The sequence below is a fragment of the Polypterus senegalus genome, chromosome 3 (assembly GCF_016835505.1).
Source record: "Polypterus senegalus isolate Bchr_013 chromosome 3, ASM1683550v1, whole genome shotgun sequence".
Taxonomy (NCBI): domain Eukaryota; kingdom Metazoa; phylum Chordata; class Cladistia; order Polypteriformes; family Polypteridae; genus Polypterus; species Polypterus senegalus.
Window position 1 is genome coordinate 74,233,835 of NC_053156.1, and position 72,089 is coordinate 74,305,923.

The following is a 72,089-nucleotide window of genomic DNA, read 5'->3' on the forward strand; positions in this document are numbered from 1 at the left end:
GAATTCATTATTACACTGATGCAAAAAATGGTCTTTCTGTGTCTGCATGGGTTTTCGTACACTGATTTTTCTCCCACTTTCCAAAAACATTTGTATTTTCAGCATGGCCCTGTATAGCTGTGTGTCATTGGCACCTGAAACAGACTTTCACCACATCCAGAATTAGTCCCTGACTTGTACTAGACTGACATTGAATTATATGAACAGGTTCGACAATGGTTTGTTATATACTGTAAGTACAGAGTATGGAATGTACTCTGTTGCTTATAACAACTTCTACTTCCCAGAACAGACTGCTGTATTGTTGTGAAGAGGATATAAAAGTCAAACTGAAGTCATACCCAAAAGTTGAAATGATATGACATCAGAAGTTAAAACGCTAACCAAAAATCTAAGATCTAAATAATACAAGGAAAATGTTTTATTGGAATCACAAATCTAAATAATATAAGCATGTTTATTAACCAGGAAAATGTTTTACTGCAAGAATGATACACCAACACAGATTTGCATCCAATCACAGATACCAGAAGGTTTATGGAGCTGACCTTTATACCCATAACCCTGGACATCACCCATAGCAATGCCATAGCAACTGGCACAGCAAAAGTGCACAAAATGGTGGCATTCAATGTCAAACAAAATGTCACTGAAGCAAAACAACAACTATTTATTAATTTCCCAGATACTCGTAAAAATGAAAAACAGATGTTATTTCTGGATTCAATGGCATAGAAACCCCTAAACAGATGTAAATATTGTGGAAACAGAGTCCAAAATGGCACAAACCCTAAAGAAAATAGCATATCATACCATTCAGGACTGGCTTGCATTGATTATTTAAGGTATGAATTTTAGCGTGTTGTTTCTGATGGCATCCAGCAAGTTATTTTTGGCTGTGGCTCCCATTGCTCTTCATGTGATTCAGGTGTATTATGGCAGGTATCTCATCACAACGTCTTATTTAGGAAAAATGTACACTTTTTGGGACATCAAAGCTTTGATTTATTTTTAAGACGGACAAATTAACTTAAGGATCTCATCCTTAAGTTCATTTTTGACTTGGCAATTCTGTTTTTTGTTTTGGCTTTGGCAATTGCAATGCTCTGACTCTTTTTACTGACTCCTAGTTGCTGACTACTCTTATAATTATCCCATTAACTTTTATTACACCTTAGTTCTATTAACCGATCCTAACACCTGTGATTTGTTTGTCTGAAACTGACCCTATCTTAACACCTCTAGATCATTTAATTTGTGACAATTTTATGAACCACTGCAAATCAAAATGACCATAACAAATGCAACAGGTAACATGATTACTTTTTTTTTTTAACTAAAATAACACCCCCTGGAGCCATCACCCTATCCTAGCTATATAGGAAAAAGGGTCTCCACATATCAATCAATGGCCATCCAGCCTACAAATGTCTGTAAATGTAAATGTTTTTCAAAGTAGAGAACTTTACTTGTTGATCTTTAACAAGTCCAAGAAGAACCAGAGACAGTGTACAAACGTTATTGGGCTCATTAGTGATTATAGACTACGAAGGAAAAATGACATATTTTGGATAGACTGACTCCAGGATATTGGGGGAGAGGATGAGGGGCCACCTTTACATAGTCACAGTACAGACAAAGAACTGTCGGATGCTTTATGTGGAGTAGATGCAAGTTTTGAATGTGAAGAACAAAAGAAATTTAAAAAAGGGTGAAGACAAATCAAAAAGGTGACCCTAAATTTATAGCAGGAGGTGGCATAGCACTACCTAACTTTCTGTTCTACAGTATTACTGAGCTAATATTTGTATTCATAAAATTGCAAGCCCTTTGTGAAATCTGCACTTGCTTGGTTTGTAATAGAAAAGAATTGGGCTGTAAATATTTTCACTATGCTTTTCTGGATGCTCCAGTCAGTCAGTCATTTTTTAACCCACTTAGTCCTGAACAGGGTTACAAGGGGTGCTGGAGCCTATCCCAGCTACCATAGGGCACAGGGCAGAAAGAAGCCCTGGACAGGGCGCCAATCCATCGCAGGGAAAACACACACACCCACACTAGTGCCAATTTAGTATCACCAATCCACTTAACCTGTATATCTTTGGACTGTGAAAGGAAAGTGAAGCACAAGGAAGAAACCTATGCAGACACAGAGGGAACATGCAAACTCTACTCAGAGAGGACCTGGGACACAAACCCTGGTCTCCTTACTTCAAGTCAGCAGTGCTATCACTGTGCCAACATGCCACCCAGATGGATGCCAGTTAACATTAGTTATTAATTTACCAGCAATCCTGTAGTTCAAATGCAGGACACATTTTAAGGAAGAGAAGCACTTATCTCTTGCCCCTATACATGATAATCATAGCCTAATCATGTATAGATATTTAATCTATGGAAGAGGGTCAACATTGTGACACTTAATAATATATTTGCAACCTTTGAGCAATTAAGCCACGAATATAAACTTCCAGATACTTTGTTAAAGGTATCCTAGACAAGCTCCCCCACCTTTCACAGATTTCTCTGAACAAAGATTCTGTGAAGGTCTCTAATATATAATAAAAATGTCAACGTATTTATCTTTTGCTTATCTTTGGTCATTCTACTAAAATGTCTAGTTCAATATGCGCCAAGCTTGGCATAATTAAACAAAAAAAAATTCACCAGTGACATATCTCAGTTTAAAACTGTCCAAAATGCACTCAAGGCAAAATTAAATCTATGAGCAATGCCGTCAGGCACCTTTTTCTTATTACCACACTTCTTTTAACTTCACTTGTTTGTTGTATTTTACAAATCTTGTAATCGATATTTAACCCACTTCCTACTATCCAAATGACTTGAAATTTTGCACACTTACTCACTTCCGAAGATAATGCATATGAATCAATAATCAGCTTCACTAATTGATCAATTAATCCATGTTAATTAAGAAATTAAATTTTCATATGAAGAAAAGTTAAAGATTTCACCAATAGATGCCGCTAGTAATGGATAGAAATATTAAAGGAAGTGTTAAAATACTGATTACAAAATGATACTAAAACAAACCCAAGAATAAAAAGTTTAAAATAATATATATATATATAAAAAATACTTTATAAAAGTGTACTAAAAAGTAAAAAATAAGTCTCTCATTGATCACTCGTAAAATAAAAGCGTGGGCACTTTTCATCAATCAATAAAATCTTAGCAAAAGTTTGATTGTAGAGCATCTGTTACTTCTCTATCTGCATTTTTTAATTCCCTTTTGCTATTCCTGATGAACTTCACCTCCTTCTTGACTATTCTTTTACTACTAAAATACTAAAAGAATCTCTTTGGGTTTCCTTTCGCTTTATCTACTATATTCCTCTGTAATTGCCTTTTAGTCTCCCTGATATCTTTCTTAATGGCTGCCCTCATGTTCTCATATGCCCTATGATTCACATTGCAGTTATTAGTCCTACACTCCTTTTTCAGCTATTTTTTCCCTTGCACTTTCTTTTTCAACTCTTTATTAATCCACTGAAGTTTTTTTTTTAATTTCCTACTAATTCCAAATTTAGTTTTGCCCCTGACCTGTATTATATGTAACCTATTTTAAAACATGTTCTACTGCTCCTCAGCTGTCAAACCACTTAAAAGCTTATCCCAGGCTATCTTCCTTTGATTTTGACACATCTGCCCAAATTTTGCCCTACCAAAGTTTAACTTAACAGTTTTAGTCTTAGTTGCTACACTCTTCCTAGTGGTTTAATCATTTCAACACCCTAAATTCTATCCTGATTATTACAAAATACTAAATCTAAACAGGCTTCACCCTGTGTTGATGATTTAACATACTGTATTAAAAAACAGTCACTGGTTACTTCTAAAAACGTATTTTGTAAAGTTATCACAGTTAATATTTGGGTACTTAAAGTCCCCCATGACTATAATATCCCCCTGTAAACTGTATGTTGAAATTACTGGCTGCATTAGCAGTCTATAAATACTCTTAAAATAAGGTCTCTTTCCCTAATGACTTCTAGGGCAGCCACATGTCCTTACAAAGATGGGGCTCATTGTCCCACTGAAGATGACATGCGTTTAAATTCTTTTTGACATAAACAGCAACCCCACCTCGTTTTATTTTCTGTCTATCCTTCCTAAAAAATGTGTCTATGTTATTCTCATCCTCATTTTTGTTATTTAGCCAGATTTCCATTATTGCTCTATTTTAGTTATGCTCTTCTACATGCAACTCCAACTTGCTTGTTTTATTTTTGATATTTCTAGGTGTGGCAACCTGCAAATGCTCTCAATCTTCTCCTCCCTCCTAGCATTAAGGCAAGATATTTTTAATGTGTTACTCATTTTAATGTGTATTTAAACATTGCGTTAGAATTTACATTACTATGCATTTTTAGTTTTTCACAATTGTTTGTTCCTTCATGTACAATTCTAAAACTGTCCTGTCCTCAGCTCCCTGTCCCCCCATACCTTGGTTTAAGCAATCCTCAACTAACCTACTCATACACCCCCGCCCTACCACACACCCACATTGGTGCCACCCCATTTCAGATGTAACCCTTTGTGGTGGAACATATGCTCCAAAATGAGTCCCAGTGCCCCATAAACCTATACCCTTCTAGCCTACACCAAGATTTGTGCCATGTGTTAAGCCTGCTAATGTCCTCAGTCATACCTGGACTTATTTTGCTGTGGGAAACGCTTCCCAAATTGTTTCCCACCAGCAAGCACAGTACAAAGCACCAATAAAAAGCATAAAGCACTTTGTTTTCTTTTCTTTTCCTCTTCTTTCTCTCTCTCACTCTCCACCTCGTCCTTTCTCCAGCAAGCTTTGTCTTCTCCTTGCCAACCCTGGCACCCAGAGCAGTGGCAGCTGGCTCCTTTTATGTAATATTCGGCAGTACTTCCAGTGTCCCCAAGGCTTGGTCTGGAAGCACATCTAGGTAAGGTGGAAGCCCAACAAAGCAGGGCAATGCAGTCCCTGAAGCACCCCCTGACAGCAACCCTAGAAATTAATAGGACTGAGCCACCAAACTCCAAGTTCAACATGCCCTGTGGTAATCCGGGGTGCTGTAGCAACCCAAGGGGGATGCCATCTAATAATCTGGGGGAGATAATGCTCTGAGCATGCTTTCTACCCTGGTCCTTCCATCACAAAGGCGACAAACCTGGGTAAGTGCACTGGCTGTCCACCACACCAGACTCTTTGGGTAATTAAAGTCTGTGATGAGAATAATATGCCCTGCCTTTTTATTGTATTATGAAATTGACACATATTGGAACTACTTTCTGTTACTTTTCTGAGTAGGGTTTGTTTTCTGTTGGCTTCTTTTCTATGAAGTTGATGAAGCACACTGGCTTCCTTGCAGCTTTTTAAAAGTTCCCAGCATAAGAAAGGAAAATTGCTATCAGTGGTGGATGAAGGTAAAAATATTTTCATTAGCAACATTCAGATCAGCATATTGTTTTGTGTTCAAAACTTTCCTGAAATATGACCATATTACTATGATAAAATATAATGGAGAAAATAGTACTATACTTTTTGTAGCTCATTGTTGGATTGCTCTGCAGACTTGACTGGGAAGAGCTCAAACAGGAAGAGTGAGCACACAGATTAAAAAATGTCAACACACTGAACATTTAGGTTAAACATAAGCACACACATGCAATGGTATGTCTGGACCACTGCAGGGTGACAATGGCTATCCCCATTAACTGAAGACAGGCTGGAAACACCAGGCACAGAAACAAATTTATATGCTGCATTTAGCACAATTTAAAAAAATATTTAATAAAACAAAGCTGAATTTGATATTATCAGTTGTCATAGACAAAAGACTCAGGAGTGTTTTATCTACCTTTGATCAGGTAAGAATGACCGGGAAGAATAAAAATGTGACACAGTTGGTAACTGCCTTTACTTCTTTTCCTTAGAATGAAGGAAGATGGTGACATCTCATTTGTCATGCTGCTGGAAGCCCTGTCCCTTCTGGTCCTTCCACTATTTAAGAAGGACAACCAGAAGTTGTATTTCATTTTTTACTTTCATTTCTAGAATAAACTGCCTCACATTATGTCAGGTTACCAGGCTGGCAACCCAAAACTTTGAGTGTTTCATCTTCATTAAATTATACCTTTTAATAGAAAGTTAAATTATTCAGAGGGTCTTATTACTTACTTTGAGACCAGGCACTGACAGTAAGAAAGAGAGGAGAAAGTTTTTTATATATATATATATATATATATATATATATATATATATATATATATATATATATATATATATACAACAACAAAAAACCTCAGCAGCTGTTCCCATGGACATCTCACCTTGCTCCCAGAGGAGCTGAATGACTTCTTTGCTTGTTTTGGGACTTGTAGCCCAAACCTGGTCAGTGTTACCAGCACTTAGCAGCAAGTAGAGCAGTTCTGTAGGTGATAGAGGTCCATTAAGTGTAACACTTCAACACTAGAATTACCAGAGCCTACGAGAAAACTCGTAAAACCAGCCCACCTGAAATCCTTTCTCACCTCTCCGTCAGCGTCTTTTGTCCTGTAAATGTGTCGATAAGCAGCAAGCAGGCTGCTATTTCATTTCCCCGCCCCCTGCCGCAGTTCAGTTCGCAAAGGAGTTTCTCAGTGCTCAGTGTTTATCTTCGAGTGAAGTGCTGGAGCTTTATAAGGTAAAAAAGTACATTGTCATTTGGAATACATACATTTCATGTCATTTCATTGTCATCAACAATCTCTGTAACACAGAAATGTTTTTCATGTTTTAGTAACAATTGACAAAATGTAGACATGGAATGTATAATGTGTAGTGCCTGAAATACAAATATGAAATAAACACTTTAACAAAAGGTATAAGTATAACAAAACAAGTGCACTTTTATTCAAGAATTTAACCGCAGAAAAAAGAAAGCAGTTTATGGTAGGCGGTTCACACGATAGCTTACGTGGTGCAATGCTAAGAACTGCTGCCTTCCAATCAAGAGGTCGCAGTTTCGATATCAGCTGCTTCCCAAATTTACCATTTTGAGTAGTGATCTACTCTTATTGTTTATATCATACAATAAAAACATACATTTGATTTGCATCTGTAAATTTATAGTACTTGTCAAAGTTTTTTTTTCAGTTTTATTCTCTCACTCACGTTCAACCTTACACACCCGATATCAGATGCCTTTTTTAGATAAAGATGTGGTACAAACATGTTTTGTTATACCCCCCTCTTTATTTGAAAACTGTGTCAGATGTTGTGCGTGAACGAGACTGGGAAAAGTGTGGATATGGATGTGAGTGTTGTGTGTTACTGAGAATGACTGTGGATATGAATTTTTTTTATTCACTTTTATTCTTGAGTGTTCCTGCTCACGCTGAATTAGTATGCACCTTCTGATTCATGATGTCAAAGTTGCACTGACAAAAAAAGACAGACTTAGGTATATATGACATTTGGAATAATTCATTCTAAGACCTGTATTGTACATTTCGGAAAACGGTGTTGCACTAATGCAACATTATATTTATTTGCATACCTTCATGCAGTTGTAGTCATGACGTGAACGCGTTTATTTTTTTTTTTTTCCAATCTTGGCCAGTGTTCTCATGTTGCTGCATGTTTGTATTTCTTTTGAACTCCAGGAGATGCAGAGGACAGAATAGTACAGAGAGGTCAGTTCCGCGCTATATACAATCATCAGATTCAAAAGTTAACAGTTCCCACACACACCCAAGGAACGTCCTTCCTACATTTACAACATGTGTATAAGGTGTGAAGCCTGAAGTCCAAATCTATCTACTTTTACAAAAGGTACAAGTATAACAAAACAAGTGCACTTTTATTCAAGAATATAACCAAAGAAAAAAGAAAGCAGGTTACAGTAGGCGGTTAATACGACAGCTTGAGTGATGCAATGCTAAGAACTGCAATTTCCAATCAAGAGCTTCTGGGATGGATGCTGGCAGCTTCTCAAGTTTACTGTTTTAAGTAGAGAGCTGCTCTTATTGTTAATATTATACAATAAAAAAATACATTTTATTTGCGTCTGTACCAGCCGCTGTAAATTTATAGTACTTGTCAAAGTTAGCTACTTTTTATTTTGTTTTATTCTCTCACTCGTGTTCACGCTCCCACAACACCTCCCTGCCCCCCCAAACCCCTGATCTGACGCTGTTTTCAGATACAGATGTGGTATAACAAACAAACTCCAGAAGATAAAGAGGACAGAATAGTACAGAGAGGTCAGTTCCGTGCCACATAAAATCATCACGTTCAAATGTTAACAGTTCCCACACACCCAAGGACTGTCCTTCCTACATTTACGATATGTGTACTTGTTGCAGTGTACACACCTCTCTGTGCTGTGGTTCCTACAACTGCATGAAGGTATGCAAATGAACATAATGTTGCATTAGTGCAACAACATTTTCCGAAATGTACAATACAGGTCATAGAATGAATTATTCCAAATGTTATGTATACCTAAGTCTCTGGTTTTTTTTTTTGTCAGTGCGGCTTTTGACATCATGGATCAGAAGGCGCATACTAATTCAGCATGAGCAGGAACACTTAAGAATAAAACTGAATAAAAAAAATTCACATCCACAGTCATTCTCAGTCACGCACAACACTCACATCCACGTTCACAGTTTTCCTAGTCTCGTTCGTGCACAAGATCTGACACGGTTTTCAAATAAAGAGCGGGGTATAACAAAACAAGTTTGTACCACATCTTTTTCTGAAAATGCCATCACATCGGTGGAGGCGTGTGAAAGCTTGAATGTGAGTGAGAGAATAAAACTGAAAAAAAACCTTTGACAAGTACTATAAATTTACAGATGCAAATCAAATGTATGTTTTTATTGTATGATATAAACAATAAAAGCAGCTCACTACTCAAAATGGTAAATTTGGGAAGCAGCTGTTATTGAAACCGTGACCTCTTGATTGGAACGCAGCAGCTCTTAGCTAGCTCTTGCACCACACAAGCTGTCGTATCAACTGCCCATGGTAACCTGCTTTCTTTTTTCTTCGGTTAAATTCATGATTAAAATTGCACTTGTTTTGTTATACTTGTACCCCTTGTGAAAGTGTTTATTTCATATTTGTATTTCAGGCTTCACACATTATACATTTCATGTCTACATTTTGTCAATTATTACTAAAACCTGAAAAACCTTTCTGTGTTAACAACATTTTTACAGAGATTGTTGATGACACTGAATAAACAAGAAATGTATGTATTCCAAATGACGATGTACTTTTTTACCCTATAAAGCTCCAGCACTTCACTCGAAAATAAACACTGAGCACTGAGAAACTTCTTTGCGAATTGAACTGCAGCAGTGGGTGTAGGGATGGGGTAGCAGGCTGCTTGCTGCTTATCAACACATTTACAGAACAAAAGACGCTGATGGAGAGGTGAGAAAGGATTTCAGGTGGGCCGGATTTACAAGTTTTCTCATAGGCTCTGGTAATTCTAGTGTTAAAATTGGTTAAACCCAGCAAAGCTGCCAGCCCAGATAGCATTCCTTCCTGAGTCTTCATGACATGCTTAAACCACGGTGTCATAGGTGGACACATGACATGTTCAACTTGTCCATGTCTTTATGTACTGTGCCACAGTGTTTTAAATAAACCACAGTTTTGACTGTGCCAAATAAATCTGCTATTTCCTGCCTGAATGAATATTGGCCCATTGCGTTAACCCTCTGTGGTGATGAAGTGTAAGGAGAAATTGGTCATGATCCACAAAGAACAAAACATCTCTGATGCCCTGGATCCTCTACAGTTTACATACCAGTGTAACAGATTTGTAGATGATGCCACACATCAAGGTATGGTTTTGGTAACCTTACTTGCCAGGATCACCAACTCCTCCAAAGAACTGTCTGTACAGCTTCTAAAATAATTGGGGCTGACCTTCCACAGCTTCATACCATCTACTCAATCACATGTCTCAGGAGAACTGAATCCGTCATTTTTGTTAAAGTCACCCAGCCCACCCCCTGTTTTCACTGGAGCTACTGGAGTCTCACCACTCACTCTTTTATGGATAGCTTCTTCATCCTTGCCGTAAGATCACTGAGCTCCCAGTAACTTGATGCTACAATACAATACAATACAATTTATTTTTGTATAGCCCAAAATCACACAAGAAGTGGAGCAATGGGCTTTAACAGGCCCTGCCTCTTGATAGAGCCTTGACTCTCTAAGAAGACAAGGAAAAAATCTCCAAAAAAAAACCCTTGAAGGGAAAAAAAGGAAGAAACCTTGGGAAAAGCAGTTCAAAAAGAGACCCCTTTCCAGATAGGTTGGGCATGCAGTGGGTGTCAAAAAGAAGGGTGTCAATACAATACAATACACAGAACTGAACAGAAGTAATCCTCAATACAGTATAAAAATAAAAATATTACAAGTACGGAGCAAAATTTAATAGTAGATGATATCACATAATATGATTTGGATTTGTTTAGAATCCTTAAGACCTCCGCCATCAAGCTGCCTCCCCCATTTGTCCATTCTTCAGCTGAGACAGCGCTGGGCCAGCCAATCCAATGAAAGGACCCATCTACCCGACGATTCCTGCAATCCTCCATTAGAAATTACTTTACATTAAGCAGGCAAAACAACTTGGCAGGCAGGTGGGCCGTGGCACCAATTGCCACATTTGAGAACTGAAAAGAGAAACAGAATAGGTGAGGGTTTGTAACAAAAATAGGTAAGATTTAGTAACAAATTATAACTATCATGTTACTTATGTTTTAGTGCTAATGTCTAACAACAGAGATGCAGTCTGCACAGTTAATAAGCAGCTCTAGTCAGAATATATTAAACTGTAGTGAGTCTTCAGCCGGGATTTAAAAGCTGAGACTGAAGGAGCATCTCTTATTGTAGCAGGCAGACAATTCCACAGTTTAGGGGCCTTGTAACTAAAAGCTCAACCTCCCACTGTTATTTTATTAATTCTTGGAATCATAAGCAGACCGGCATCTTTACTGTACTCCTCTGCTGTTTTTATGTCAAATTGTACTGTATGTTACATTTTTAACTCATATTTACTGTATTTATTTATTGATTAATTTATGCTCTTTGTTTCTTTATCTTCTGCTACATTTATTTATTAACTATATTTTTTTACACACCATCACAAACGTGTCACAAGAATTTCACTATGATCATGCAGTATACATAGCAAAAAAGATCTCTAAACTAAAATAAACTCTTAAGTTATATCATTGATTGAACAATGTACATAAGATTTGGTTACAGTACTCTGCTAGTGCAATCTAATGTGCCTTCATGAGGTGACATCAAAGTGCTGTCTTGCTGCTGTAAGTGATTGAGCCATCCAGCCTTTAGACCTTTTGTCTGAATCAAGTTACCAGAACAGAGCAGAACAGCCAAGAAATCAAAAACCTTGCCCATGTTCAATTAGGATAATATTCAACATCATTTACAATAACTGTAACCCTTTGGGGAATGTTGTATGTAGATATTAAAAGAATGTCTCAATAGTCTCACTCTGTGGACTGCAGTTTGGGAGTAACTTGTTATACTGGCTTGGGGAAAAGAGATCCCTTTTGTTTATGAGGATGTCTCTTTACATCCTCTTAAACAAGCATCTGTTACATCTAAAAAAAGGCAAAGAAGGTAAGACGTAAACTGGTATTTGAGAATAATTTCAGATGTTGTTTAGTGTAGTAAAGCTTAGCAGTAGCATATGAAAGGTGAGTTGTTACTTATGATCACACTTCTGTACATTAGCACAGGTTTTGACATTATTATACATTTACATTTAGTCAAATATATTACCTTAAATGACATTGAATTTTCAGTAAATTCAAAATCGACTAAACAGTTGCACAGATGTGCAATTTAGATTTAGAATTTATATTTCTACGATAGCAGATTTAAATCAGTGGCACAAAAATTAACAATGTTTTTGTTAATGTAAATAGAGAGAAAATAATCAACTAACACTACCAAACATAATTAATCGTATTACCTGATGATAATAATGGTACTTTGTTTAAATGATCATTCTTGCAATTCCGACTTAATATTTATTAGGCACATTTAACATGCATACTTTTCTAGTGATTTTATTTCATCTTCTGTTAAAAACAGCTTCAAATTAGAAGTTCTTAATATTGTTTAAAACTCAAAGTAGTAGCAATTCAACTACTTAATGTGACAAACTATCTGAATATGCCTATCAAGTAAAATTAAATTTTTCTGATTACGAAGAATTGAAGGTTTGTGAGTGCAGCTAGAGATGCAGTATAGCCTAGAGGGTAAGGTACTGGACTTCACCCAAAATTACAGAGTCAGATATCAATTCTGTTTACTAGGTCACCTATATGTGGAACATCACTTTCAGTGTGTTGTCATGTTATTTTGTGTTTCATCTTATTTATACTATATAAATTAACTTAAACTGAAAATAAATGAACATGTTGTAAAAATGTAGAAGGATTGTGTATGAATTGCACTTCCTATGCAGTTCCTCAAGGGTCCCTGATGGTGCAGGTTTTCATTCCGGCCACTTTCTCAATTAGCTTCATTTTAATTGACTTCTTTTTAAAGAATTCAAAACCCAAATTGTTTTATTTGTTCATTAAGCAGCTTCAAAGCAATAAATAATATAAGTAGTAGGCTACTCCTGATCTAAAAACATTTGGACAATAGGGTCACAAAGACAGCTCCTGTAGGGCTGCAAAGGATTCTGTTACTGCAACCTATTTTACAATTAGAAGCAAATTCTGGCTTGTATTTATGCACATTTCTTTATTTACTTATATGGTTTGGCATTGATGCCACTCTTGCAAGTCCAAAATTTCTAATATTGTTCTCCTTTTGTTGAGAACATCATCCAAATAGTTTTCCACATAAGGTGACTTACTATTTATTGTCTACCAGCCTCTGGTAACTTGTAATTTAGTTTTTGGAATCCTTAAAAAGTGGTTCAATTCAAATCTAGGGCACAAACGGATGTTTCATTATCATCAGTGAATGACTATCAATAAAAAAGAAAGTAGTTTGAACAAAAATCTGTGACCAGTGCAGTCATCCAAGGAACTGAATTTGAGGCCTCTGCTTAGAGAAATATGCTCATATTATCCCTTTAGTTCTTAGTACACCATGCATGTGCTATTGCAAGCATTTATAGATTGCATTGTAGATTTATAGATTGCACAGAATATTCTATACCTAAGGTAGCACTTATTTCTATGAGTAATTTCTTGAGAATTGAATAATTTTGCTCTATGTGATGCTGACAATTGGACAAATATTTTGTTTTAGAAGCTTGGAACAACAGTTTAAGAAGAAAAGACCTTTTCTTACACCCAGATATGAATTTCTCGAAAACGAAGAATTCTCAAGAAACTCAGTATTGTTTTGAACATATCAATGGGTCTTGTTTCAGATCATTAAGACCAGCCTTAATAAATGGAGCAATGTATACTTTCATGACTGCAACAATACTAATCACACTTTGTGGAAATCTAATAGTAATAATTGTGATCTCACTTTTCCGGCAACTTCATTCACCCACAAATTTTCTGATCTTATCTTTAGCTTGTGTGGATTTTCTTTTAGGTGCAGTGGTCATGCCTTATAGTATGGTACGTTCTGTTGAAGCCTGCTGGTACTTTGGAGAACTGTTTTGTAAAATTCATTCCAGCACTGATATAATGATGCCAATAGCTTCAGTTTTTCATCTTTGTTTTATTTCAGTTGACCGCTATTATGCAGTATGTGACCCCCTGCGCTACAAAACAAAAATTACCACATCAGTGGTTTCACTGTTTATTGCTTGCAGTTGGCTTTATGCAATGTGTTTCGCTTTTGGAGTAGTGTTTTTAAATGTGCGTGAAGTAGGCATCGAAGACTACATCTTATCGAATGCCTGTGTTGGAAACTGTGGATTAATTCTTAACAAGCAGTCTGGAGTGCTTGTGGCAGTTTTTGCAAATGTCATTCCAGGAGCAATTATGATGTTATTGTATGGCAAAATCTTCACAGTTGTAAAAAAGCAAATCAGACTATTAAATAAAATGCCATATAGCAGCAAAAAACAAAAATCCGAAGAAAGTGAGAATAAAGCAGTAAAAACACTGGCAATTGTAATGGGAGTATTCCTGATTTGTTGGTCCCCTTTAATAATTGTCATAGTCATTGACCCATTTGTTGGTTTCAGTACACCCCCTGTACTTTTTGATGCCCTTGGGTGGTTGCTATACTTTAATTCTACTTTTAATCCTGTTATTTATGGGTTATTTTTTCCTTGGTTTCGAAAAGCCTTAAAAACTCTTTTAAGAGGAATTTTTTATTAAACAATCATGTGTTAATTTACAGTATCTTCTGTTAGCTTAATTTACTTATTGTTTAACTGACAGGGGGCACAATAAAATCAAAAAGATATATAGTTTCTCATCTATTTGTGAATTTCCCCTTGGGATTAATAAAGTATCTATCTATCTATCTATCTATCTATCTATCTATCTATCTATCTATCTATCTATCTATCTATCTATCTATCTATCACTCTGTATTTACCTAGTTGTTTAAAGGTATATAATTTACACATGATTTATGTTATTGTTGTGTATTCATCAGTTTGTAGATCTCCTCTAAGTCAATCATCTGTGAAGAATGTGATGTAATACATGTCGGTGTATTAAATGAGATGTTTGGAATTGGATTTACACAATATAAAAAATATTTGTTGTAAACTTTAAAAAAAATGTAAAAGCATGTTGTGATTTCACTAACATACTTTGAATCCTTGGTTCTCTGTAAACTGTATATATACATATATATTTATTTATAGACATGAACAAAACAATTTTCAGAAATTATATTGTTTTCATACTGTACAGCAATATTAAACATTTGGCTGGCTGTTTGTTTGTCTAAGCTACCATTGTTATTCCAGGAACTACTGTGAAATTCTATATATAAAAAAAATCTTCACAGTTGTAATAAATCATAATTAAATGGTAAGAGAAAAGTTTTCTTCTGGGGGGAATAAAGAAACCTGAAACAGAAAATAAAGCAGCCACTGGCAATGTTAATGGAAGTATTCCTGTCTTTTTGGTCCCACTTTATGACAGCTTCTGGTGTTTACCATTCTGTTGCTTTAAGTGTGAGAAACAAGAAATACTTGAAGATTATTAAACCTTACATCTTAAGGGTTACTGAAATTTGCTCACATTGTCACACCACTTGGTCCATAAAAAAGTTCAATGAAAAAGCATGCTGTGACCTGCAGAAATTAAGTATTGAATGTACATTTTAATTATATTTTTTTTAAGTTTTGGTAAGGATATTTACATTTAAAAAAAAAAAAAGGGACAAAAAATGAACCATGTATATGTTATGCTTTCAGAAAACTCCAATATTCCACAACAATGAAAATTATACATACCACATAACTATAACACTGGGAAAACTGGGGAGCAGAGAATGGCAATTCAGGGCCGGCTCTAGCCATTTTGCTGCCATTGATGAAGATGAAAATGTCCTGAAGGCAATTGCTTTACATCTGTTGAGCTGCCCCCTTGGAGTTTTGAGCCTGATATTATACGGATTCAAAGTTTTTTTATAGCAATGTCTAGAATGGTTCACAAAATACTGCAGCCCCCCCTCCCCTCCCCAAAACTAAAACTGCCTAGCCCTGGCACCAGTGTTGTTGTTTCACCATCTTGCCTCTATTGATATGCTTCATATTTGTCCTAGAAAGCAAAGACGTTGCCAGCAACCTTGGCAAGATCTATGCATTTTATTAGCACTATATTTTACCTGTCAAAATGCAGAATGTAAAATAAAACATTGAACAAAATTTTTATTATGGCAATCTAAAATGATTTTTAATGTCACTATGTGATTTTAAATTTTCCTTGATCTTTTATGTACCATAATCAGATATGTAGGTATAAAGCTCTATATTTTTTTTGTACATTTGTCATTAAATCTCGACAAAGACTCTCTTCCAAATCCTGTAAATAATTCCATTAATTGTTTTCTGCTATCCATAAATGATTTATCTCTGTTATATTATCTGATAGTTGGCCTCTATTGTTGATCAGTGAAATTCACCAAAGCAGTTTGAATATGTTGTATTCCCTGGTAACATTGTTCGCCAAATATTTTCCTGGAAATCTGCCTTAAGACCAGCTTAGACAAACATTTTTTCCCAGCACCACATGATGCTTTGCAAAGTTAGCATGATATCACAGAGCTGCAGCCACCATGAGGAGAACTTTCATGCATGTATATTGCAAGATAGTTCCTGATCCACTTCAGGGAAATGTGATGTCATAACCTGGCCAATACTCTAGACATGCATCCTGCATGCATTAAAAGTGAAACTGTCTCAAATAACATCTCATATTGATTCATTCAGTAAACCTAATCAATTGAAAAGTTTGTTGAAAAATAAATATTAACAGAATATAAACAAGGATGTCAAGACAGAAAAGAACTTATACAGGTAAAACAAGCGACAAGGTAAGGGTTTTAACAGATGCCATTTTGATGGCTGTGAAAATAAATTTTACTGTGTTAGTGGAGCAAGTTATTTGTGATCGTGTTGCCAAATACCTGAAAATACCAGATATTTGGCAAAATAATAATTACACCTTTGACTTCATCAGGTGCATTAATTCAAAACCAATGTGTTAAATGAAAACCGAAAATTAGTCATCCACTTTTGACAGTCAATGAATTAACTGACATAACATTTTAAAAAATGTTAATTTTACACATCACAGTAACAAATGAAAGTGCGTCCACTCAGAAAACTATGTTTGCTGGCAAAAAGCAATCAACAGCATGTGGCAATGTATCTATTCTTGGGGCTATTCAACAGTTGTACATAGAAAACAAGTTCAATATAAAGCAGATGGTAATGCTTACCTCGGACAGCGCATCAGCCATGCCGCTGTTTTGCACCAGTCAATTCCACACTTATCAGAGCAACATTGTGTGGCACTTTGTGAGGACATGTGTATAGATGATGCTTGAACTGACATTCACTGATGAGTGATGTTGAGATTTTGCTAAGCACTATTTACTTAATTGTGTAATGTGATTGTGTTTAAACTACTAAATAAGGTCAAGTTTGATTAGGAATTGTGATGTATTAGTGGAATACTGCCAAACATTGTTGAAAAAAACAATGATCCTATTAACAAATTATGCTTGGATAAATTACAAAATGCAGAACACCATGTTGCTAAATGGATTTTTGAAAGAAGTGTCAAGAGTTCAAGATACCAATTAGGGAAAAATTAGAAACTGGAGCTTTAAAGACTTTCTCAGATATAATTACAGTTAGTAAACAACAGAATTATAGTTAGTAAATGACAGAATCACTTCAAGGAGTTATTTTCAACTTTGGTCATTTATGGCACACTCCAGATCTCATGTGCTGACAGTGAAAATGAGGATTTAATTTAGTGAACTATATAAAAAGAAAATCAAGAAATCACTTACTGTAGATGCTGAGCATTTGGAACACTTCATGAGAATTAAAGTCTTAATTTATGGACAGACTGATAATGTTCACATAGTTTATAACTTAAAGAATACAGAAATGTTTAGAAGAGAAACTTTTTGAAAATTTTGAGTAGAAGTAATCTTTTCATAAAAAACATATAAAAGCTGATATTACTATTAATAATGTGTTACATCAATTGAGTTATTTTTGTAATACTTGCCATTAGGTATACAATACAGTAAATTATCATGTGTGATGTTTTATGTGCTATATACACAATTATTGTTAATACTGTCACGCAAAAGTACTTGCTTTTTAGAACTTGTTGCCCACAGAAAATTTTTTTACATATTTTAAAAAATGATAATTTCCATTTATTAAAATGACTGGTTGACCAACCCAGAGCCACATCACTTGTAACATTCTCTAATTCTGAAAAGGTTCCTCTCACAATAACCCTTTCTTCCCAATTTTGTACCACCTCACACTCAAGTGTTACTTCACCCAAATCTTTTCAAAAAACAAGGTAAATAATATTATTTGCACCACTAGATATTTAAAATATGCATTGAGAGTTTATGTACTATGCATTATGTATTCAGTTACTTTCTGAATCACTGATGGATACATGTTATCTCGTCCCAGTGATTTCTTAGATTTCAGTCTATTTCATCTGAGTGGCTCTTGTCCGTCTATACTGTACACTCACTGACCACATTATTAGATATACCTCTTTAACTGATTGTTAGTGCAAATATCCAATCAGCCAATCACATTGCAGCAATTCAATGCATTTAGGCATGTAGACATTGTCAAGATGACCTGCTGAAGTACAAACCAAGCATCAGAATAGGGAAGAAAGGTGATTTAAGTGACTTTCAACATGGCATATTTGTTGGTGCCAGATGGACAGGGTGGAGTATTTCAGAAACTGCTGATCTACTGTGAATTTCACACACAACGATCTCTAGGGTTTACACAGAATGGTCCAAAAAGGGAAAATATCCAGTGAGTGGCAGTTCTCTGACCTAAAATGCCTTGTTGATTCCAGAGGTCAAACTGGATAGAAAGGCAACAGTAACTTAAATAACCATTTGTTGCAACAAAGTTATGCAAAAAAGCATCTCTGAATGCACAACATATCAAACTTGTAGCAGACGGGCTACACCAGCAAGAGACCACACCGGGTACCATTTCAGTCAGCTTAGAATAGGCAGCAGAGATGACAATTCACATGGGCTCACCAAAATTGGACAATAGAAGATTGGAAAATTGATGCCTGGTCTTTCTGCTGTGACATTCAGATGGTAGGGACCGAATTTGGCGTCAACAATATGAAAGCAAGGATTCATTTTGACTCACATCAACATTTCAGGCTGCTGGTGGTGGTGTAATGCTGTGGGGGATATTTTCTTGGCACACCTTTGGCACTTTAGTACCAAATGAGCATTGTTTAACCAATGGACCCATTTTCTGATAGTTACTTCCAGCAGGATAATGTGCCATGTCACATTTCAAATACTCTCAATATGGTTTCTTGAATATGACAATGAGTTCTCTGTACTCAAATGGCTTTCACAGTCAGCAGCTCTCAATCCAATAGAGCACCAATGGGAAGTGATTGATCTGGAGATTTGCATCATGGATGAGCAGCCGACAAAGCTGGAGCAACTGCGTGATCTTATCATTTCAATATGGACCAAAATCCCTGTGGAATGTTTCCAGCACCTTGATGAATCTATGTAACAAAGAACTATGGCAGTCCCCAAGGCAAAGGGGGTCCAACCCAGCACTAGCAAGGTGTACCTAATAAAATGGCTGATGAGTGTAATTTCCAAATTAATATGTACCACCTAACAAGTAGTCCTTGTTAGTACTGGGAACTTATTGACTATTGCAAGTTCAGTGCAGTCACTGTTTCTGTCTGTATATTTTAGTTCACCTTTACTTTTCTTTGTACACTTCACATAATTCTATTATTAAATGCTGAAAATATCTCTTAGGATCATATTTTGCCTTGTCTGCAATGTTTCTCTGTAACTGCTTTTTAACTTTTCCAATATCCTTTTAAACCAATGCTGCCATGCCCTCATACTCCCCGTGATTAGCACTGGAGTTATTAGCCTCATATGGCTTACTGTACATACTTGTTTTTTCCTTTGCATATTTGTTTTAAAATCTTATTTATTTGCTGCAGTCTTTTCTAATTGTTTTCTAAAGCTGTCCTGCATTATATATACACTTTTAAAATCAGAGTCACGTCTCCTAAGCCATATCCAACCTTAAATGCCTATCCCAATTTGTATTATTTAGGCTTTAGTGCATCTGTCTAAAATTTACCCAAATGAAGGTCAACTTTAAGGCAAAGTTTTAGTTTTTGAATGTGCCCTCTGCTATAACTGTCAAATATTTCCTAATATTTCAATTACATTAATCCTCTGAATTCTATCCCGATTATTATAAAATAATAAATCAAGACAAGGCTCATCTTGGTGCTTTAACATTCTGTGTTAAGAAACAGCCCCTGAATATGTCCAGAAACATATGCTCTGTTTTGAAAGGCTGGCCAAATTACTACAGTATTTCGGTAATTAATGCCAATGATCAGTATAATATCCTCACCAAAACTTGTCTTTTTATTCTATTATAAAAAATTATGTATATTGAGCCTACTCTCTACTTCTTTTCTGGATAGGGTTGTTCTCTGTTGACTTCATTTCTGTGTACAGTATGACTTCTTGGTGGCATTTTTAAATTTACCACCATAAGCCAAAGAACGCTGCCTTCCTCGATTTTTGTGGTGGGTGAAGTGACTCTAAATTCACATAAGGTACTGACAAAGGAAGGAGTGGAGATAGAGGGATATATTAACTTGTATTCATGTTTGGGCATTGTATATAATATTTGAGAAAAGAGGAGTGGCTAAAATACACTGCTGGTGTTATCTAATGTCTCTTCTTGAGATGACATCTCAGTGCTGTCTTACTGCTGTAAGTCATCAAGCATTCCAGCCTTTGGACCTTTTGTCTGAACCAAGTCACCTGGATAGAGCTGAATATCCAAGAATTCAAATGGCAGACAAAAACGCTGTCCATGTTCAATCAGGATATCATTCAACTTAACCTATAATAATAATATTCACCCCATGGGGCAATGTTGTCAATGGCTATTAAAAGAATGTCTCGCTAGTCTCACTCTGTGTAATACTGTTTGGGAGTAACCTGTCATACTTGCTTGGGAAAAAGAGATCCTTTTTGTTTAGGAGGAATACAAATGGAAAAAGACTATGAAGCTAACAACTAAGCTGGTCCTTAAGAATCATCTAAGATTTTGTTTAATATAGTAAAATTTAAAAGTAGCATCTGAAAGGTGAGTATTTACTGTACTTATGATAACATTTCTGTACAATAGCAAAGGTTTTGAAATTTTTATACTGTATTTGCTTTCGTAAAATGCATTACCTTAAAAGATATTTGAATTATCAATAAATTCAACATCAAGCAAACAGGTGATTGGATATGCAATAAAGTAACTGTTCCTTAGATTTCTGCAACAGTACATTTAGCTAATGGCTTAAAGTAAGTAGATATCAGCACTTTCATTAATTTAAATTGAGGCAAATTCTCAACAAACGTTATCAAACAATTAATTTTGTTAAATAACCACACTCAGGGTACTATGTTTAAATGACCATTCTTGCAATTTTCCAAATGATTATTTTATAGTCTGTTTCACATTTAACACTTATTTTTTACGAGATACATTTTATTTGCTCTTCCATTTAAAACAGGCTTGGAACTTCTATTATTATTTTTCTTAATATTGTTAAAAATCAAAACAGTGCAAATCAGTAGCATATTTTACTATTTGGTGTGATAAGCTGTCCTAATATACCTTTTAATTAACTATTGTTTTAATAAGTAAGAAAATTAACCTTTTCAGATTAGGACGAAAATAGAAAAGGTTTGTGAGTGCAGGCAGGGAGGCAGTATAGCCTAAAGGGAAACATACTGGACTTCACACAACGTTACAGAGTCAGTTCTCAATTCTGTTTACTAAGTTACCTTGCGAAACTCGCACACTGTAAACGTAATGTCCCGTTCTGTGTGTTGTCATGTTATTTTCCATTTTATCTTAATTACACTGATGTCCATTATAAAAAATAATTGAAATTGAAATTTAATTGACCTTTTATAAGAAAGTAGAATGTAGAAGGACTGTGTAAGAATTGCACTTTGAAAGACATTCCTTTCAAGCTCGGTCCTTGGAGGGCCTCCAATGGCACATGTTTTCACTCTGGTTATTTTCTTAATAATTAGTGAAGTAATGCTGTTAGTAGAGCATTCTTTGTTGGTTTGATTTTAATTGGCCTATTTTTTTATAATTACTAAACCAAAATTGCTATTTTTTTATTCAACCAGATTCCAAGAAATCATTAAGTAGTAGCCTGCTCCTCAACTTAAAACATTGGAATCAGGGATTTCAAGATCAGCTTCTGTAGAGCTGCAACCTATTTTACAATTGGGTGCCTATTATTTATGGTATTGATTCACATTTCTTTATTTAATTATATGGCTTGGCAGTAAACTCACTCTTACAATTCAGACATTTATAAAAATGGTTTATATTCCTTTTGATGAGAACATCATCCAAATAGTTTTGGACATGGATGGCTTAATACTTATTGTCAACCAGCAACTTGTTAAGGAAGATATTTGGAATTTAGCCTAGAGGGTAAGGTACTGGACTTCAAACAATGTTACAGAGTCAGTTATCAATTCTTTTCACTAGGTCACCTTGCAAAACTCACAAACTGTAAATAAGGAATGCCAATTAGCAAAAAAAAAAAATCCCAAAAAGAGGAACAATTAAAATTACGAGCACAAATGTATGTTGTATTAGCAAAACTAGCTGACTATTAATTTAAAAAATCTGTGACCAGTGCAGTCCTCCACAAACTGAATATGAAGTCCCTGCTTATGGAAAACTGTTCAGATCATCCCTTTAGTTCTTAGTACGCCATGTCTGTGCTATTGCAAGAATTTATAGATTATAATGTGATATACAGCATATTCTGTACCTAAGGTACCACTTACCTTTACAAACAGTTTTTGACAACTGACTAATGTCTCTATGTGATGTTGACAAATGGACAACTATTTTGTTTTAGGATCTTCAAACAGTGTACGAGGAAAGGACCTTTTCTTACAACCAGATATCCATCCATATTCTAACCAGCTGAATCCGAATACAGGGTCACGGGGGTCTGCTGGAGCCAATCCCAGCCAACACAGGGCACAAGGCAGGAACCAATCCTGGGCAGGGTGCCAACTCACAACTAGATATGAATTTTTCAAAAACAAAGAATTCTCAAGAAACTCAGTATTGTTTTGAACATATCAATGGGTCTTGTTTCAGATCATTGAGACCAGCCTTAATAAATGGAGCAATGTATATTTTCATGTCTGCAATAATACTAATCACACTTTGTGGAAATCTAATAGTAATAATTGTGATCTCACTTTTCAGGCAACTTCATTCCCCCACCAACTTTCTGATCTTGTCTTTAGCTTGTGTGGATTTTCTTTATGGTGCTGTGGTCATGCCTTATAGTATGGTACGTTCTGTTGAAGCCTGCTGGTACTTTGGAGAACTGTTTTGTAAAATTCATTCCAGCACTGACATAATGATGTCAATAGCTTCAGTTTTTCATCTTTGTTTTATTTCCATTGACCGCTATTATGCAGTGTGTGATCCTCTGCGCTACAAAACAAAAATTACTACATCAGTGGTGGCTCTGTTTATTGCTTGCAGTTGGCTTTATGCAATGTGTTTCGCTTTTGGAGTAGTGTTTTTAAATGTGCGTGAAGTAGGCATCGAAGACTACATCTTATCGAATGCCTGTGTTGGAAACTGTGGATTAATTCTTAACAAGCAGTCTGGAGTGCTTGTGGCAGTTTTTGGAAATGTCATTCCAGGAGCAATTATGATGTTATTGTATGTTAAAATTTTCAGTGTTGCAAAAAGACAAATCAGATTATTAAATAAAATACCATTTGGCAGCAAAAAACAAAAATCCCAAGAAAGTGAGAATAAAGCAGCAAAAACATTGGCAATTGTAATGGGAGTATTCCTGATTTGTTGGTCTCCTTTTATGACTGTCATAGTCACTGACCCTTTTGTTGGTTTCACTACACCCCCTGTACTTTTTGATGCCCTCGGCTGGTTGGTATACTTTAATTCAACTTTTAATCCTGTTTTATATGGGTTTTTCTTTCCCTGGTTTCGAAAAGCCTTAAAAACTATTTTAAGAGGAAAATGTTTTACTTAAATGTCTTGTCTTAATTTACAGTATATTCTGTTACCTTAGTTTAGTTATTTTTTAACTGACATTGAGCACATTAAAATCAAAAAGGTATAAAGTAGTTCACATCTGTTACTCTATCACTCTACAGTTACTTAGGTGTTTAAAAAGCTAAAAGACTGAAATAAAAATTCTTAATTCAATGTTTATTACATATGGTACTCATTTCTAATATAGTTTGAAATGTTTTTATTTGTGTTTAATAAATGCCAATGTGTTAAATAAGATGTTTGGAATTGAATTTAAATAATATAAAATGTATTAGCTATTAATTTCAAAATGTATAACTTTTGAAAGCATGCTGTGATTTCATTAACATACATTGATTCTATGTTTCTGTGAGTGCTATATTTATATAATCTAAATATACACAAATGATATAACAATTTTCAGAAATTATATTGTTTTAAACTGTTAGTATAATAATATTAAACACCTCAACTGTCTGTTTGACATCTATCTATCTATCTATCTGCACAAAATGTGTACATATTAATGTGGTTACACTAATGCACCAATGCTGATTATTTCACCATCATGCAAATTGTTGATATGCTCCACAACAATCCTAAAAAGCAAAGAAGTTACCAGCAACATTGACCAGTTCCATGCATTTTACAAAATTTATTATTAATATATTTTAGCTGTCTAGTTTACTTCTTGTGGAATGAAATGTATTGATTTATGTAGTGCTATGTACATGTCCAAATTATTGTATATCTATATATACTCCGATCAGCCACAATAATGAATAACATTGACTATCTCGTTACTAAAGCAACTGCCAAGTTGTGGGATATATTAGGCATAAAGTGAGCAATTAGTTGTTGAAGGTGATGTTTTGAAAGCAGCAAAAATCGGCAGGCATATGGATCTTAGCAATTTTGACAAGGGCCAAATTGTGATAGCTAAATGATTGGGTCTTGTGGGTTGTTCCCAGTATGCAGTGGGTTGTATTTACCAAAAGTGGTCCAAGGAAGGACAACCAGTGAAGAGGGTCATGGACGTCCAAGGCTCATTGGAGTGATGTCTCCCTTAAATTTGCTAGTACAGTACTACAAATGTTGGGCGGAATTTTACATGAACGCTGGGACCTTTTATTTATCACATTGCCAACTATTATAAACATGATTTAAAAGTTGTTTATATTATTACACTGTAATGAACAACTTTTCTTCTGAGTGGATATATCTAAATGCTTTTTTATGGCATAAGTAATAGTGATTTATTAACTAATCTACAGTGCTTTCAAGAATAAGAACAGTGTTCCTCACATTACCAATAGGAATAATGTTAAATTTGAGTTTATCTTATTATGATTTTCATTTGTTTCACTCCATTTACATGTATTTTTTTCATAATGAAACAGCAGGAAGTGATGTAACAAGCAGGTGACATTTTGGAATTGAAGTGAAATCATCTGGAGGTGGAACTTTGTGGGGTGGAACCAGAAGTGACACATACACCAGAAGTGATTATTATTGGGGTGATTCTTCAGTTGCTCAGCAGGGAAAAGAGGAGAAAGTGTTAGAGTGCAGCTCCAATTCCCAGTGTGGTGAGCAAATACAGTTATTTGAGCCCATAAACTGTTTCCCATTCGCACGTGTGTGACACAGAAGCCCATGAACCTCAGCAAAAGCATCGGCATTGGCTTGGAGAGGACCTTGGCAGTAAATGACTGAAAAACTGTAAGGCTGTAGGTCCAAAAACCACCATGTGACGACGCATGGTTTCATTTCTCTATGCAATGCCATCCACTGCAAAGCAGCATGGTCGGTAACCAGAGTGTAATCACAGCCCAGAAGGTAGTACCTCAGATGTGTAATCAGTCACTTAATTGCCAAGGCCTCTTGTTCAACTGCTGCATACCTCAGGAAGAAGATGGGGTGTTCAACACCTTCAATGGTTTGGCTCAGCATGGTACCAAGACCTGTGTCCGAAGTGTTCATTTGGGGAATGAAAGGTAAATAGAAATTAATACAGGTGCCAAATTAAGGGCCTGCTTTAAGTCACAAAACGCCAAGTCTGCCTTTTCATTTCATACCACCATGGCTGGAGCCCTCTTCTTTGTCAATTTAGTCAAGGGCGCTAACGTTTTTGAAAAACAAGGCACACACCAGTGGTAGTACTCCTGTAAAGCCAGAAAGGCGTGGACCTGATGCTTGGTTTTCTGACAGGTCCAGTTCAGGGTGGCTTCAATTTTGGAGCACTGTGGTCACACTGTACCTTCACCCACTTAGTAGCCCAAATATTTGGCCTCCAAAAATCCAAAGAGACACTTCCTGGGATTAATCTGTTGCCAGCTTCACCTAGTGCTTGAAGCACAGCTTATACCTGCTGTAGGTATTACTTCCATGTGCTGGAATACATTACGATGTCATTCAGGTAGGCAGCGCTATAGGAGTTATGGGGCCGTAGGGTTTTATCCACCAGACACTGGAATGCACAGTTTACACAGGCGCCAACCAAATGGAAGAACACAATACTGTCAGCATCTGCTAGGGGTGCTAAACGTGGTTTTGGCCTTAGTGGATTCCGTTACCACTACCCCTTTGTCATGTCAAGCGTGGTCAAGTATTTTGCGCCTCCCAGTCTCTCAAGGTGGTTGTCCACATGAGGCATGGGTTAGGCGTCTAATTGGGAAACCTGATTAAGCCGATAGAAGTCATTGCAAATCCTCCAATTCCATCAGGTTTAAAGACGAAGACGATGGGGCTGGACCAGGGACTATGGCTCTCCTCAATCACACCTAGTTCCAACATTTTCTTGATCTCAAGCTCCACTTTGACTTTTTTCACTTCCAGGAGGAAATAGGGGCATTCCTGGACTATCACCCCGGGTTCAGTGATGATGTCAGGCTCGATCAGTGAGGTTTTTCACAGACTATCTCAGGTATGAGCAGAATCACTGAGACCAGCTCCTGTCTTTGAGTGGGTGCCAAATTTGGACCGAAGTTGGAAGAAAATTTATGAGCGAACAAAGAGTGAGGCTGAGTCGGGAGTGGACCCAGGTTCCTTTCCCTCCATAATTTCAGCAAATTAATGTGTTAAATCGGCTTAGTGGGTTGATAATTCAGTTGTTTAACTAAATAATCGACCAACCCTTTTCACTCCTTAACTTCGTATGTGCCCTGCCAATTGGCCAGTAATTTAGAATGTGAGGTAGGGACTAAAATCATGACACGGTCACTGGGTCAGAATTCCCATAGGGACATCCTCCAGTTATAACACCGGGCTTGTACTGTTTGAGCTTTTTCTATATTTTCTTTTAGAATAAGTCAGATTTTAGCCAGTCTATCACATAATTGAGTGATATACTCTAAAATGTTAGTAGATGGAAGGGCCTATTCCTCCCAACCTTCTTTTAGGACGTCTAATAGTCACTAGGGTTGACGACCGTATCATAATTCAAAAGAGGAAAACTCTGTCAAGGCTTGAGGGACCTCCTGATAAACAAAATGAACTCCACAGTGGATTAATAAAGATTTAAAAAAGAAGCTGCAAAGGAAAAAACTGCTTTATAAAGTACATAAGACTAATGACTGCAAAGTGAATCGTAGAGTGTATGAGAACATGAGGGCAACCATTAAGAAGGATATCAGGTATGCTAAAAGACAGTTGGAGAGGAATATAGCAGATAAGGTGAAAGAAGACTCCTAAGAAATTCTTTCAGTATGTTAGTAGTAAAAGAACAGTCAAGGAGGAGGTGAAGTACATCAGAAATAGTAAAGGGGAATTAAAAGATACAGACAGTGAAATAGTGGATGCCATAAACTTGCATTTTTCACCAGCACCTCATAATATTTACCCTAGAGTTCTTAAGGAGGTTAGTGAGTACATATATATACCCTTGACACATATTTTTAGGAAGTCACTGTGCACTGGAGAGATTCCAAAGGACTGGAAAATGGCAAATATCATCCCATTATATAAAAAGGGTGACAGGGCAGATCCAAGCAACTATAGGCCAGTAAGCTTAACATACATCACAGGAAAAATAATGGAAGAAATCATTAAGGAGAAGATTGAGCAACACCTGGAAAGGACAAAAGTTATTCTGAACAGTCAGAATGGGTTCAGAAGAGGGAGGTTGTATTTTACTAACATGCTAGAATCCTATGAGGAGGCAACAAAAGGATATGATCAAAGTGAAGAATAACTTTCAGAAAGCATTTGTTAAGGTGCCACATGAGAGGTTGGGCATCAAACTAAAAGAAGTGGGAGTTCAGGGTGATGTTTTTAGATGGGTGCAGAATTGGCTCAGACACAGGAAGACAGAAGGTGATCTCATTAGAATTGGCCAATGTTAAGAGTGGTGTTCTACAGGGGTCAGTGCTAGGACAGCTGCTATTTTTAATATACAGTATATAGATGATTAAGATAGAAATATAAGTAACAAGCTGGTTAAGTTTGCAGATTATACCAAGAAGAGTGAATTAGCAGATAATTTTGAGTCCGTTATATCATTACAGAAGGACTTGGATAGCATACAGGCTTGGGCAGATTTGTGGCAGATGAAATTTAATATCAGTAAATGTTAAGTATTACACATAGGAAGTAAAAATGTTAGGTTTGAATACGCAATGGGTGGTCAGAAAATCGAGAGTTCACTTTATGAGAAGGATTTAGGAGACAGTTTTCAGAAGCCATTAAGAAGGCAAACAGAATATTAGGTTATCGAGCACGATGTGTGCAGTACAAGTCCAAGGAGGTTATGCTCAAACTTTATAATGCACTGGTGAGGCCTCATCTGGAGTATTGTGTGCAGTTTTGGTCTCTAAGCTCCATGTTAAGTGGACAGTTAGTGAGTAGTTGTCCGGGATCTCCACATCTGCACCAACATGAGGTTGGAGTTCTTTTTTATTTTGGTTTGACAGCGGGGTCCATGTAGCGATGGACACACTCTGGCTGGTCTACACACCCCGTTTGGGGTTGGCCAGTGGACCATATTGAACGCTCAGATTGTTAGGCCACGCTCAATAATTTCAGCCAGCACATTCAGATTGTTAAATGGCAGGTAGGGAACCGGATGGGAAAGAATTTCAGGTAGGGCATTATTCATCACATCACAATGGATCCATTCCACAATATTACGTGGATTGTTTACATGTGGTCATAACCAGCGCCCAGCCATGTTCCAGATTTCATACATTTGTGGCCGAGTTGGCTTCATTGGAACAAAGCACCACTAGTGACAGGACCTCGCCTTCTGGTCCGTGCTTTACAATTTGAGCATGTCATAGTTAGCAGCCTCCTCCTCAGCAAGGTCATTTGCACATGTGTGACAACATGTAAATATATATGATTTTGGAGAGCCAGATGGGAGTACCCTTTCAATGTCTATAAATACAAATGTATATTGCAATGGAGAAATTTGTGGGGTACATGGTAAGTTTAAACAGTCAAGGGGTGTTTCTAGTAATTAAAAGTTTCAGGATCTTAGCTTTGGGTTGGGGGTTGAATGGATGATTTCGATTTGAGCTTTAGTGCACATTCATATAATGGTGTAATATTGATTAGGGGCTGTATTGTATATGGTGGACAAAAAAATCAGGGGCTTACTGTTATTGATCATATAAGTAATTAAGGAAAAAGATCAGAGGCTGGATGCAATAGATTATGGACTTAATTACTGAAGCCCTTACCCACCTGTCAACACCACTATATCAAGCTTATCTTGGTTCTGAGGACATCATATCTACCTGTTTCTTTCTCACTCTCTTTTTGAGTCTAACGAAGGAGCACCTACGCACTTGATAATCATTGAACATCACATCTCCCTTGAGTTTTGCTAAAGTTTCTCCTTTAAAATTACACCTAACTGCACACACCAAGTGGGATCATGCCTCTTTTTTCCTGTCCAGGACACATTTTCTTCTTCAGTCATCTGTGCATCTTATTGATTAGTGCTATTGTTTTGCCCTCAATTGCTCCTGCTCCATCCATTATTATTATTATAAAGTATACTCTCAATACAACACTGAGCATGTATATTAGCATAATATTAATAAATACTGACAAATAAATCATCACAGGGCGGCTAATTTTATTTTCTCTATAACATCACCAAATTTTGTTGTATTTAGTTCTTCCTTTGTGGGGATTTTACACCTAAATATTGAAATGTCCTTTCTTAACAATTACCTACTTCCCTAGATATACCATTATACCAAATTTCACCTTTTTAACTAAAGGGAAATACTGGTTTTATAGAGGAGTGAGTGACTGAGTGAGTCAGTGAGTGAGTCATCAGAGAATACTTTTGCAATGAAGGAGTGTATGTGGTCTGAAACAATCTTTAGGTAGACGGTACATGTCAAAGTAATATTCACATGAATGTCAGGACCCAATCTTTCCCATTGAAACATTATCAAGAGCATCATGCTGCCTCCTCCAGCTTGCCTTCTTCCCATAGTGCATCCTGCTGCCAACAATGCACAGGCATCTGGCTGACCACATAATCTAAAATAAAATGTGATTCATCACACTAGCTAGGATCACACTAATTAGGATCAAACGAGATGGACTAGCCTCGATTCCCCATTTGCATCAATGAGCCTTGGACGTCCATGACCCTCTTGACCGGTTGTCCTTCCTTGGACCACTTTTGATAAATACAACCCACTGCATACTGGGAACACCCCACAAGACCCAATCATTTAGCTATCACAATTTGTCCCTTGTCAAAAGTGCTTAGATTCTTATGCCTGCCCATTTTTGCTGCTCCCAAAACATCACCTTCAAGAACTGATTGATCACTTTCTACCTAATATATCCCACCCCTTGACAGTTGCTTTTGTAATGAGATAGTCAATGTTATTTGCTTCACCTGCCAGTGGTTTTAATGTTGTGGTTGATCGGTGTATATATAGCTATACAATAATTTGGACATGTACATAGCACTACATAAATCAATACATTTAATTCCGCAAGATCAAATACTATAATACTTCTTGTAAACTAGACAGCTAAAATGTTACAATAATACATTTCACAAAATGCATGGAACTAGTCAAGGTTGCTGGTAACTTCATTGCTTTTTAGGAATGTTGCAGACTACATCAACAGTTTGAATGATGGTGAAATAGTCAGCAATGGTGCCTTAAAGTAACCACATTAATGTGTACACATTCTGTGCAGATAGATAGATAGATAGATAGATAGATAGATAGATAGATAGATAGATAGATAGATAGATAGATAGATAGATAGATAGATAGATAGATAGATAGATAGTGTCGGAGATGGCCGGGAGATTGCCGGAACACACCTGGAGCACATCCGGGTGCTTATAAAAAGGGCCGCCTCCCTTCGTGTGATGACTTGAGTCAGGTGGAAGACGGTTGAGGTCTGGGAGGAGATAAGGAGGCGGCCTGAAGAGTGAAGGCATTATTGTATTGTGGACAGAACTTTGGGAACTTTGGGGTTGTGTGACACTGTAAATAATGAAGAATAAATGTGTGTTGGGTGACATTGACGAGTCCGCCTGTCTTTTTCCAGGCTGGCTACCACAATAGATAGATAGATATCTTTTTGATTTTAATGTGCTCAATGTCAGTTAAAAAATAACTAAACTAAGGTAACAGAATATACTGTAAATTAAGACATGACATTTAAGTAAAACATTTTCCTCTTAAAATAGTTTTCAAAGCTTTTCACAACCAGGGAAAGAATAACCCAAATATAACAGGATTAAAAGTTGAATTAAAGTATACCAACCAGCCGAGGGCATCAAAAAGTACAGGGGGTGTAGTGAAACCAACAAAAGGGTCAGTGACTATGACAGTCATAAAAGGAGACCAACAAATCAGGAATACTCCCATTACAATTGCCAATGTTTTTGCTGCTTTATTCTCACTTTCTTGGGATTTTTGTTTTTTGCTGCCGAATGGTATTTTATTTAATAATCTGATTTGTGTTTTTGCAACACTGAAAATTTTAACATATAATAACATCATAATTGCTCCTGGAATGACATTTCCAAAAACTGCCACGAGCACTTCAGACTGCTTGTTAAAAATTAGCCCACAATTTCCCGCACAGGCATTTAATAAGATGTAGTCTGCAATCCCTGCCACACACACACATTTAAAAACACTACTCCAAAAGCGAAACACATTGCATAAAGCCAACTGCAAGCAATAAACAGAGCCACCACTGATGTAGTAATTTTTGTTTTGTAGTGTAGAGGATCACATACTGCATAGTAGCAGTCAATGGAAATAAAGCAAAGATGAAAAACTGAAGCTATTGACATCATTATGTCAGTGCTGGAATGAATTTTACAAAACAGTTCTCCAAAGTACCAGCAGGCTTCAACAGAATGTACCATACTATAAGGCATGACCACGGCGCCTTAAAGAAAATCCACACAAGCTAAAGACAAGATCAGAAAGTTGGTGGGGGAATGAAGTTGCCTGAAAAGCGAAATCACAATTATTACTATTAGATTTCCACAAAGTGTGATTAGTATTGTTGTAGACATGAAAATATACATTGCTCCATTTATTAAAGCTGGTCTCAATGATCTAGAATAAGACCCATTTATATGTTCAAAGCAATACTGAGTTTCCTGAGAATTCTTCGTTTTTGAAAAATTCATATCTGGTTGTAAGAAAAGGTCCTTTCCTCGTACACTGTTTGAAGTTCCTAAAACAAAGTAGCTGTCTATTTGTCAGCATTACATGGAGACATTATTCATTTGTTAAAAACTGTTTATAAAGATAGGTGCTACCTGAGATACAGAATATGCTGTATATCACAATATAACCTATAAATTGTTACAATAGCACAGATATGGTGTACTAAGAACTAAAAGTATGATATGAACAGTTTTCTGTGAGCAGGGGCCTCATGTTCAGTTTCTGGAGGACTGCACTGGTCACAGATTTTTATTCCTGACAGTTTTAAACTTAATTGTCAGTTAGTTCTGCTAATACAACATACATTTGTGCACTTGATTTTGATTGTTCTTATTTTTAAGATTTTTTGTTTTGTCAGTAGCATCCCATATTTGCAGTGTGTGAGTTTTGCAAGGTGACCTAGTGAAGAGAATTGATAACTGACCCTGTAAAATTGCTTGAAGATCCAGTACCTTACCCTCTAGGCTAAATTCCAAATAACTTCCTTAACCAGTTGCTGGTTGACAATACGTACTAAGCCTCCCATGTCAAAAACTATTTAGAAGATGTTCTCAGCAAAAGGAATATAAACAATTTTAGAAATGTCCGAATTGTAAGAGTGGGTTTACTGCCAAGCCATATACAGTAATTAAATAAAGAAATGTACATCAATACCAGAAAGAATTGGCATCTAATTGTAAAATAGGTTGCAGCTCTATAGGAGCTGATCTTGAGATCCCTGATTCCAATGTTTTTAGATGAGGAGCAGTCATTCTGCTTCATTGTTTCCTGTAATCTGCTTAAATAAAAAAACAGTAATTTTGGTTTAGAAATTTTTAAAAAATATTTCAGTTACAATAAAACCAACAAAAAATGTTCTGCTAAGATTACTTTACTATTTATTAAGAAAATAGCCTGAATGAAAACCTGCACCATCGGAGGACATCCAAGAACTTAGTTTGAAAGACCAGGAATATGCCTCCTTCTCCATTCTTTCCTTTGTCAGTGCCTTCTATGAATTTAGAGCCACTTTACCTTCCACCAATATCAAGGAGGGCAGCTTTCTCTGGCATATGGCTGTAAATTAACAAATGCCGATGGACATTAACAAATAGAGAGTAGGTTCAATATGCAGTAAATCATTTAAAAAAAAAAAAAAAAAAGGGAAGTTTTGGTGACAATATTATACTGATCATTGACTTTACCCAAATAGTTTTTTTGGTCAGCCTTGTAAAGCAGAGGAGATGTTTCTGGACGAATTCAGGGACTGTTTTTTAACACAAAATGTTAACGCACCAATGACAAGAGAAGCCTTGTCTTGATTTATTATTTTATAATAATCAGCATAGAGTTCAGGGGAATAATGTAATTGAACCATAAGAAAAAATTTCACAGTTATAGCAGAAGGCACCTTCAAAAACTAAAATGGTTAAGTTTTCCTTTATTTTGGCAAATTTAGGACAGATGCACTAAAGCCTAAATAAGATCAATTTGGATAAGCTTTTAAGGTTGGATATGCCTGAGGAGATGTCACACTAATTTAAAAGGACAGGTTTAGAAAAGAATTAGAAAATATTTTGCAGTGAATAAAAGACCTAAAAAGAAACATTCAAAGGAAAAAGCAAGTATGTATGGTAAACCGTATAAGACTAATAACTCCAGTGCTAATTGAGGGGAGTATGAGGGTATGGCAGCATTGGTTTAAAAGGATATTAGCAAAGCTAAAAAGCAGTTACAGAGGAACATTGCAGACAAGGTAAAATATGATCCTAAGAGATTCTTTCAGTATTTACCAGGAGAATTATATGAAGTGTACAAAGGAAAGTAAAAGTGAACTAAAATATACAGACTGTTAATGACTGCACTAAACTTGCATTTTTGTTCTTTGCAGAGTGTACATGTGAACAAGTCAATAAGCTCCCAATACTAACAAGGACTACTTGTTAGGAGGTCCATATTGATTTGGAAATTACACTTAGTGTCAATTTTATTAGGTAAAACTTGCTAGTTTGGGGTTGGAGCCCCTTTTGCCTTCAGGACTGCCGTAATGCTCAATGGCTTAGATTCAACAAGGTACTGTAAACATTCCTCAGGGATTTTGGTCCATATTGAAATGATAACATCACGCAGTTGCTGAAGATTTGTCAGCTACACATCCATGATGCAAATCTCCCATTCCATCACATCCCAAAATACTCTATTGGATTAAGATCTGGGGCCTCATGTATAAACGGTGCGTACGCACAGAAACGTTGCGTAAGAACTCTTCCACGTTCAAATCGCGATGTATAAAACCTACACTTGGCGTAAATCCACGCACTTTTCCACGGTACCTCATACCTTGTCGTACGCAAGTTCTCCGCTCGGTTTTGCAGACTGGCGGCACCCAGCGTCAAAGAAGTGCTACTGTTCCTGTGTGGTTACACCTTATTTTCCTGACGCGGCTTTATAAATACACCGAAACTAACCGCATATTGTTTATTAGTGTAATGCATCTGATTGTAATTAACTTGTAACAATATAATGGTAGAGGGAACAGCCATAGTATTCCAAATACCATAACTGCTTTAGCGTTGTTACTCTCACTTCTTCTTCTTTCAGCTCCTCTTGTTAGGAGTTGCCACAGCGGATCATCTTTTTCAATATTTCTCTCACTGCACCACTCAGAGTATTTATATCACTGTATCTGAGTGTGAATCACAGCAGCAGCTGATCGGAAAGGGAATTATCGGTATACAGCTTCAAGGACACGCTGTCTCAGCCACTGCAAAATGTTTTAAAGCCTTTCCTGTACGGACCTCGCGGTTCAGAAACAGAAACAATATCATTTATAAAGTGAAATTCAGCAAAATATGTTTATTAAATTATACAGATAAAACTTTAACTTCATTTAAATAATCTATATTCTTCACTGGGAGTGTCATTAAGGATAGAATAATTAAACATGTACTACGAAGATATTTCAATGTTCTTTAAACGTTTTGAAGAATCGGCGCTAAGCTTACAGATGGCTTAACGTCTATTACAGAGCTGATTGTATGGCGATCGGTTACTTGGGAAAGAAAAGCACTGACTGCAGTGACAGCTACGCCAATATATATTGAATATAAAACAGAAGAGAAAATAACAACACAGCTAAAAACACAGCGACAAATTTCGCAAAAGTTAAATGCTTGTGTCATGAGCACGAGGCGGCTATGCAGCCATCCACTGTGCATAAGCTACCTTACTGACGGGCGGGCGAAGGAGCCACCGATTCTTCCTCTGCCCAGTGCCACCACAAGCCTAGAGCCGCCCCTGATTGTACTGCTGCAATAAATTATTTCATCGAAGTGAAACACATGTTTAATAACGCGATTTAACTCCTATCATCATGAAAATGATATCACGTATACATCTCAGTATTTTAGTTATTCAGAGAGCTGTAATATCACGAATGTAATTGATTCTGTGTCCAGTTGGAGGAAGAGAGCCGGTTTAAAAAGCAAGTAGTGATTCACACACATAGAGCACATAGAAGATCAAATACAAAACAAAGCATTTAATGTGCTACTTTAATTACGATGTGATTTGAGAAACTGGTTAATTAAACGATTTTAAGATGAAGTTTATGATGTTCTACTTTAATGATAAAATAAACTACGTGATTAAAGTGGAAATGTCGAGATTGAAGTTGACATTTCGTGCTTTTTCCTCACTGTGTGCCTTTTTTCTCTGTACCCTAATAAGCTTTCATATGACACTCAGACAGTGGGCTTACAACTCGGCTTTTGTGACTTCTTTTTTATTTCTGGCACTGTGCGATTTGTGAATGTGAGCTTTCAAGTTTCTCCAACACGCTATGTCACTCGATCAACTTTCTTTTGTTGAATATACCACGGTTTATTTGAACAAATAGTATGTTTTTCCTTTGCCTCCACTTGGTATTCGCTGAAATTCTTATATTTTCCCCCGTGCTTTTCCCATTGTCTTTTCACAGAAGGCTGCGCTTAAGGGCGATTTATATTGATTTGCATATTCAAAGAGGCGTAATTCTGGGAGGATTTGGGGCGTTACATAATGCGCGTGCACGAGCGTTAGTTTTCACGCTGATCGGGATTTATGTAGCGGAAGAACGTGGAAGATGGAGTATGCACAGATTCCTTCATCTGGATTTTTTGTGCGTAAACACATTTCGGCTTTTGTGCTTACGCCATGTTATAGTGCGAGTTCTACGCACGTCGTTATACATGAGGCCCCTGGTGACTGTGAAAGCCATTTGAGTGAACTCATTGTTATGTTCAAGAAACCAAATTGAGATTATTTGAGTTTTGTGACATGGCACATTATCCTGTTGGAAGTAGCCATCAGAAGATGGGTCCACTATGGTCATAATAAGATGGATGTGGTCAGCAACAGTACTCAGGCCATGGCATTTAAACAATGTTCAGTTGGTACTAAAGGGCCCAAAGTGTGCCAAGAAGCTATGCCACATATTACACCACCACCATCAAGGCAGGATGGATCCATGCTTTCATGTTATTGACGCCAAATCCTAACCTTACCATTTGAATGATACACCAGAAATCGAGACTCATCAGACCAGGCATCAATTATTCAAACTTTAATTGTGCAATTTTGCTGAGCCCAAGCGAATTGTACGAGTGATGTATGACAGACTTAATAATTAGTTTTTAGTACATTTTTTAACTTAATATAAGCATGGTTTTTAAAAAGTATTTACAGTATATATATATTATTTTCTACTTTTTGTCTTGGGTTCATTTTAGTATAATTTTGTAACTGACTGACTATTTTAACACTTTCTTTAATATATTTATAACTAAGCTCCATATGAAAATTTCATTTCTTAATTAACATGGATTAATGGATCAATTAGTGAAACTGATTATTGATTCATGTATTGGCAGTGAGTAAGTGTGCAAAATTTCAAGTCCTTTGGACAACAGGAAGTGGGTTAAATATCGATTACAACATTTGTACCAGACAACAAACAGGTGAAGTTAAAATAAGTGTGGTAATAATAATAATAATAAAAAGTAGAAAACTGTTAACTTGTATGACCCTTAGTGAAGCAGCTAGACACTTGAGCACAGATATTTTGAATACATAGTATCTAAAAGCACACACACCATGGCTACATTAAGGTCTGGGTGCGCTCTAATATCCAACTGTAATTCACTGCCACAGTGATCAAAATGCTGGCAGGTAGTGGCTGAGCTGCTCTCTCAAGAAACCTCTGACTTGTTAGACAGGAAAGAGAGACATATTTGTAACTACTTATTTCACACCCGTTTTTACTTTGCTATTTTTAATTTCGTAGGTTTTCTCTTATAGTTTCTCAAATGAAGTTTTCAGCAGACTAACTGTATCTAGTATTACACTACTGTATTTGCCTCCTAGTGATACTTCCAACAAACAAACGTATTAACAGCATTATAAACTTTCATCAGTATGTAATTTTAGTCAATTAAACTTAATGAGGAATTACAGGGTTTAATGTAAGACACAGTGTATCATCAAAGACATACAAAATAAAGCCATGAATATAGTATTATGGTACATACATAGTATTATGGCACTTCTACATCTGTCTATGTGCATTTGGACAGATATATAAAGTGTGGTAATAATACAATTCAAAGTAATTTATTTGCACCTTATATCTTAATATGGCATGTCTTTCAAACAAGTCGCAATTTAATATAATCAGGACTCTTTAAAATTATTTTAAACCATTTGTCTGACACTTTTATCCAAGGTGATGTCGTGGCGAAAAATTCGTCACCAGAAGGCTTTTTACCTGAACATAAAGGCTATTAGGACTCAGGACAGGCAGACAGAGTTTTAAGGCTTTATTGCAATAAATCAACAACACAGATTCAACCCAACTCGGCCGAATGAGATCGAGACCTGAACATTTTAGCAATCGAAGTTTATATAACAATTTCTTATCATTTTGACCTTGTTCGATTAGCTCATTCTACACCTGGCTATACTGTCTATTGTTCACTCTAGTTTATGTTTTGCTTATTTTTGATTGGTTCTTCGGCTGGGCAGATGTTCCTTCTTCCATATTTGGTCTTTCATGGTGTCACTTCCTTCTCTAAGCCTTTCAAGCTATGTTATAATGGTGGCCTAATGCTAAGCTTTAATTAAAAAGAAATATGGTATATGCTTTTATTTAATCATTTGCTTGACATGCTTGGTTTGCCTTAATTTGGTTGCTAAAGGTAATTTCTAATATATTCTTCTATATTTATTGCTAATGTCTGAATTTACTAATGTTTCTTTCATACATTATATCAGTGTGACCTTGTTTTACAGCAAAAAAAGCCTTTTGTTGCCTTTCTGCTGATTCATCAATCCAGCTGGCCTCTTACGTGCCTACCGGAGCCATCTTCTCTGTGGTATCGTTCCTTTAGCTTCCTAGCCTTGGACACAGGTGTTCTCAATCTTCTTATCCTGTTCTAAGCTGGATTCTATACGTCATTTTTGTTCTTTTCCCACACTAGCAATTCTGCTTCAAGCCCAAAAAATAATGCAATATGACTGATTTTTAGTTAACTATTTACTTGACCTATCTTTGTTGTTTAGCTTTTTAATTTATGCTTAATCTAATGTTTTAGAAGCTTTTAATTACTTTTTATGGCTCTTTATGTTAATTTGCTATTTTTATCCTAATATAAAAATTTTTCCTTCTACAGTGACTTACAACTTCAGGATACGTTGCAACTGCTCACGGATATTTTATAGTACGGTCTGGTTAAGAGACTATAACAAATGCCAACTCACTGTCACATCTACAGTATTTATCTGTTATACTGAATAAACTTGTCATATTAAATTTGATCCAGTAGTTATATAAGTCATCATTTATCTAATTTATCTTATCTTATTTATAAGATTTAGATGATTTGTGACATAATAGGGCAGCACGGTGGTTGCAGTGGTAGCATGGAGTTTGCATGTTCTCCCCGTGTCTGCGTGGATTTCCTCCGGGCGCTCCGGTTTCCTCCCACAGTCCAAAGACATGCAGGTTAGGTGCATTGGCAACCCTAAAACTGTCCCTAGTTGTGTGTGTGTGTGTGCCCTGCAGTGGGCTGGCACCCTGCCCGGGGTTTGTTCCTACCTTGTGCCCTGTGCTGCCTGGTATTGGCTCCAGCAGACCCCCGTGACCCTGTGTTAGGATACAGTATAGCAGGTTGGAGAATGACTGACTGATTGTAACATGATAAAGTTATGGTGTATCTTTCTGTTTTCTGTAATTGATCTGAAGATTCTTGCATCTTGTCCCACTTGTTTTCTTCAGGATCTGCTCAGTTTTTCAACAAACCATAGTAGAGAAAAACAAGGTATGTAAATTTGATGGTTAATAGCATTTATTAACTAAACTGTTACCTCTTCTTTTTCTCATTTCCGCCATGCTTCTGAATCTTCTAAATATGAATATGTGAATCATCTAATTAATTAAAGAAGCACATTCTACCAATTTTGCCATGGAAAAAGTTGAATACTGCTTTGAAAATGTAAACAGCTCCTGTAGAAAGGTCTCAGGGACACACTGCGTTAGAGCTGTAATGTATTTAATTCTTGCATTAATTGCAATCATCACTATTTGTTGAAATCTGATTGTAGTAATATCCATAACTCATTTTAAACAGCTATAGTCACCAAATAATTTCTGTATCTGTTCCCTGGGAGCAGTTGACTTTTTGCTGGGACTATGTGTAATGCCTTTTTCTATTATGAGAACAGTTGAAACATGCTGGTATCTTGGGTCTATTTTCTGCCACTGTGCATTGATAATTTAATTTCATATTTATCGATTTTCCACTTGTGCTTTATTGCTATTGATTAGTATTATGCAGTGTGCAGTCCTCTTTAGTATACATAAAAAAATCACAGGCAGGGTGATTTACATATTTATAGGTATGGCATGGATACTTCAACAATATTTAATTTTGGTTTAACTTACACCAAGGCCAACGTGTAAGGTATTGAAGAATTAATTGACATTTTGTCTTGTGAAGGTGGTTGTAAGCTAATGTTTAACAAACTTTGGGCAATACTCGCATCAGCAATATTTTACATACCATGCTTGATCATGATATGTATTTATGCAAAAATTTTTATTGTTGCAAGAAAACAAGTTAAAATGATAAATAAATCATGGAGCAGATAATTTCTGTGGAAGAAAAAACAAGGAGAAAGAATCAAAAAAGGGAACAAAAGGCTGCTAATACAGTGGGGATAATTACGGGGGTCTTTTTACTGTTATCTTTAGTGAACTCAGCACAGAAACAAAGCTATCTGTTGTGCTTAATCTGATATACTGCTGATTCTCGTTATCAATGGGTGTTTGCCTTCCTAAAAATTCCTAAGGATATCGAAACCACTAAACCTATGGGAAAATGGGGTTAAGTTCCCATAGGACACCGGCTTGTGGAGAGGACCGGTTGGGGAATACAAGGTCAAGAGGTTATGCTAGCCCTTTACTCTTGCCCCTTGTGGCTCACTTACAATCCTTCTGCAGATTCACCTACAGAGGTCTTGTTATGACTTTTACTTCCTCTGTAGTCAAGTTTGGTTGTCTTCTATGTATTCTGTCAGAGGCCAAAAGCGACAGCAGTATGGCTGATCTGAGGACTTCACTAAACCATCAAATCAATAATAGCAATGTGTACAAAAGGCAGGGACAATCAGTGTGAGCTTATAACCTTTAGTAACTAGGAATTCCTTGTTCATTCATAGGGACCAATTGCAATCCATTGTCTCCATCACAAATGGAGTTCAACAATTTACCCACACATCCCAGCCCCAGGTAGACACAAGTTAATCTTTTCAGCGTACAGCTCATGCCACTCTGGTTATCCATGGGCATTACAGACCTGTTATTGGTCAATCTCATGTTTTTCTGCTGCATAATCAGCTTCACAGAAGTCTTTTTCTGCAGGGTATGACCACAATACAACTGCCTAATGCCCATCCCTGCCTCATAAAACAGCCTGCAGCAAGGAACTTCTCCGCAAATAGGTGTGATTAGACTGTAGGTGTTGCAAAATGGCTTACAGTTTTATAATACAGTACAGTAATCCCTCCTCAATCTCGGGGGTTGCGTTCCAGACCCCCCCCCCGCAATAGGTGAAAATCCGTAAAGTAGAAACCATATGTTTGTATGGTTATTTTTATATATTTTAAGCCCTTATAAACTCTCCCACACTGTTAACATTATTAGAGCCCTCTAGACATGAAATAACACCCTTTAGTCAAAAGTTTAAACTGTGCTCCATGACAAGACAGAGATGACAGTTCTTTCTCACAATTAAAAGAATGCAAACATATCTTCTCTTCAAAGGAGCGCCGTCAGGAGCAGAGAATGTCAAAGAGAGAGAGTGCTCGCTAAGAAAAGCAAACAATCAAAAAATCAATACATGCTTTTAAGTACACTTTATCGCAAAGCACCGCGATAAAGCGGCATTTTGTAGAGGAGCGTCCGTATCCTCTGTGCAAACAGCCCCTCTGCTCACAACCCCTCCATCAGGCGCAGAGAACGTCAGAGAGGGTGAGAGACCAAGAAAAGCAAACAATCAAGCACCACGTGGGAAGCATATCATTGAGGAGTTTTAGTTAATATGTAATACATGCTCTGATTGGGTAGCTTCTAAGCCATCCGCCAATAGCGTCCATTGTATGAAATCAACTGGGCAAACAAACTGAGGAAGCATGTACCATAAATTAAAAGACCCATTGTCCGCATAAATCCGCGAACCAGCGAAAAATCCGTGATATATATTTAGATATATTTAAAATATTTAGATATATATTTAAAATCCACGATAGAGTGAAGCCACGAAAATCGAAGCGCGATATAGCTAGGGATTACTGTAGTGGATAATCAAATTGCCAGGGAAGAAATGCTGATAATGAGGATATACTGTATGTACATGTATTCCTTTCCAGTATAGAGAATGGAAATGAGTCCTAAAAAATAAATTATTTTGCTACACTAAAAGCAAAATTTTACTATGTGCAATGTGGTTTCCCTTTGCTTTTGTGCATGGACATTTAAACATCTCTTGAACTGAATGTTTAATAGCTTATTTTATTTATGTTTCTGAAGATCCAAATATTTAAACATATATTTTTAATCCATTGTCTTGTATAGTGTGTCAGGGATGCCAGGGGCAACGACCCGGCCGGGACGCCGTGAGGGACCGGATGTGGGTCTGCGCCCACCCCGGATCATGTGGGGGCCGTCTTCCTGGTGGCTTTGGGGGCCACGGGTTGAGGGCTTGGAAGCCCCAACCTGCAGGGGCCCGTGGTCACCGCCTTGAGACGCCCCAATGCCTTGAGGACCTGTTGCCTCAGCACTTCCGCCACACCAGGAAGTGCTGGGGGGAAGATTTGGAAGGACACCCGGAGAGCTGCCGCCTGTCTGTGTCCGGGTCGGCTCCACAAGTGCTTAGCTTTGAAGATGCTTTATGTAAAACTAAACTTCTTTGGTTAATTCTGAAGTTGTGTAAGTCATACACTTCTGAATAAAAAATAACAACTCATTCTGCCAATAAAGTCTGCAGTCACCTAACTTTTTTAAATACATTGTCAACCTGACATTTCTAGGCTCACAAAGCCACTATCTAATGCAATACTTGGTAGCTTATATCATGTATTTATGGTTCTTGCTGAATGAAGGAAAATTTCTATTTCAAAGAATTTTACTTTTGATTGGCTTCTGAAAAGTAAAATTCTTTGAAATAGAAATTTTACTTTTGATTAGCTTCTGCTTCCCATGTGTTCACCACCTATGGGAGGGGCCAAGGAGATAGATAGATAGATACAGTAGATAGATACTTTATTAATCCCAAGGGGAAATTCACATACTCCAGCAGCAGCATACTGATAAAGAACAATATTAAATTAAAGAGTGATAACAATGAAAGTATAACAGACAGACAATAATTTTGTATAATATTAATGTTTACCCCCCCCCCATGTGGAATTGAAGAGTCGTATAGTGTGGGGGAGGAACAATCTCCTCAGTCTGTCAGTGGAGCAGGACAGTGACAGCAGTCTGTCGCTAAAGCTGCTCCTCTGTCTGGAGATGATCCTGTTCAGTGGATGCAGTGGATTTTTCATTATTGACAGGAGCCTGCTCAGTGCCAGTCGCTCTTCCATGGATGTCAAACTGTCCAGCTCTGTGCCTACAATAGATCCTGCCTTCCTCGGAGTTTGTTCAGGCATGAGGCATCCCTCTTCTTTATGCTGCCTCCCCAGCACACCACAGCATAGAAGAGTGCACTCACCACAACCGCCTGATAGAACATCTGCAGCATCTTATTGCAGATGTTGAAAGACGCCAGCCTTCTAAGGAAGTATAGTCGGCTCTGTCCTTTCTTACACAGAGCATCAGTATTGGCAGTCCAGTCCAATTTATCATCTAGCTGCACTCCCAGGTATGTATAGGTCTGCACCCTCTGCACACAGTCACCTCTAATGATCAATGGGGTCCATGAGGGGCCTGGGCCTCCTAAAATCCACCACCAGCTCCTTTGTTTTGCTGGTGTTTAGTTGTAGGTGGTTTGAGTTGCACCATTTAACAAAGTCTTTGATTAGTTTCCTATACTCCTCCTCTGCCCACTCCTGATGCAGCCCACGATAGCAGTGTTGTCTGCAAACCTTTGCACGTGGCAGGACCCTGAGTTGTATTGGAAGTCCGATGTATATAGGCTGAACAGGACTGGAGAAAGTACAGTCCCCTGCGGCACTCCTATGTTGCTGACCACCATGTCAGACCTGCAGTTCCCGAGACGCATATACTGAGGTCTGTGTTTAAGATAGTCCACGATCCATGCTACCAGGTATGAATCTACTCCCATCTCTGTCAGCTTGTCCCTAAGAAGCAGAGGTTGGATGGTGTTGAATGAGATCAGGTGCAGTGTGCAGTGTGAGTTGGGTAGTGGCCGAAGGCGGGGACCTTGGCAGCCCGATCCTCGGCTACAGAAGCTGGCTCTTGGGATGTGGAATGTCACCTCTCTGAATGGGAAGGAGCCTGAGCGAATGTGTGAGGTTGAGAGGTTCCGGCTAGATATAGTCGGGCTCACCTCGATGCACAACTTGGACTCTGGAACCAATCTAATTGTGAGGGGCTGGACTCTCTACCGCTCTGGAGTTGCCCCCGGTTAGAGGAGCCGAGCGGGTGTGGGCATACTTATTGCCCCCCGACTTGGAGCCTGTTCATTGGAGTAGCCTCCCTCCGCCTTCAGGCAGGGGGACAGGTCCCAACTGTTGTTTGCGCAACAGTTTGGAGTACCCACCCTTTTTGGAGTCCCTGGAGGGGGTGCTAGAGGGCATACCTTCTGGGGACTCCCTCGTTCTGCTAGGGGACTTCAGTGCTCATGTGGGAACTGACAGTGAGACCTGGAATGGTGTGATTGGGAGGAATGGCCCCCCCGATCTGAACCCAAGCGGTGTTTTGATATTGGACTTCTGTGCTCGTCATGGATTGTCTATAACGAACACCATGTTCAAGCATAGGGTTGTTCATATGTGCACTTGGCACCAGGACACCCTAGGCCCCAGTTCGATGATTGACTTTGTGGTCATGTCATCGGACCTGCAGCCACATGTCTTGGACACTCGGGTGAAGAGAGGGGCGGATCTGTCAACTGATCACCACCTGGTGGTGAGTAGACTTTGATGGTGGGGGAGGATGCCAGTCAGGCCTGGTAGGCCCAAACGTTGTGAGGGTCTGCTGGGAACGTCTGGCAGAGTCCCCTGTCAGAAGTAGCTTCAACTCCCACCTCCAGCAGAACTTCGACCACATCCCGAGGGAGGTGGGGGACATTGAGTCCAAATGGGCCATGTTCCATGCCTCTATTGTTTTTGCAGCTGACCAGAGCTGTGGCCGTAAGGTGGTCGGTTCCTGTCGTGGCGGCAATCCCCGAACCCGTTGGTGGACACCGGCAGTGAGGGATGCCGTCAAGCTGAAGAAGGAGTCCTACAGGAGCCTTTTGTCTTGTAGAACTCTGGAGGCAGCTGATAGGTACTGGCAGGCCAAGCGGAATGCAGCTTTGGTGGTTGCTGAGGCAAAAACTCCGGTGTGGGAGGAGTTTGGGGAGGCCATGGAGAGCGACTTTCGGACAGCTTCGAGGAGATTCTGGTCCACCATCCAGCGTCTCAGGAGAGGGTTGCAGTGCAGTGTCAACACTGTATATGGTGGGAATGGTGTGCTACTGACCTCAACTTGGGATGTTGTGGGTCGGTGGGGGGAGTACTTGAAAGACCTCCTCAATCCCACTAACATGTCTTCCAAAGAGGAAACAGAGCCTGGGGACTCGGAGGTGGGCTCCCCCATCTCTGGGACTGAGGTCACTGAGGTGGTCAAAAAACTTCTTGTTGGCAGGGCTCCAGGGGTGGATGAGATACGCCCGGAGTTTCTCAAGGCTCTGGATGTTGTAGGACTGTCTTGGTTGACATGCCTCTGCAACATTGCATGGACATCAGGGACAGTGTCTCTGGATTGGCAGACTGGGGTGATGGTCCCCCTCTTTAAGAAGGGGGACCGGAGGGTGTATTCTAACTACAGAGGGATCACACTCCTCAGCCTCCCATGTCTATTCGGGAGTCCTGGAGAAGAGGGTCCCTCAGATGGTCAACCTTGGATTCAGGAGGAACAGTGTGGTTTTCGTCTTGATCGTGGAACAGTGGACCAGCCCTACACTCTTAGCAGGGTCCTGGAGGGTCCATTGGAGTTTGCCCAACTAGTCTACATATGTTTTGTGGACTTGGAAAAGGCGTTCGACCCTGTCCCTCGGGGAATACTGTGGGGGGTACTCTGGGAGTATGGGGTACCGGACCACCTGATAAGGACTGTTCTGTCACTGTATGACTGTTATCAGAGCTTGGTCCACATCGCCGGCAGTAAGTCGAGCTCGTTTCCAATGAGAGTGCCCTTTGTCACCGATTCTGTTCATAACTTTTATGGACAGAATTTCTAGGCGCAGTCAGGGCATTGACGGGGTCCGGTTTGGTGGACTCAGGATTTTGTCACTGCTTTTTACAGATGATGTTTTCCTGTTTGCTTCATCAGGCCATGATCTTCAGCTCTCTCTGGATCGGTTCGCATGATGAGTGTAAAGCGGCTAGGTTGGGAATCAGCACCTCCAAATCCGAGACCATAGTCCTCATCCTGAAAAAGGTGGAGTGCCCTCTCAGGGTTGGGAGCGAGATCCTGCCCCAAGTGGAGGAGTTCATATATCTTGGGGTCTTGTTCACAAGTGAGGGAAGAATGGAGCGTGAGATTGACAGGCGGATTGGTGCGGCTTCCGCAGTGATGTGGGCTCTGCATCTGTCTGTCGTGGTGAAAAAGGAGCTGAGCCATAAGGCAAAGCTCTCAATTTACCAGTCGATCTATGTTTCTTCCCTTACGTATGGTCATGAACTATGGGTAGTGACCTAAAGAACGAGATTGCGAATACAAGCAGCTGAAATGAGTTTACTCCGCAGGGTGTCTGGGCTTTCCTTTAAAGATAGTGTGAGAAGCTCATTCATCCGAGAGGGGTTCAGAGTAGAGCCGCTGTTCGTTCCGCATCGAAAGGAGTCAGATGGATGAGGTGGCTCGGGCATCTGATCAGGATGCCTCCTGGACGCCTCCCTGGTGAGGTGTTCCGGGCATGTCCAACCGTAAGGAGGTCCTGGGGATGACCCAGGAAATGCTGAAGGGACTCTCGGTTGGCCTGGGAACGCCTTGGGATTCCCCCAGAAGAGCTTGAAGAAGTGGCCGGGGAGGGGGAAGTCTGGGTATCTCTGCTCAAGCTGCTGTCCCTGCGACCCGATCTCGGATAAGCGGAAGAGGATGGATGGATTGATGGATGGATGGATGGATTAGTTTCTGTGTATACCTATTCAGAAGATAAGAGACAAGAAACACTACAGTTTCACGACAATGTCAAGAATTTGGAGCCCCAGGAGGTAATTCCAATTAATTAAATTGTTTTTGCCCAAATGATAAAGTAAATAAAGTCAGCATTCTGCTTTTCTCTTTTCACTGATGTTTCATCCTTGTTGGTGGCCTGTCAAATGACATTTCTCTTCAGGAAAAAACATTTTTTAATCTTTTAGTTGTGATCATTTTTTTTTTACTTTTTAACCAATAAAAACAAACAATCAGTTTCCGATGACATAACATAATACCTCTGTAATAAAATCCCTTCCTACCCAGTATATAAATAAAGTTCAGCCTTCCCCCAACACCATCATAAAATTTGTGCCATAAAGGAAAATTAACAAAAAAAAAGCCAACCCTTCCCCCATCTAAACCCTGGATAGGTGAGCCCGCAAAAGAGATTGAAAGCAATAGAAAAGAAAAAAGAAGTCAAATAACAATTTATATACAGGTCAGATTCCATTAGAACAACGTGCTCAGGAATGAAAAAAGAATTTGCAGGGATTTTGTTTTAATGGAATTTGTACACAGCACAGTCCAAACTCCAAGGGAGAAATGTCAGTCTCTACACATTAATACATCAATGTAACACATAGGGTATCACCACTTATGTATATCCCACTTCAAGCAATGCCTTGTATATACTATATATTTACATCTGCGGTCTTTAAAGGGGGACAACATAAAACTGAGGATAAACCCAAAAAGAAATACTGCACTAGATAACAGTGTTAACAAATGAAAATCCAAAACATCTAATAATGATAACAGATAAACTTGTGCTGCTGCATTATAAGATGCCATAATAAGATACCGGTCAGCAGTGCAAAGCTGGAGACAGTGTTAAGAGGAAAGGCTGGTGGGTGTGGCATACACAAATACTGATATCTAGAAACTTCAAGGTGTGGAAACCTCCACTGAGGGACAGCACAAACAGGCAAGTACTAGACTCCATGCAGTGTTGCGAAGCACTGAGTGGACTGTCATTGGGAAGAAAAAAGCTGTGGAGAACAGACTGATTATTGTGCAGTGGAAACACTCGAGCAGGTTAAAGAGACATTTGTGGTATTCTTCAAGGTCAAAACATTGAAGTGTCTAAGTGGTAACATTTCTCACCCTTTTGAAAGGTAATGACTTGTGTAAATATTTCTTAGCCCTGTGTATTTTAAAACAGTATGGTCCATGGCCAGGAGGTTGAGTTATCTGTGCATCCATGGAAGCAAAAGTGTATGGGAGGCCACAGGCAGCGTGAGGAAGGGTTTGGAAGAGGACGAATAAGAATCGAGAAATGCCGTGTCAGCTGCGTGTGGGCGGGACTGGTTTTGAAGTGCAAGCAAGACGAACCAGAAGAGAAATATATATAAGAGATAGGCGTTTGTTTCTACCATCTTGGTATAAATCAAGTCTTTTGATTTCTCAACTGAGCACCAACACAGAAAGGCAGTCATAACTGTCGGGGAAAGTCATAACAGGCTTAAGACGAAGTCTGCAAGACCTTATGGGAAGTTTACAGAATAGAACATTAGTTAATTTGTAAGGACTACCTCTAGAGGACTGTTAGTGGTAACCAAGGAGGAGAAAAATTAAGATGATTTACTGTAATCAAGCTAACAAGGGATGAACAACAAAAGTCCAATGATTTAATTAAACGTCTGGCAAAGAGGGACCTGCAGCGTCTTTGCTATAAGTTGTATATTGCAACCATGGTTTCCTACCATTTCAAATGAATTTAGAGTAAAGGGACTTGGTATTGCACCAATAATGAGACAGTGATGAGAGTGGAATGACAGTACTGACAAAATTTAAGCTTGGATCAATATTCAATTGAATTTAGGCAATTCAAAGAGGAAGGGACAGAAAAAGTAAGGACCAGGAGAAGAGAGACTTTTATGATTAAATTGAAAATATGATGATGCTTTGAAGTAGAAATTTTATTCAGTGATGTATATATATATATATATATATATATAGTGGCAGTAGGGGGCGCTAGTGCTCCCTTGAACCCACAGGTACAACTCCAGACACCAGGTAAAAGTCCAAGACTCTTTATCTTTGTCTTCCACCAATGTGCCCCAAGCACCTTCCACACTACTCATAAATCTACCAAATAACTACAATAAACACAATAATCTCTCTCCTCCTCGCCCAGACACTTTGCTCCTCTCCCTCCCAGCACAGCTCAGTGTCTGGACTGAGGCTTCGTCCTTTTATAGCCCCTGACCCAGGGGTGTTCCTGTCCCAACAGTCCACAGTTCCTTATTCCTTCCGGGTCAGGGCAATCAGTCCTTTACTTCACCCCGGGAGCACGTCGTTCTTTTCCGTCACGTGACCGTGACGTACTCCCGGGTCATACGGCATCACAGAGCCCATAAGCCTCCCCACAGCGACTCCTGGTGGTCCCCAAGGTATCCAGCATGGCTGTGTATAAACACTACAAAGTCCATAAATCCCTGCTGGACCTCAGGGCACGATCCTGCTGTCGGGAGAGCTCCTCCTGGCGGCCTGGGGGTGAGGACCGGCATGGGAAGCTGACAGTCCTCCACATATATATATATATATATATATATATATATATATATCTATACTAATAAAAGGCAAAGCCCTCACTCACTCACTCACTCACTCACTCACTCACTCACTCACTCACTGACTCATCACTAATTCTCCAACTTCCCGTGTGGGTGGAAGGCTGAAATTTGGCAGGTTCATTCCTTACAGCTTCCTTACAAAAGTTGGGCAGGTTTTATATCGAAATTCTACGCGTAATGGTCATAACTGGAAGCAGTTTTCTCCATTTACTGTAATGGAGATGAGCTTCAACGCCGTGGGGCGGAGTTTCGTGTGACATCATCACGCCTCCCACGTAATCACGCAGTACATAGAAAACCAGGAAGACCTAAAAAAAGCGCTGAAGAAAACATGCATTATATAATTGAGAAGGCAGCGAAACAATAAGAAGCGGCGAGTGACATATACAACCATATTCATGAGTTCTGCTACTGAAACAAAGCACGATGTAAACCTACACTTTAAATTAAGTTCATAGACAGGCTCCACTGGCGTTTGTAATTTAGTGCCTGCCCATATAAGGCCGTCCGTCAGCGGCAATCCAATAGCAAACTCCCACTAAATATTCACGGGTTAAGGACTGTGCTTATGCAGAGGAAGATGAGATGGTCAGGGTGGTGTTTGGTACAAACTCAGCGAAACTGCGAGAGAAAGTTTTAAGTGCCAGGACTAAGGTAACATTAAATACAGCCATGGACATAGCACGAGATGGCACCAGCACAGCTGGGAAACTTCGATGCATGTACAGAGCGGCTCACGTGAACTGACGCAGTGCACAGATAAAAGCAACAGTTCCAAAGAGCGCTGAACAAAACCGAATTACACAATTGAAAAGGCAGCAAAAAATATGAAGCGTCTCATACATACAAGCATATTCATAAATCCAAAACAAAGCACACGTTGGAAAAAGTCAATGTCCCGCTAAAGGAAGACAGTGTAAAAAAACGTGCATGCAGTGTGTCACGGTCTCAGATAAAGAAGAAGACGAGCTGTTTATTGATGCAGTAAGAAACGAATCGATGAATGAAACCTGTCATCTTTACAACGATTGACAAACACGGAATGTAACTTGAACACAACACATCCTACAAATACGAACCTGATTGAAAGAAATAATGATAATCAAATCCTTGATGACAGCAACACTCAGTAACACTCACAAAACAAATACTGTATATTGACAGTCATGTTACGTTATTTTTAAAATGTTCCCTTTTCTTTTTCATAGCTTTTTTAACACACTACTTCTCCGCTGCGATACGCGGGTATATATATATATGTATATATATATAACCCGATCTACATACTCGAATAATGGATACTTTATTCGCCATCAATGATTGTTTTGGTAAAGCCATACTCAGTGTATTCATTAGATGAACGGTAAAAAAGTAAGAGCGAGGGAAGGATGACTTATTGAGGCATGCAGGCTGTAGTGCGCGTCAACTCTATCTGAATTGCGCGATCACATTTGAAAAAATATATCTTTTCAAGTTCTATTTAGTCCATATGTGTCAAACTCAAGGGCGCGGGCCACATCCGCCCGGCGTGTAATTATATCCGGCCCGAGATCATTTTATATACTGTATTATTGTTATTAAAGCCCGGGTATATGAAGCGCTGGTAACACAATAAACTACAGATCCCATAATGCAGCGCTTCAGCTGCCTTGCCGAACACTTACCGAGTTAATCAAGTTATTGCGAAGCTAGCTCACACGATGCTGAAGAGAAAAGTTGATTCTGAAAATAGAGCCTTTAAAACCGATGGGAGGCTGAGTATATGTTTACTAAACCCGTGTGTCTCATTTGTGGAGCTAATGTGGCTGTAATTACAGAATTTAATCTAAGACGGCACTATGAGACAAAACATCAGGTTAACCTGAATGCAATGCAGAAGATACAGAAAGCAGCATAATTAAATAAGAATCTGACACTTCAGCGGACGTTTTAACCCGTGCACAATCACAAAGTGATTTCAAGTGAAGCTGCTTTTATGGGAGACACAAATGCACCAGTGCACCTTGCCTCACTTTCCCTGTTGCCAAGTAATGTTAAACCAAGTCGTCACTACGGTGTTCCCAAATACGCACTTTGCTGATAAACTGAGCGCACTGAGTTTGCACGGCGCTTTGGTGACTTCGAAGAACAAAAAAAGTCCGTCTACATGCGGCTCGAACCTTATGCATGCATTATGTTCATAATATCCACGCAGACTTGCACGTAAGAGCGGGAGTTATCCGTTTTAACAAGCAGCGTATTGCACTGATACGAAATAGCTGTGTGTGTATATATGTAGATATGTACTGTATGTATATGTATATATATGTTTATATATGTGTGTGTGTATGTATGTATATATATATGTATTTGTGTGTGTATGTATGTATGTATGTATGTGTGTATGTATTTATGTGTGTGTGTATATGTATGTGTATATATGTAGATATATATATATGTATATATATATGTGTATATGTATAGATATGTATATATATATATATGTTTATGTATGTGTGTGTAAATATATATATATATATGACAACAACACTCATCACTCACAACAGTGACAAAACAATTACATTGACAATCATGTTACGTTATTTTCAAAATGTTTCCTTTTCTTTTCATTGCTTCTTTAACACACTACTTCTCCTAAGCTGGTATTTTGCTAGTATATATATATATATATATATATATATATATATATATATATATATATATATATATATATATATATATATATCCCGATCTACATACTCGAATAATGGATACTTTATTCGCCATCAATGATTGTTTTGGTAAAGCCATAATCAGTGTATTCATTAGATGAACGGTAAAAAGTAAGAGCGAGGGAGGATGACTTATTGAGGCATGCAGGCTGTAGTCTGGCGTCAACTCTATCTGAATTGCGATCACATTTGAAAAAATATATCTTTTCAAGTTCTATTTAGTCCATATGTGTCAAACTCAAGGGCAGGGCCACATCCGCCCGGCGTGTAATTATATCCGCCCGTGAGATCATTTTATATACTGTATTATTGTTATTAATGGCCGGGTATATGAAGCGCTGGTAACACAATAAACTACAGATCCCATAATGCAGCACTTCAGCTGCCTTGCCGAACACTTACCGCGTTAATCAAGTCTAGCTTATGATGCTGCAAGTTATTGCGAAGCTAGCCCACACGATGCTGAAGAGAAAAGTTGATTCTGAAAATAGAGCCTTTAAAAACCGATGGGAGGCTGAGTATATGTTTACTGAACCCGTGTGTCTCATTTGTGGAGCTAATGTGGCTGTAATTACAGAATTTAAACTAAGACGGCACTATGAGACAAAACATCACAGTAACCTGAAAGACCTGAATGCAATGCAGAAGATACAGAAAGCAGAAGAATTAAATAAGAATCTGACACTTCAGCGGACGTTTTACCGTGCACAATCACAAAGTGATTTCAAGTGAAGCTGCTTTTATGGGAGACACAAATGCACCAGTGCAACTTGCCTCACTTTCCCTGTTGCCAAGTAATGTTGAACCAAGTCGGCACAACGGTGTTCCCAAATACGCACTTTGCTGATAAACTGAGCGCACTGAGTTTGCACGGCGCTTTGGTGACTTTGAAGAACAAAAAAAGTCCGTCTACATGCGGCTCGAACCTTGTGCATGTTTGGTAGCACATATCTGTGTGAGAAGCTCTTCTCAGTGATAAAGACTAACAAAACAGCACACAGGAGTCGCCTTACTGATGAGCACCTGCAGTCCATCCTGAGAATCTCCACAACACAGAACCTCACACCAAACATAAACGAACCTGTTGCCAAAAAGATGCCAGGCGTCCAGCTCTAAAATGACATATGAGCAAAGACAACTGAATGATTTGATTTGTTATTCCTGAAAGGAACACATTTTATTTATGTTTCCAGGTTTTGTTATGCAGCATGTTCATATTTGAATTTGTATAATTTTGACAGGATATATTTTTATGGAGAGCAAAATCTTTTGGGATATTTAAAATTTAAGTTTATTTTTTATATAAAATTACATAAGAGTAAAGAAATTTGAATGTTTGTTCTTTTAACGTTTACTTTATTTCTAACTTGTATAATTTAGACAGGATATATTTTTATGGAGAGCAAAATATTATAAGTTGTTTAAGGTTTGAGTTGATTTATTCAGGAATAATATTCCTGTCTGTTTTTACCATTCCTACCAAAGATATTTCTGTCGACTTAATAAAAATTCCTTCTATTTAAAATTTAAATAGAACTTGAGCAAATACGATAGTTCTTAATATCCATGCAGACTTGCACATAAGAGTGGGAGTTATCCGTTTTAACAAGCAGCGTATTGCACTGATACGAAATAGCTGTGTGTATATATGTAGATATGTATATATATGTTTATATGTGTGTGTGTATGTATGTATGTGTGTATGTATATGTATGTGTATATGTATAGATATGTATATATATATGTGTATGTGTGTGTGTGTAAATATATATATATATATATGACAGCAACACTCATCACTCACAACAGTGACAAAACAATTACATTGACAATCATGTTACGTTATTTTCAAAATGTTTCCTTTTCTTTTTCATTGCTTCTTTAACACACTACTTCTCCAGCTGAAGCACGGTATTTTTATATATATATATATATATATATATATATATATATATATATATATATATATATATATATATATATATATATATATATATATATATATATATATATATATATATATATATATATATATATATATATATATATACACTCACCTAAAGGATTATTAGGAACACCATACTAATACGGTGTTTGACCCCCTTTCGCCTTCAGAACTGCCTTAATTCTACTTGGCATTGATTCAACAAGGTGCTGAAAGCATTCTTTAGAAATGTTGGCCCATATTGATAGGATAACATCTTGCAGTCGATGGAGATTTGTGGGATGCACATCCAGGGCACGAAGCTCCCGTTCCACCACATCCTAAAGATGCTCTATTGGGTTGAGATCTGGTGACTGTGGGGGCCATTTTAGTACAGTGAACTCATTGTCATGTTCAAGAAACCAATTTGAAATGAGCTTTGTGACATGGTGCATTATCCTGCTGGAAGTAGCCATCAGAGGATGGGTGCATGGTGGTCATGAAGGGATGTACATGGTCAGAAACAATGCTCAGGTAGCCCATGGCATTTAAACAATGCCCAATTGGCACTAAGGGGCCTAAAGTGTGCCAAGAAAACATCCCCCACACCATTACACCACCACAGGGTGTGAAACAGGGCTAGGCAGTAACCCTTGCAGAGTACAAACAGATGTACTTAGAGTATTAGAGAAACACCCATTACCATTCAGTGTTTGCGTTCTGTTTGTTAAAAAGTCCAGAATCTAGCCAACCAAGTTAAGGTCTGAACAGAATTGATCAATCAGTTTATCAACTAAAATGCTGGGCTGGATCATGTTAAAAGCTGGCAAAAAGCCTATAAACAGCAAGTGTTTTTTATCCTTCCAAGTGCTCAAACAGTTAATTCAAAAGTGTTGCTGTGGCATTCTCCACACCGCTCTTTGCTGTGTTAGCAGATTTGTAAGGGTCTAGGTGAACCTCAGTTTTGTAAAGTAGGTGTCTCTTAATTAACTTCTCAAAGGATTTCATGATATGAGAAGTTAATGCCACTGGTCTAAAGTTACTTAGTGCAGTTTTTACCAACGGATTAACAGGCTTGGCACTTGCTGTAATTCCAAGGACATTTCAAATATGGAGTGGAAAATTGAAGAGAGCTCCTCTGCTCAGTTGTGAAGCAGATGGACACTTATTCTGTCTGGACCTTAGCTTATTTTAATATTTGTTTAAGGACCTTTTTGACATCATTCTGGTAAAGGAAGTGCTGCCTCCTGGCTCCAGTCTGTTCTTTTCATGACTTGCTTCTGAAGCAAAATCCTGTGTTTCAGATCTTGAATAGAACTCATTTAAGTTTTGCGCCAACTGATAGTCAGTTATCACCACAGCCAGTTGAACTTGATTATTGCTTTTAGAATGAATGCCAGCCATCATCTTCATGCCATTCCTTAATGGGCCCAGGTTATCAGTCCACAGTTCATTCTCTATCCTGTCCTTATACTTCTGCCTCACAATATTAACCCTACAAACCTATGAACAAATATGATGTCATGCAGCCCTAACCTATCAACGTATATGATGCAGTGCACCCAAGTGGTTCAAAGCTTGATCAAAGCAATACTTTTTATTTTCTTTCATGCATACCTGCAAATCATCTACAGTATATAGCAGACATAATGTAAACTGAAAAGGACACTGGCTGGTGTTGTTGCATTTGAATTCCAAGTGCAGACATTGTCTGTATACAGTATGCATGTGTGTTTGGTACTACCCAGATTTCTAAATGCAGTCAGGTATTCCTTTTTCTCGCAAGCAACAGAAAATGACTTTTTTTCCCCCTTGCCATAAAAGGCACTTGTAGAGTCACAGCCTGAGAAGGTATGGATCCCAATAAGTGCCAAACATACACTGTTGCCGAGAGCTGATGACACCTTACATAAGTCAATGATCCTCGTTTTGTTGCCAACCCCAGTGAAAAAATACAATCTGCATGGTAAATCTGGCTGCAGACTTAATGCAATCACTACCACATCAGTATCAGGGCTCTTGATGACTACAGTTTGGTGTTCCTGTGCAGCATGTTTTGCATGAAAAAACAACCTGGTGTCACATTCCTCATGATCACATGTCAGATTTTCAACAGCACTGACAGTTTGTAAACCCTTTGTTACAGCCATGCAGCGACACAGGTCTCCATGTGTTATGTATAAATGTAAGTCCTTACCTAAAATGGTAAGATCAACGTCTCGCCACATTACATAGAGGAATTCTGCCAGTGCTTCTTTGTTTGTCCCATCTGACAGAAACTTCTTCCATTGTGTTGGTGTCTTTTGATCCCGTCCATAAATTTTTACCTGTTGTGTGCCACCAACAGCTCTGCGTGATCGTTCTACATTTTTAATACTAATTTCTGGATACTTGTCTATCACAAAATTGTTTCTGTACCTGATGGATGAGGTATTCTGTCTACCAGCTTATCTGCAGAAAGTGTCTCAACAAAAACCAATTCACTGATGTTGCGCTTGTTGGGAGAGTGAAACACCAGCTGGGGGAAATCACGGGACAGCCTCCTCTTCAATTTATCCTACCTGAAATACAATAAATTATGATCACAATCACAAAATATAAATCTCACACACAAAAAACATTGTCAGCTTATTATGATAAAATAGGATTATGTGAATATTATTATTTATTAAATTTTTCTGAGAAAAAAAGTTTCCATAAATGTTTATTCCAAATCTGCAAAATAAACTTATGGTATTTAAATTACCTGTAGTTTGAAGCATCAAGATCTTCATGGCTTTTTACAAGATTTAAAAACATTCTTCTTAGCCGTGTCATTGTCATCACCTCTTGGTTTACAATTATTCAATGGCAGATGATTCTCTCAGAGAAGATCTTGTAGCTGACATCTTAGGTTGGCTCATTTCTATTAAAAGCATCAAATATTTTATGTTCTGTAACTACTGTATTACACTGGCTTCTATATTTGGAATGCATATATTGTGTGCATGTACAAACTAAAAGCAACTGACAAACCAATTGAGTTTTTTTTATTCTTCAGAAAGAAAATACTTACAATAAATTATTTTAAATATTCTTTTGCTCTCACAAATGACTAGACATTTTATTATGCTGAATTATTGTAACAAGCGGTCCATGTAGATTAATGATTAATTTCTTTTCAAATTAGCAATCATTCAAATCAATTATGAATTATTTTAAAACGCAATATAACAACTTACTGTTCTTCTGAGGTCTGTGTATTTGTTCCAGTAGTCTTTGTCAAGAACCTGGTGTACTGTCTGTAACAGGACTTGTGATATCGTACTTCCAGAGACACACAGTCTTTGTCTTTAATATGCACAAGAATGCTAGTGTCTTCCTTCATCTCAGCTGCTTTGAGCAACTGGCCTGTAAAAAAGCAAACATTTAATTAAATGAAATTGTAAATAAATATGTATTTGAAAAAACATAACAGTTCTGACTGTTCATGCATATGTGTATGCAAAAACTGACTGCACTATAAACATTATAATGTACATGTAATGTAAATATTGATGTATTTGAAAGTTAGTTATGGTTCTCAGCATATGGCATATAACTTTAAGTTCAAACGTGTGCTTGTGTGCTTTATACCTGCCGACAGCATTGTGAAAGATTGTCCTTCTGGCGTTTGCCTGCCACAGTGATGTACTTGTCCGTTTTCTTGCAAATTATGCACAAAGCAGGAAGTACAGGACCCGAACAAGCTATCGGCAGTCCGCTACTGGACCTAAGTTTTTTTGTTGGGCAATACGTTGACGAAATACTATTTCCCGATGACACAGACTGGTCTGTGTTATGATCATCACCAGCTTCAGGGCGGTGTGAAACTCGTTTCTCGGCCGCATCCAATCGCTTTTTGTCAATAAAACGCCGGTAGCAAGTGGAGTGAAACCCTGTGTCTTCGGGCACACGGTCAAACTCGATTTCTAGACAATGTTTGTATGTTTCTGCTATTTTCTGACTCTCACCCTGCAAGTCAAGCCACCGTTTGATGCAGTTTCTAAATGTATCCCACCGTGTGCGTGTAAAATCCTTCGTTTCTTCTTTTTTTATAGATGTGAGATGCATATAGCATTGTTTATAAACCCTTTTACTGACTTTTGGTGGAGGTCTGACCAATAATTTCATCCTCTTCGCTACTCGATAGTGACGACAAGGACTCTTCCACCTTGAACCATGTTTACATGTCGTTCTGACGTTATGCCATCTCATTGGTCTAGCGGCAAGCACGTGACGCGAAGCCGCATCTCTCACCTTTAAAAAATGATTACGCGAGGATGGGACTATTGCCATCTTTATACACTTGTAAAAAAATAACTGCTGGATTATACATGGAGAACTTTTATTTTTTCATTCTATACCAATTGATCCTTTTATTGGAATAAAAAGAATGTAGTGCCCCATATATGGGAACGGAATGAAACGAAAAGCTGCTTCACCTTACGGCCTAAAAAAGAGAAGACTCTCATTGGAGTGGCAAGACAAGCTTAAGCTTTAACCAGATGACACCATGGAGCACCACGCAACTCCTCCAATATAAGAACTCTTAAAATCGCCCATGACATCCCTTTGCTGTATGCTGTAGCCATATTTTTCCATCTACATTAGCTCCACTGCATCTTTTGCTTCCACAAGTCTCCTCTGAATTGTACCCCTCTCATTTTTGCACTTGATTTTTCCTGTTGATGACGCTGGTGCTTGAACACAAGTTTACTTCCTGCAACTTTTTCTTAACACCCTGTCTAGCAAAAACAAATAAATAAATAATGGAGACATTGTTTTCAGGGTTTTAGAGGTCATGGAAAAAATGGAAAGAGGTCATTGAAAAAAATCATTCTTTGGATTTAGAATGTTTTTTTAAAGATGTTGTTTTTGAACTATGTGTTCTTACAACACAATTTTGTTTTTTTTTTAATGGGAGGCGTCATTATTTGATGTTTGTGGTGCAGAGTTGCCAGGCAGCTGGTGGCAGGACGGTCTGGTATTTGTGACTCATTACATCTTTACTGTATCACTTTCTGACTGTCCAAGTTTGTGGCTAAATCAAAACAAATACAACATTTTCATTACTATTGTTAAGATATCTCTGGTTACAAATACTTTTTTCCACTTTGACTTTGATGTACAGCTTGCGTTTTGGCATAGGCAGTGTAAAATATTCTAGTTACTACCATTTACACTATATTACATAACAGATAACACTGCTGCTCTATTCACAAGTGCCTTACCTAAGACGGATAATTTAAGTGCTGAGTCAGAAGACGTCATCCTTGATCATTTTAGCATGATCATTTTGAGGGTAATTGATACAGTAGTGCCTGATAAGATCAAAACCATCTCTAGCAAACAGAAAGCACCTTGGAGTAACACTTTACCAGTCCTTCATCAAGAAGAAAATTTAGAAAGGCAGAACATAAATGGAAAAGACATAAACTTCAGATCTATGACCACATCCATAAAGAAAGCTTACATATTTATTACTCTGAAGTGGCAAAGACTAGATGGTTATATTTCTCTAGGATCATTAATGGAAACGACAATAACACACATGCACTGTTTACCATTATTGATAATTTAACTAACCTTCAGTCTAAATCAGCCTCTGATGTTTTAACTGCTCAAAACTGTGTTGAGTTTGCATTATGTTTCTGCCAAAAAGTTGGAAACATTAGATCAGCAATACATTCAATTCAGATGAACAAAGAGGATCCTATATCTGTAGCATCAATTAGGATAACTGTGCCCAATTTTTCCTGGTTGGAAGATGTTGACACCAATATTCTTCAAGAGATTGTGTAGTGGTTGAAATCCTCTAACTGCACTCTCGATATTTTGCCTACAGGCTTTTTAAAATTTGTTTTTGGTACTATAGCAGCAGATATACTTTAAATAGTAAATGCATCAATTAAAAATGGAATAGTTCCTAAATCATTGAAGACTGCTATTATTACGCCTTTTTTTAAAGAAGAGTTAATTGCAGTCTCAATTTTTTATTTTTTTAAAAAGAGCCTCCCACATCTATTATACAGTGACTTTCCTATTTATCTATCTAGTGCCTTTCAGATCTATATGTACTCTAACAGCCTTCTTGCTTTCCTGCAGCGTGTGTTGAATAATAAACAAACTGAATCATTTTTCATTTATTTTATTGACATAAATCTCAGATACACAAACATACATATACTGTGTATATATATATATATATATATATATATATATATACTAATAAAAGGCAAAGCCCTCACTGACTGACTGACTGACTGACTCATCACTAATTCTCCAACTTCCCGTGTAGGTAGAAGGCTGAAATTTGGCAGGCGCATTCCTTACAGCTTACTTACAAAAGTTAGGCAGGTTTCATTTCGAAATTCTACGTGTAACGGTCATAACTGGAACCTACTTACGTACATATATACGGCCATAGCCTTTAGCTCGGTTGCCGTGTGAGGCGGAGTTGCGTCCCTCATCGTCATGCCTCCCACGTAATTGAGTGCCTGCCTATATAAGGTCATCCGTCAGCAGCAATCCAGTAGACACGCTGCTGCTAAATAATCGCGGGTGAAGAACTGTGCTTATGCAAACGAAGATGAGATCAGGGATAGAAAGCACGGTGTAAACCTTAAGTTTAAATTAAGTTCATAGACAGGCTGCCGCTGGCATTTGTCTTGCATAAGACAATTACAATATTCGCGAGATACAAGTTTAATGAGAAGACACAGGGTATAAACGAGACTTTTTATCACTTTGTAATGAAGTTAAAATTGCTGGTGAAGGACGGTGCTTATGCAAACGAAGATGAGATGGTCAGGGATAGAATAGTGTTTGGCACAAACTCAGCAAAAGTGCGAGAGAAACTTTTAAGTGCCGGGTCTGAGCTAACATCAAATAAAGCTGTGGACATCGCAACATCGCACAAGATAGCAAGAGCACAGCTGAGAACCTTCGATGCATGTACTCCGAGCGGCTCATGTGAACTGACTTTGCAGGACTGGGAAAGGTAAACCCGTGCATGCAGTGTGTGATGTCTCTGATAAAGAGGAAGACAAGCTGCTTATTGATGCAGTAGGAAAGGAACAACCCTCTGATGCTGAACAAGCCTTTGCAGACATATCAATAGGAAAGCAAGGTATAAAGCTTAAGTTTAAATTATGTTCATAGACACGCTGCCGCTGAATATTCGCAGGCAAATCCACAACTTAATACCAGGAATGCCTGTTAAACATCTTAGATTCACGAGTACCGATTTGGGTAGTGATCACTTCAATGAATGAAACCTGTTATCTTTACAACAGTTGACAACGAAGATGAGATGGTCAGGGATAAACTACACAAACACGGAATGTAACTTCAACACAAACATCCTTCAAATACGAACCTGATTGTAAGAAATAACAATAATCAAATCCTTGATGACAGCAACACTCATAACATTCACAAAACAATTACATTGACAATTATGTTACGTTATTTTTAAAATGTTTCCTTTTCTTTTTCATAACTTCTTTAACACACTATTTCTCCGCTGCGAAGCGTGGGTATTTTGCTAGTATATAATAAAACTAATATTTTGCTAATGCTGAGATCTATCTGCCTAGTGTGTTCTCTTTCAGTTTTCTTATATAGTGTCTTTGCTGTCTGCCTATTAAACAGTGAATTCCCTGTCTATCTGTCTATGTAGTAATCAGTATTATAACTTTTTGGTTTTCCTTTCTGCCTAGTATATAGTGCCTTTCCTATCTGTCTGTCTTATATAATGCCCTTCATGTCTGTCTATTTATCTACCTATCTAGTGGCTTCTCTGCCTGTATATTATTTACTGTGTACCCTGTTTTTTTCTAATAGTTTTGTATCTGTTATACAGTGCCTTCCATATCTGTCTGTCTAGTGCTTTTCACATCTACATGTACTCTCACTATCTGCTTGCTTTCCTAAAGTATCTGTTGATTAATAAAAAGGCTGTACCATTATTCATTTAGTAGTGCTCTGTCTGTTTTTTATACAGTGAACTCCCTGTCTATCTATATAGTAATAACAGTAATTTTATTATATAGCAGCTTCCCAGTCTGCCTATCATATAGTGCCTTTCCTTCCTATCTATCTATATATCTATCCCCTTAGCTGTTTTTTTAATATATCTATTAAACAGTGCCTTCCTTGTTTATTTTTATATCTAGTGACTTCTCTGTCTGTCTGTCTCTTTATTACATAGTGCTCTGTCTGTCTGTGTCTTATGGATCTTAAAAATAACACTTATAAGGACACTTGCTTATATTAATTGCAGTCTCAATTGTTAAAAAATATTTTAAAAGGAGCATCTCAAATGAAAATATAACAATCTCATTAACTGACAGAGCATACCATTTTCTAAATTTTATGTCCGTTTGAAGTTAAAAAGAAAAAAAATAAATAACACTTTCTCCTCAACTGGGAATCAAACTCGGGTCTCTGAGGAAGGCCTGCTGCGCTCTAATTGGCTGAGCAGTCTGTGTCAACTATCCGCGAATGGTTCTTTGCACAAGCTGCCTTGTTCTAATGTTATTTTCTATCAGCTGTGCTATTTGGAGGCAAGTGAATATGCAGTATTATACTGTCAGTGTACGGGTTATCTTGTCACTGTAAGTACTTTGCACTGTTCAAACATACATGTTACCGACTGTAGGCATCTGCTTCCAGAGATTTGTAACTTTGTGTTATTTGTGCATCTTTATTTTGTAAAGATGTTATTTATTTTTACAAATTTTTTATTTGGAAATAGCAGAACTTGAACATTATTTTATATTTTTGCCTGTCTTATTACAACATTTCCAAAAAATAAATAATTTATTATGATCAAACAGTTACTCAGTACTTGAGTAGTCTTTTCACCAAATACTTTTTTACTCTTACTTGAGTAATCTTTTGGATGACTACTTTTTACTTCTACTTGAGTAATATTGTTTTGAGGTAACGCTACTCTTACTTGAGTACAATCTTTGTCTACTCTACCCACCTCTGCTTGTTGTTATATCTTTATACATATTATTTACATAAATTAAAAAATATCAGCAGCCCCAGCACTCACCTCTGAGGGACACAGCTCTTAGCATCACCCAATTCTAATAAGGTTTCTCTCACCATAACCCTCTCCTTCCTCTGTTTTAGCCAAATCTGCCCCCATCATGGAGACTATTCAGTAAGACCTCTGCTCTTGCCTTGTGCTGGTCAGTCTTTTACTTAAAAATTCCTTCTATTAATTTATAAGTGAAGTAAGTCATACTTATTGGCCTATAGTTACGTGTATTTGCTTGGTCACCCTTTTCATATTGCAGGACAAGAACAAGAAAAAGTTAAGTTTAAAGTTTTCTCTATTTTTGAGTGAACTGGTAGCTTTGAATTTTCAGTACATTTTTTTTAAATGAACTGTATTGAACTGAGAAATTTTTTTAAGGCTCATGCTTGATCCTGCCTTAACAACTCAGCAGCTACATTCCAGTCAGGTCAGACTGGTTCAGTGCATTACCACACCCAAAATACGATGAAACAGATTGGGATCTCAGTTGGCAACCTCCCAGCCAAACACGTGGTCCAGTCTCACCCTCCAGAAATGACCATCTATCTGCCACAGCCAGGTGTTACATGGTCATCCCCTTGGTTTGGTCCAGCCACTTGGGTCCTCAGCAACGGCCTTAAGGAGGGCTATTTTTTTTTTTTTAATAGTGTCACTTAAACCTTGCTTAATTTATAATTATTGGACATTTTCAGGATGTCTGAACATATAGGAAAGCATGTGAAAATATAAAAAAGTAATGTAGGTGAATTATGTTTACAAGCAATAGAGGGTCATTTAGATAACCTCTGATACAAATGTTTCTTTCTTGTGATTGTAGCTTTACTTTGTAAAACTTTTGTTTTTTATCACAGTATTTCTTTTATTTTTTATGTGCCTGATCGCTTTTGCATATTCATTTGCAACAATAAAGATTCTAGAATAAAGAGCCAGCAATACAGAAAATGGGAGCAGAATGAAAATAGCAGATCTAATGTACTAAGTATGGGATCCTCCACATACAGTTGTGCTTGAAAGTTTGTGAACTCTTTAGAATTTTCTATATTTTTGCATAAATATGGCCTAAAACATCATCAGATTTTCACTCAAGTTCTAAAAGTAGATAAAAAGAAACCAGTTAAACAAATTTTAAACTGAGGGAAAATATACCAATAATTATTTGTTAAGGATCTCTTTGTATACCACGTTGTCAGTTCAGCACTACGGTTGTAATATGACCAATCTGTGCGAACTTACACTTGAGCATGCAACATATAGTTGGCCATGTGAAAAGCAATCCTGCCTCAAATCAATGGCAACCATTTGTAGGGTCTGTCCCTGAGACTTATTAATTGTCATCGTGAAGCAGAGCCTTACTGGAAATTAGAGGCATTTGAATTGAAATGGGAGATCAGAGGGTATAACGGGGATGCGAGGAATAAAAACTCTCCCATGAGCAACTGCCAGTAAAAATAGTAACCTCAATTAGGTTCTTTTGCAGACACGTGACCTGAAGTCTCGTGCCGTTACAAAGTTTCGGTGGCTGTAAGTTTTTCAGTAACATTATTGGTGTCCCAACCTTCAAAATTAGATTATGCTCAGGAGTGCCTGGAGGATTCAGAGTGTGGAGAAACTCTAGTGACAGAGTGTCTATTAACTTGTGGATTTTTCTGTGAGTATTTGGCGGCAGCGTCACAAAGTTGTTTCCGCAAGACCGTGTTAGCTGCGGAGCTCAGCTCGGAGTGAACTGAAGTGAATGAAATGAGGTAAATGGGAGGGGAGATGATGACGTGACTCCCCCACCTGCCTTAACTCTCAATCCCTCCACAAACACACAAACACAGTCTCTCGGATCTCAACATTCCTTTATATAAATCAGTAAAGGAGAGAGGACTAAACACTAAGGAAAAAGAACGGCAAGACCGCGTCAGCTGTGGAGCTCAGCTTGGAGTGAAATGAATTGAATGAAATGATGTGAATAGAAGGGGAGATGATGATGTTACTCCCCCACCTGCCTTAACTCTCTATCCCTCCACAAACACAGTCTCTCAGCATGACAAACGCCAGCGGCAGCGTGTCTATGAAGTTAATTTAAAGTTAAGCTTTACACCTTGCTTTCCTATTCGTTTGCATAAGCACAGTCCTTCACCAGCAATTTTAACTCCATTACACCAATTTTAACTCCATTACAAAGTGATCAAAAGTCTTGTTTATATCCTGCATCTTTTCATTAAACTTGTATCTCGCGAATATCGGATTCGTCGTAGGCATGACAAACGCCAGCGGCAGCATGTCTATGAACTTAATTTAAACTTAAGCTTTACACCATGCTTTCCTATTGATATGTCCTCAAAGGCTTGTTCACCTTCAGAGGGTTGTTCCTCTCTTACTGCATCAATAAACAGCTCGTCTTCCTCTTTATCTGAGACTTCACACACTGCATGCACAGGTTTACCTTTCCCAGTCCTGCAAACTATAGCGAATTGGTTCAATTTACCACATTTTTTACAGTCTTCCTTTAGCTGGACATTGACTTTTTCCACCGTGTGCTTTGTTTCCGCAGTAACTGCACTTATGAATATGCTTGTATGTGTCACTCGCTTCAAATTCTTTTGCTGCCTTCTCAATTGTGTTTTTGTTCAGCGCTCTTTGAGCTCTTGCTTGTTCTCTGCGTACTGCGTTCACAGTCAGTTCACGTGAGCCGCTACACAAAGAGTACATACATCGAAGGTTCTCAGCTGTGTTTGTGCTATCTTGTGCGATCTTGCGATGTCCACGGCTTTATTTAATGTTAGCTCAGACCCGGCACTTAAAAGTTTCTCTCGCACTTTCGCTGAGTTTGCGCCAAACACCATCTATCCCTGACCATCTCATTTTCATTTGCATAAGCACAGTCCTTCCCCCGTGAATATTTAGCGGCAGGGTGTCTATTGGATTGCTGCTGACAGACGGCCTTATATGGGCAGGCACTCAATTACTTGGGAGGCGTGATGATGCAAGACACAACTCCGCCTCACACGGCGACCGAGCTTCAGGCTATGGCCGTATATATGTACGTAAGTAGGTTCCAGTTATGACATTTACGCATAGAATTTCGAAATTAAACCTGCTTAACTTTTGTAAGTAAGTTGTAAGGAATGAGCATGCCAAATTTCAGCCTTCTACCTACACGGGAAGTTGGAGAATTAGTGATGAGTGAGTGAGTGAGTGAGTGAGTCAGTGAGTGAGGGCTTTGCCTTTTATTAGTATAGATTAGGCAAGCCCTTGATGGTGATGGGCAGGTGGCCCCTCCTCTTGAGTAACGACTAGTGTTGGAAAGAGTACTGAAAATTTGTACTTAAGTACAGATACTGTTACATTGCTGAAATAATATTCAATTACAAGTAAAAGTACTAGTGTTAAAAAAGTACTTAAGTAAAAGTACAAAGTACTCTTCTCAAAACTACTTAAACAACTAGTTACTTTTTTAGCCATTGATATTTAATGAATTATCAAAAAACACTGAATCAAATCGGAGAACCATGTAGAAAACAGCAACTACAAATATTTCTACATTACTGATGAAGAATATGATTGGATCAAATTCAAGAAATATGTGTTCTAAACAAATAAAGATTAAAAAGGAGTTTTGCCTGTAGTATGAACTTTTACCAGAGCACAGCCAACAAACAGCTGGGCAAGGGTCTTAAAGCCTTGGACATAACAAACATGTTTTGGACAGTTCACTTTCTGAACCTTTTGTTAAGTTTCAGCAAAAGTTGATTTTCAAATTTCACAGAGTCTATCCGGCTTTGTTTGGATGTGAATAGTAGACCAGCACAGCTAAAAAGCCATTCACATGCAGCTGATGCAGGCAGAGCTGTGTTTAGCTTAACAGACAGCTTCTTGATGGCTGGGAAGGAGTGAAGCAGCTCCATGCTGTCCGAGGAACATGCAAGGTAACGATCAAGCTCAACGGGACTTTGCAACATTCTGGAGAGTGGTATGGAGAAGAAATCATCGTCATCAGATGACTCTGTTTGCTGATGCTCACTCTCATGCTCCATGGTTTCAAGATGTTGTTTCAGGTATGTCAAGGCTGCAATTGGAACACAATTACTTTAATTTATGTGACTATTTTTAAATATCCACAGTTAAATTACTTTGTAGATAAATCACAACAAATTATACTTTAATATTTTGAGGAACTCAGTAACAACCTTTTAGGCTTGTCATGACTGAGATATAACAACATATACACACTTATACCAGTGTGCAGCCATAGCAACATGCAAATATATAAATTTGAACTTACCAGCCTCTATGATATCTGCTCTGTCAGTCCAGGAGGTCTTGAACTTGGGTAAAAGGACAGCAGCAGCAGCCAAGTCTGGATCCTCCATCATCTGTCCAAAATGCTTCTGCCAGTCATTTTGCAGGGCTTTGATGAGTGGCATGCAGGTCTTGCTTGATGTCTCCAGCCTGTTCAGTTTTGATAGAAGTTGGTGGATTACTGGCAGCAGCCATCCCATGTAGGCACTGGACTCTGACTGGAGAATGTTTGAAGCTTTTACTAGCAGCTTCATGGTGATACAATACTCCCAGAGGAATGCAACTTCTGTAGGAATCAACCTGGAAGATAAAATGTGTATAACATAAACAACTAAGCCAATCATGACTTTAATAGGGAGAGACTGCATACATGGTATTTAACATTACTCACATTGTAACCTTGAATTCGTCACATACATCTCCTCATGGCATCTTCTCCCTTCTCATCAATGATGCGTATTATTTTTTCAATGGCAAGATAGGTTGAATTCCACCGTGTTGCACAGGGACGGATGATCTGTAGCCCACACTTGTCCTCTACCACTTCACTAGCCAAATGAGATCGCCCAGTTTTTGTTCCAAATGCCCTGGCATTTTGCAAAGGTTACATGGAAAAGCCTTTTGTAGGTGTCATTCATGCACTCTGCAAGAGCTGCATCTGCTGCTGCCACAAGATTTAACAGGTGATACGCACATCGTTGATGTGGGGGTAGTTGATATTCCATACCAGAGTCTTCATCAAGGATTACACTTGTATCATGATATTCAATATGGTCACTCACATCAAGAGCATCCAAGTCTGCTTCATCTTCATCTACCTCTGCATCATTCTGTGCTCCAAACACATGGAAAGCTTTGATAAAGTTGGATCCACTATCAGTTGTCGTCCTTACAACTTTGTCTCTAATCTTGTATTGGCAATGGACATCATCAAGAGTTCTAGCAATCATGTCAAATTGGTGAGACCCTCTCAAATTTTTGCACGCTAGTGCTGCAGATCTTCTTTCCAAGCACTCTTCCTCTAGCCAGTGGCAAGTCACACCAAGGTAACTTTTCTGATGAGCTGACCAACAATCAGTGGTGGTTGCAACAAATTTGGCTTTACCCAATTCTACAATTATAGTTGTCTTCATGTCATCAGCAGCGTCACAGATTCTGGTACGAACGGTGGACCTGGAGATGACTTTGCTTTGAGGTTGCAATGTGGTAATTAATTCTTTGAAAGCTGGCTGTTCAACTACTACAAATGGCTGTAGACCTTCACATATGAAATCGATGATAAGCTTGTCAACAGTTGCTTGAGGGGCACATTTGCTTACAGCTGCCAACATCACATCTGGTAACTTGGCTTGCTTACTTATTGAGAGCTTGTTTGGTGTGGCTGTGGTCTTCCGTTGACGACTAGCTGATCTCACAATGATATCATGGTATTGATCAATTTTTGGTGGATGTTTCCTCTGGAAAGATTACAGAGAAATTATACAAAGGAAAATATAAATTATATCAGCCAAATTATATATCAGTCAGACTCTAAACCTCACATTACTACTTTTAACACTAAAGAAAAAACATAAAAAAAAATAATTCACTTAGAATAATTATTTAAGCTAAACTTTGATTGTTTAGAATTAAGTGTGGTAAATCTGTTTAATCATTAGAAACCAACCATACTTCCAAATTTATATTTTAGGGAGGTGGGGGAAATGAAATTTCTCCAGTCATACCCATTACCAGTACTGTCAAATATTGTGTATTTGGCCCCAGTGTGCAGAAATATTCAAAAATAAGAGGCAAATTTTACATAAATACTGCATGCAAAAAATGTGCTTTTTTTCTTTGCCCCAAATTGCGTGGGATTAGTATTATGTCTTTAAAGCTGAGACTTGGATAGCACCACAAGCCATTTTCATTCTGATACCTTAATGTCCGAGATTAAGGGCATCACTAAATTTTAGCTCTAACTATCATGGGTGCATAGCTGATATCTACTGACAGGGTCACGGGGGTCTGCTGGAGCCAATCCCAGTTTGCACAGGGTGCAAGGCAGGAAACAAACCCCAGGCAGGGCTCCAGCCCACCGCAGGGGATGAACACACACATCCACACACCAAGCCCACACTAGGGACAGTTTAGAATCGCCAATGCACCTAACCTGCTTTTAGACTGTGGGAGGAAACCGAAGTACCCAGAGGAAACCCACACAGACATGAGGAGAACATGCAAACTCCATGCAGGGAGGACCCAGGAAGCAAACTCGGGTCTCCTAACTGCGAGGCAGCAGCGCTACCCACTGTGCCACCATGCCGTTTGGGTGCCAAAATGTACAGTTTATTCCTACCACCAGAGAAACCTTCTTCGAAAATATCTATGGATATTGTTGATATTCTTCAAAATCATTTGAACCAGAAACCTCTAGTAATTGTGGAAAGATTTCATTTTCATAAATGAAACCAGGTGAGAGGAAAGTATAACCGAATACACCACGGAATATTGTTCCTGTTTTAAAAAATGGGAAAAACCGAAGTCCGCAAATGTGGGGGTTTTAAAGTTACAATTGATCTATTATTTCACAATGCTCAGTACCCCCTACCTTGCTTAGCAGATATTTTGCTTCTCTGTCTGTAAGTGAACATTTTACAAAGATTGATCTGGCACAAGACTATTTACAGATGGAGATTAATTTGTGTTGGCTTAAAATGTGTTATTACTTGCTCCTTACTGACTGCTGAAAATGTCTGATCCAGTTCAATTTCTTGGTTTGAAAATTTGGCCCAACTGAATTTTTAATTAAATAACCCTGCTCTAGAGGTCTGTGGTGTCGTTTCAGAGCATTAATGGCCCTATTATACCATATGAAATAACTCTGTTACCAGGATAGACTGACTTAGGACATCCAGGACAGATTGTGTTAGTCTATTGGTTGTTGTTCAGTACCAGTAAGCTCAAGCATCCACAGCTTGTACTGTGTTAGTATTTGATAGAGTTAAATACAGCAATTTCTGTCTTGATTTAGAGCTAAACATCTATATTTAAGTATACAAAGAAGTCTACTTAAGCTAATTGCTTTTCAATTCCAGGCAAAATTTCTCCTTGCTAATTTGTACAGTGTTCTGCAGTATACAGAAATTAGAATGAATATACTATATCCATAAAATAAAAGATAACCTTATTGAAAAACAGACAAGATTTTTTTTTTTTTTAATGAATAAGTATTGCTGTTTTTTTTATACTTTTCATGGAAGCTGCTGTTTTTGTCTGAGGCTCTAGTGAATAGTTTGCAGGTAAAATATAACCAAATCCATATACTGTACATGCACTCAATCTAATTGGGTTGATATTGGGGTGTAAATGGACCTGCTGTTGGAGCTACACCTAGTAATGCAAATCAGCAATGGAAAACAACAGTGAAGAAAATAAATCATACTAACACATACTATACATATATCCAGCACGAGTCCAAATACAAACCTGGACAGCACCAAGATTAAAAGCCAAGGTTTGCTGTACACATCAAATGTATACTTTTCTAGTTCTGCTACATTCAAAGAAGATACTTTTTATAGCCTGAAAGAATTAATCAGCCTTTAATAAATAATCCTTTTATTTATTTATTTTGCAATAATCTTTGGTGTAAAACAAAATAGTCTATATAAATTAATATAAATTAATTAAATAATAAGAGTGAAATTGATAATAACATCACACTAGAATGCAGGGAACAGAAACACTTTATACATGTAAGTAAATGTATGCTCAAATATATACATAAAGGATATATACTGTATATCATGGGGATTGTCTGAGCCATTAAAAAACAAATAGTGAAAAGTATACAAAAAATAGAATCTTTCCAACTCTAATTACTGTACATGGATGATATACATTACTTTTATTTACAGAGTTCACAAAACCTCAGATTTGATAAGTGGCATTAAAATATCAACATGGAAAAAAAAATATTAAGTGTTTTAAAATTTAATCAAGGTAGACTTGTGTAAATTGATTTTCTTTTCATCTTAGCTTAAAAAACCTTATCCAGGTATCATTAAAAAGTGAACCAGACGTGAA

At 37.9% G+C, this 72,089-nt stretch overlaps 2 protein-coding genes and 1 pseudogene across 2 annotated transcripts; 2 read left to right on the plus strand and 1 right to left on the minus strand.

Annotated features, from left to right (window-relative positions):
* The first annotated feature begins 13,383 nt into the window (after nucleotides 1-13,383).
* LOC120526792 (trace amine-associated receptor 4-like) lies at nucleotides 13,384-14,340 on the plus strand. Its single transcript, XM_039749938.1, has one exon. It carries the CDS (start codon nucleotides 13,462-13,464, stop codon nucleotides 14,338-14,340), a length of 879 nt encoding a protein of 292 aa, XP_039605872.1. The 5' UTR covers nucleotides 13,384-13,461.
* Nucleotides 14,341-22,878: 8,538 nt separating this feature from the next.
* LOC120526793 (trace amine-associated receptor 4-like) lies at nucleotides 22,879-23,838 on the plus strand. Its single transcript, XM_039749939.1, has one exon. The coding sequence runs from the start codon at nucleotides 22,957-22,959 to the stop codon at nucleotides 23,836-23,838; it is 882 nt and encodes a 293-aa protein (XP_039605873.1). The 5' UTR covers nucleotides 22,879-22,956.
* A 7,645-nt stretch (nucleotides 23,839-31,483) lies between these two features.
* LOC120526794 lies at nucleotides 31,484-32,445 on the minus strand (annotated as a pseudogene).
* Nucleotides 32,446-72,089: the final 39,644 nt, after the last annotated feature.

What these genes read in the sequence shown, in the direction of transcription:
- LOC120526792 (XM_039749938.1), top strand. Translation starts at nt 13,462, where the DNA reads ATGTATACTTTCATGACTGCAACAATACTAATCACACTTTGTGGAAAT.
- LOC120526793 (XM_039749939.1), top strand. Translation starts at nt 22,957, where the DNA reads ATGTATATTTTCATGTCTGCAATAATACTAATCACACTTTGTGGAAAT.